The sequence below is a fragment of the Heptranchias perlo genome, chromosome 7, assembly GCF_035084215.1.
Source record: "Heptranchias perlo isolate sHepPer1 chromosome 7, sHepPer1.hap1, whole genome shotgun sequence".
NCBI classification, from domain to species: domain Eukaryota; kingdom Metazoa; phylum Chordata; class Chondrichthyes; order Hexanchiformes; family Hexanchidae; genus Heptranchias; species Heptranchias perlo.
This window is the reverse complement of record NC_090331.1, coordinates 75,867,580-75,939,668: the sequence shown is the minus strand read 5'-3', so window position 1 is coordinate 75,939,668 and position 72,089 is coordinate 75,867,580. Positions and strand designations below refer to the sequence as shown.

At 44.1% G+C, this 72,089-nt stretch overlaps 1 protein-coding gene across 1 annotated transcript; it reads left to right on the top strand.

Moving 5' to 3' along the window:
- Positions 1 to 25,839: 25,839 nt before the first annotated feature.
- LOC137323362 (salivary glue protein Sgs-3-like) lies at positions 25,840 to 44,633 on the top strand. Its single transcript, XM_067986849.1, has 5 exons — positions 25,840 to 25,958; positions 26,086 to 26,210; positions 33,817 to 33,936; positions 39,284 to 39,697; positions 42,750 to 44,633. The coding sequence occupies exons 1-5, from the start codon at positions 25,907 to 25,909 to the stop codon at positions 42,756 to 42,758; spliced, it is 720 nt and encodes a 239-aa protein (XP_067842950.1). The 5' UTR covers positions 25,840 to 25,906; the 3' UTR covers positions 42,759 to 44,633.
- Positions 44,634 to 72,089: the final 27,456 nt, after the last annotated feature.

Sequence of the window (72,089 nt, the reverse complement as noted above, 5' to 3'; positions counted from 1 at the left end):
TCCCGAACTTTGACAGATTTTACCCCCGCCAAGATCGAGGCCGGAGCCTTCCACCCTCCCGATCCCTGCCAACAGCCTTTCCCCCCTCCCGATCCTTGCCGACAGTCTTCCCCCTCCCCACCCCCCCACTGACCCCCGGGGACCTTTCACACGGGTCCCCAGGAGCGGCCTGCTGTCAGCAGATGCACAGTCCCCTGTGCCGGCCATGCAGACAATCTGGCCGGTTGTCAGGCAGGATTTATTTAAATGAGGCACGGCCGTTAAGATCGGCAGGGTCTCCATGTCTCCGGCCTTAAAGAGTTTGTCACCTGTTACCGGGGTCCCCCACATCCTTCCCGTCCCCAATTAAAATCGAAGCTGATATTTCAGACTCCTCAGGTTCAAATTATGCAGAACATAGAAACCTCCCTCTCCTCCTGTCTCATCTTTATCTTTCCTAAACACCCTATATCCCACCATATTAAACTCACTCTCATCCTGTGGATTGTGCCATGTTTCTATAATCCCTATGACAACATCATTTTCTTCTATTACACATGCTTCCAATTCCAGCATTTTATTCCGATTGCTTCGAACATTCACATGATATTATTTAATTGCATTCATTGAGACTTTTTCTATTTGTTTTCTTTGCTTGAATTTATTTTCTGCCTCCTAATTGTTTTCATCCCTTTGACCAGTCTTCAAATTCATTTTATTCATCAATAAAGTCTGATTCCCTAGCCCACTCCAATTGGAGTTTAAAAGATCCTCAATAATTGTATCATTTCTACGTTAGGCTTTCTGAAGCACATCTACTGCAGATTCAGAAAGATTGCAAATATCGAACTATTAAATGTTTCAGTATAATTTTTAAAGTAATTTTCAGTGATTTTAATTCAGATTACTCAGGTGGAGGACTGGACACCCAAATCAGAAATGCTTATTTTTGGTGCTAAACCCATTTTCAGCTGCATTAATAAAACTGCACCAAGTTACCACCATTAATTACATCAAGAAATACTTTATAATGGAAAGAAATAGAAGAAACGATTGTGTTCTATTACGCTGCCCGATTGCACTGGTTCATGGGAGATTTCACGTTTGTGATTATGCAAATCAATTTTGGTGGAAACTTGAACTGTAACCTAACCAGCCCAATTTCCTGATTGCGCCCAAAGCACAAACTCTACCACCTAACATTTACTGGATACATTTGACCTTTTTGAACTTATCTTCATATTGGAGTTTGGGGCACAATCCTCATTTAATTGCTGATATGCACTAGCAGCAGGCAAAGCTCCACGCTGAGAGGATAAATTCATAAAAGTACACTTTATTAGTTTGTTTGATATCTCATGCCTAGTTCATGGTCATCAGAAATTGTTTATGCGAAGAATACTTTTGGCATTACAACTGTAGATGTGAGACAATGGAACATCTTTTTGAAGCAGACCGCTTGGAGCATTATATGGTGCAGTCGGCCAGACACTCGGGGTAATGTTAGGAAGTCACTCTCCTGGCACAGAGCATCATCCGCAAGTCCTTTAAGAATATTATACTTTTTAATGAAATCACCTATCATTCTTCTAAACTCCAGAGAATATATCAGATTATGATTTTCGAAGTGTCCTGTTACTATGTCCTTAATAATGGCTTCTAGCATTTTCCCTACTACTGATGTCAGGCTAACTGGCCTGTAATTCATTGTTTTCTCTCTCCCTCCTTTCTTGAATAGCGGGGTTACATTTGCTACCTTGCAATCCATGGGGACTGTTCTAGAATCTAGGGAATTCTGGAAGATCAAAACCAATGCATCCACTATCTGTGCAGCCACCTCATTTAAAACCCTATGATGTAGACCATCAGGTCCAGTGGATTTGTCGGCTTTTCGAACCATTAATTTCTCCAGCACTTTTTATTTATTAATTTTAATTACTTCAAGTTCCCCACTCTCATTAATTGGTGGGTCCTTGGTTCCCCGCTATTTCCAATATGTCTTTTGTGTCTTTTACTGTGAAGACAGATACAAAATATTTGTTTAAGTCGCTGTCATTTCCTTATTCCCCGTTATAATTTCTTGCCAGTTTACTCTCATATTTAATTTTTTCTCTCTTTATCAATTTCTTGTTCATCATTTGCTGATTTCTAAAACCTTCCCAATCATCAGGAATTCTACTCTTCTTGGCAACATTGTAGGCCTTTTCTTTTAATCTAATACTATCCTTAACTTCTCTAGTTATCCATGGTTGGATCACTTTCTCCATAGAGTTTTTATTCCTTAAGGGAATGTATATTCGTTGAGAATTATGAATTATTTCTTTAAATGTTCGCCATTGCTTATCTACTCTTATATCTTTTAATCTAATTTCCTAATCTACCTTAGCCAAATCACCCCTCATCCCTATGTAATTGGCCATGTTTACATTTAAGACCCTAGTTTCAGACTTAACTACATTACTCACAAACAAAATATGAAATTCTATGATATTATGATCACTCTTCCCCAGAGGATCCTTAACTACAAGATTACTAATTAATCCTGTCTCATTGCACAATACTAAATCTAAAATAGCCTGTTCGCTGGTTGGTTCTTTGACATATTGTTCCAGAAAACTGTTTCAAATGGATTCCATGAACTCATCCTCCAAACTACTTTTGCCAATTTGGTTTACCCAGTCTCTGTGAAGATTAAAGTCCCCCATGATTATTGCTTTCCCCTTGTTACACACCCCTCTAATTTCCTGATTTATACTCTGTCCAACGCTATAACTACTGTTAGGGGGCCTATAAAGTACTCCCACCAGTGTTTTCTGCCCCTTGTTATTTCTTAGCTGTGCCCATACTGATTTTACATCCTGATTATCTGAGCAAAGTTCCCTTCTCATTCCTGCCTTTATCTCATCCTTTATTCATTTAAGACTGAGATAGTGCCTTTGCTTTTAGCTTTTTGTTATTTTTCCCTGATGTGAGCTTAGTCACTAATGCCCTATTACCTTTGCTAAGCTCTCTGCCCCTTCCTGACACACTCTGCTTGTTTTTACCCAAATCACTACTTTGTGCCAGTACCCCATGAATTGAAAGCCCTGCTTCCCACACCACTCTTTCAGCCACGCATTTAACCATCTAATCTGTTTGACCCAATGCCAATTTGCACATGGCTCAGGTGGTAATCCAGAGATTATTACCTTTGAGGTTGTACTTTTTAATTTGGACCTTAGCTCCTCAATCTCCCTCAGCAGAATCTCATTCCTAGTTCTACCTGTCTGTTTGGTTCCTACGTGGACCATGACAACTGGATCATCCCCCTCCTTCTCCAATTTGTTCTCCAGCTGTGAGGAGGTGTCCTTAACCCTGGCACCGGGTAGGCAACACAGCCTTCTGGACTCCCGAGAACAGTATCTATCCCCCTGACTAGACTATCCCCTAACACTACCACATTCCCTTTCACTCCCCCACTTGAATGATCTCCTGTATCATGGTTCTGTGGTCATTTTGCTCATCCTCCTTGCAGTCTTTATTCTCATCCACACAGGTAACAAGTACCTTGGAACTGTTGGACAAGGGTAAAGGCTGAGGCTCTTCCAACCACTGCATCTGGGGTCCCCTTACCTGCCTGACTCGCAGTCACATCCTCATATCCCTGACCACTAACCAAATCTAAACCACTACCTAACCTAAAGGGTGTGACTGCCTCCTGGATCAAAGTGTCAAGGTAACTCTCCCCCTCCCTAATACATCGCAATGTCTGCACCTCAGACTCCAGCTCAACAACTCTGAGCTGAAGTTCCTCCAGTTGCAGACACTTACTACAGATGTGGTTGCTGTGGGTCACGCTGCTCTCTACAAACTCCCACATTCTGCGGTTACGGCACATCACCTGCAATGCCATCCCTATCTAACCTTGTTTTATTTATTTAATTAATCAAAGTTTTTACATAATTAATTGACTTGGTTTATTTTTCTAAATGAATTAATTTATCTACTTTAAACTAATTTCCCGCTGTTTTTAATTGTTAAGTTTTAAGACATTGTAACTAACATTAACAGACTATTTTTATCCTGTCCTGGTGTCAGCCAGTTGTAAATGAACTGGTGGAAATCTCACTGGAATGGTAATGTGTTAATAGCATTCAATTCTCCAGGATCGGACCATTTGCAAAATTTATTCACAGTTTCAAGTGCAGATTTGAACAGGCACATGGAGCAGATTAATGGGTGGGAGTGGAAAATTGTGTGTCGGTGAAATTTAAAGAGTTGCAGGTAATTCAATGAAAGTGCAAGAATATGGGGAGAAATATTTTTAAAGTTTGTAGAAGGACAAAAAGCATCTAAAGCCAATGGCAACCTTTGCCAAGACTGAAAGAGAGGCAAAAATAAAGAGGAAGGAAACCCAGTGTTCCAGCATCAGTCTACAGGCAAGTGATGGAGCAGCCCAGCACCCAATCACCTGTTTTTTGGCTGCTGAAGTAGAGGTGGTGCTGCATGAGATGGTTGTGAAGATGGTCGCCCTGTTTGAAGGTAGCCACGGTAGCATCTGCACAGAGGTGGAGACGGGATTGAGGTCTCAGCTGACCAGCACCGTAAAGCTGCATTGGTAGGTATCCTTACAGCAGGTGGCACAGCTCTACATCTGTGACCGTAACTCTTCACAGGCAGTCAGGGCCGGTTGATATGTTTGGTGGCATCTTGGTGGCTGTTGTCAATCAGGGCATACTGGCTGTTGAGCCCCCTGTCATGTCTCTTTCATGCAGTGCCACTGAAAGCATGACCTATAATGCCATTGGAAGCATCCAACATGATGGTTAGTCAGGCATTCACAAATGTTAACGGTATCTTTAGATCTGTTGTTCCAGATTCCATTGGGAAGAGGAGCCTCCACATTCACCAATCATTTGACAAAGGAGGTACGTTCATAAAGAAAGAAGGAAAGAAAGAAAGAACTTGCATTTATGAAGCACCTTTCATGTTCTCAGGACATCTCAATGCCCTTTACAATCACTGAGTTACTATTGAAGTGTAGTCAATGTTGTTATTGTAGCCAAAAGCAGTGGCCAGGTTCCTACAAACAAAAATTGTGCCATGGGATCTTTAACATCCACCTGAACAAAGAGACAGGGCCTTGGCTTAACATCTTGTGTGAAATATGGCATCTCTGACAATGGAGCACTTCCTCAGTACTGCACCAAAGGATTAGCCTAGATTATATGCTGGAATGGAACACATAAGAACATAAGGAATAGGAGCAGGAATAGGCCATATGACCCCTCAAGGCTGCTCCGCCATTCAATCAGATTATGGTTGATCTTTGACCTCAACTCCACTTTCCTGCCCGATCTCCATATCCCTTGATTCACCTCGAGTCTAAAAATCTATCCATCTCAGATTAAATATATTCAATGACTCAGCATCTACAGTCTTCTGGGGTAGAGAATTCCAAAGATTCACAACCCTCTGCATGAAGAAATTCCTCCTCATCTCAGGCTTGAATGGCTGACCCCATATCCTGCGATTTTGCCCCCTAGTTTTAGACTTCTTAGCCAGGGGAAACAATCTCTCAGCATCTACCCTGTCAAGCCCCCCCATAATCTTATATGTTTCAATGAGATCACCTCCCATTCTTCTAAACTCCAGACAGTATAGGTCCATTCTACACAAGCACTCTTCATAGTACAACCCTCTCACCCATGGAATTAATCTAGTGAACCTTCGTTGCACTGCCTCTAAGGCAAGTATATCCTTCCTTACATAAGGAGACCAAAACTGTACGCAGTACTTCAGGTGAGGTCTCACCAAAGCCCTGTACAACTTTAGTAAGACTTCCTTACTCTTGTACTCCAAACCCCTTGCAATAAAGGCCAACATGCCATTTGCTTTCCTAAGTGCCTGCTGTGTCTGCATACTAACTTTTTGTGTTTCTTGTACAAGGACACCCAAGTCTCTCTGAACACCAACATTTAGTAGTTTCTCACCATTTAAAAAATATTCTGTTTTTCTGTTCCATTGATCTGCCCGGCAACCTTCCATAGAATCTTCTCATCTTCTTCCTAAAATCTTAGATAGGTGTATTCCTATTGGGCAATAATATTCCCAATAATAATGTTGGCAACGGGTGGGAGGGGTGGGCAATACAAGTGTCAGGAGAAAAAAAGTCAAGAACAGTCCAGAATTGGCCTGAAAACAGTTTCCCTTACATTACTGTGCCCTTTCAGTGAACTTCCATCTGACTTCTCAGTTCCTAGCTACCCTGAATGTATAGTTTCCTCAAGGTTGTCTATGATGGATATCCTGCAAGCACGAATGTTGGGAAATGGATTGCAGGATGACCCCGCTCCTCATCTCCATATATAAGTAAAATTGCAGCTTGATCCGATTGGGAGCTTCCATCATCCTCTCCAAACCTTATCACAAACACGAATGTCATGTAAAATGGGCGGAGATCAGACATTTCTAGGGGCCATTGTTGTCCCTGCATGGGCCAGCCCTATGCTGCATAGTAGCTGTAGGGATCCTTGCAGCACATGGCACAGATCTTCATTTGCCTATCTGCTGACATGAATCCTGAGAAGACAGCTTCGCCATGGTCATTACCAGATATTTGTGCCAGGACAAACAAAAATGGATGGTTGTATCTTGGCTGTTGCAGCCAATCAGGCAACCCTCGCATTTGGTCACTCTGACATGCCTTCTTTCATGTGCTGTGTTATAAACCATGACATGCTGTAATTGGGTTGCATCTTAAGAACCATCGAGCCAAATGGTTAGTCAGGCATTCACATATCATTGTGATCCATTGTCTGCTGGTGAAGTTTCCTTTGGGAAGTGGAGTCTCCCCCAGCACTACATATGCCAAAGTTAGGTCATTTCACATGTCTCCACTATTGAGGGCATTGGTGGAAAGACAGGAAGCACCTGTCAGTCAGCCTGATATATTTGGCATCCCTCCATGGGTCCTATTCTTTGTCTGAATGTGTCAATTCACACAATTCCCATTGGGAAACTGTGAGAAAAGCATTATGCCCACTTTCTATAATATTGCTAAGCTTGTTAGGGAAAAGCGTTATGTCAGTTTTCCCTGGGAACAAAGGGTTCTGTTCATCGAAAACAAGCTTTTGGGTTACTTTGTGAAGAGAGGGCCTCTTTGAGTAATGAGCACCTGGTATCATTCTCATCCCCTGTTCGTAAGATGGGAAAGTGGAGTTGTCTGTAGTTTGGATAAGGATAAGAGTTCTTGATAACTAGGAGGCAACTAATCATAAGGGAGGCTAATGATGTCAGGTATTCTGTTGTCTGAGATGTCCGGGGAATCTTTGTACACACAGAACCTGAGCAATTTTGATAAGTGTGGGTTCGAGTAATATGAGTAACAGATGATTAAAAACTAAGTCATAGCTTGCAGACAGAGAAAGCTATTCATGTTTGCACATGGCCCATATAGAGCTAGTGGGGCAAATCTTAACACCGAGCTGGGAAGAGAGCAGAGTCAGTTGAGGTGGGGGGGGGGGGCGGTGCGGGATTTTTTTTTAATTCGTTCATGGGATGTGGGCGTTGCTGGCGAGGCCGGCATTTATTGCCCATCCCTAATTGCCCTTGAGAAGGTGGTGGTGAGTCACCTTCTTGAATCACTGCAGTCCGTGTGGTGAAGGTTCTCCCACAGTGCTGTTAGGAAGGGAGTTCCAGGATTTTGACCCAGTGACGATGAAGGAACGGCGATATATTTCCAAGTCGGGATTGTGTGTGACTTGGAGGGGAACGTGCAGGTGGTGTTGTTCCCATGTGCCTGCTGCTCTTGTCCTTCTAGGTGGTAGAGGTCGCGGGTTTGGGAGGTGCTGTTGAAGAAGCCTTGGCGAGTTGCTGCAGTGCATCCTGTGGATGGTACACACTGCAGCCACAGTGCGCCGGTGGTGAAGGGAGTGAATGTTTAGGGTGGTGGATGGGGTGCCAATCAAGCGGGCTGCTTTGTCCTGGATGGTGTCGAGCTTCTTGAGTGTTGTTGGAGCTGCACTCATCCAGGCAAGTGGAGAGTATTCCATCACATTCCTGACTTGTGCCTTGTAAATGGTGGAAAGGCTTTGGGGAGTCAGGAGGTGAGTCACTCACTGCAGAATACCCAGCCTCTGACCTGCTCTCATAGCCACAGTATTTATATGGCTGGTCCAGTTCAGTTTCTGGTCAATGGTGACCCCCAGGATGTTGATGGTGGGGGATTCGGCGATGGTAATGCCGTTGAATGTCAGGGGGAGGTGGTTAGTTTTTTTTGTGGAAATAGTCATTGCCTGGCACTTGTCTGGCACGAATGTTACTTGCCACTTATGAGCCCAAGCCTGGATGTTGTCCAGGTCTTGCTGCATGCGGGCTCGGACTGCTTCATTATTTGAGGGGTTGCGAATGGAACTGAACACTGTGCAATCATCAGCGAACATCCCCATTTCTGACCTTATGATGGATGGAAGGTCATTGATGAAACAGCTGAAGATGGTTGGGCCTAGGACACTGTCTTGAGGAACTCCTGCAGCAATGCCCTGGGGCTGAGATGATTGGCCTCCAACAACCACTACCATCTTCCTTTGTGCTAGGTATGACTCCAGCCACTGGAGAGTTTTCCCCCTGATTCCCATTGACTTCAATTTTACTGGGGCTCCTTGGTGCCACACTCGGTCAAATGCTGCCTTGATGTCAAGGGCAGTCACTCTCACCTCACCTCTGGAATTCAGCTCTTTTGTCCATGTTTGGACCAAGGCTGTAATGAGGTCTGGAGCTGAGTGGTCCTGACGGAACCCAAACTGAGCATCGGTGAGCAGGTTATTGGTGAGTAAGTGCCACTTGATAGCACTGTCGACGACACCTTCCATCACTTTGCTGATGATTGAGAGTAGACTGATGGGGCGGTAATTGGGCGGATTGGATTTGTCCTGCTTTTTGTGGACAGGACATACCTGGGCAATTTTCCACATTGTCGGGTAGATGCCAGTGTTGTAGCTGTACTGGAACAGCTTGGCTAGAGGCGCAGCTAGTTCTGGAGCTCAAGTCTTCAGCACTACAGCTGGGATGTTGTCGGGGCCCATAGCCTTTGCTGTATCAAGTGCACTCAGCCGTTTCTTGATATCACGTGGAGTGAATCGAATTGGCTGAAGACTGGCTTCTGTGATGGTGGGGATATCGGGAGGAGGCCGAGATGGATCATCCACTCGGCACTTCTGGCTGAAGATGGTTGCAAAGGCTTCAGCCTTGTCTTTTGCACTCACGTGCTGGACTCCGCCATCATTGAGGATGGGGATGTTTGCAGAGCCTCCTCCTCCCGTTAGTTGTTTAATTGTCCACCACCATTCACAACTGGATGTGGCAGGACTGCAGAGCTTTGATCTGATCCATTGGTTGTGGAATCGCTTAGCTCTGTCTATAGCATGTTGCTTCCGCTGTTTAGCATGCATGTAGTCCAGAGTTGTAGCTTCACCAGGTTGGAACCTCTTTTTTAGGTACTGCCTGGTGCTGCTCCTGGCATGCTCTTCTACACTCCTCATTGAACCAGGGTTGATCTCCTGGCTTGTTTGTAATGATAGAGTGAGGAATATGCCAGGCCATGAGGTTACAGATTGTGCTGGAATACAATTCTGCTGCTGCTGATGGCCCACAATGCCTCATGGATGCCCAGTTTTGAGCTTCTAGATCTGTTCTGAATCTATCCCATTTAGCACGGTGGTAGTGCCACACAACACGTTGGATGGTGTCCTCAGTGCTAAGACAGGACTTCATCTCCACGAGGACTGTGCGGTGGTCACTTCTACCAATACTGTCATGGACAGATGTATTTACGACAGGTAGATTGGTGAGGACGAAGTCAAGTAAGTTTTTCCCTCGTGTTGGTTCACTCACCACCTGCCGCAGGCCCTGTCTGCCAGCTATGTCCTTCAGGACTCGGCCAGCTCGGTCAGTAGTGGTGCTACCGAGCCATTCTTGGTGATGGACATTGAAGTCCCCCACCCAGAGTACGTTTTGTGCCCTTGCTACCCTCAGTGCTTCCTCCAAGTGGTGTTCAACATGGAGGAGGACTGATTCATCAGCTGAGGGAGGGCGGTCGGTGGTAATCAGCAGGAGGTTTCCTTGCCCATGTTTGACCTGATGCCATGAGATTTCATGGGGTCCAGAGTCAATGTTGAGGACTCCCAGGGCCACTCCCTCCTGACCGTATATCAATATACCGCCACCTCTGGTGGGTCTGTCCTGCCGGTGGGACAGGACATACCCAGGGATGGTGATGGAAGAGTCTGGGACGTTGGCTGAAAGGTACGATTCTGTGAGTATGGCTATGTCAGGTTGTTGCTTGACTAGTCTGTGGGACAGCTCTCCCAATTTTGGCACAAGTCCCCAGATGTTAGTAAGGAGGACCTTGCAGGGTCGACTGGGTTTGGTTTGCCGTTGTCGTGTCCGGTAGTCCGTCCGGTTTTATTCTTATTATGACTTTTCGTAGCAAGATTTTACAACTGAGTGGCTTGCTGGGCCATTTCAGAGGGCAATTAAGAATCAACCACATTGCTGTGGGTCTGGAGTCACATATCGGCCAGACCGGGTAAGGACGACAGGTTTCCTTCCCTAAAGGACATTAGTAAACCAGATGGGTTTTTACGACAATCCGGTAGTTTCATGGTCACCACTCCTGATACTAGTATTTTAATTCCCGATTTTTATTTAATTAATTTAATTTTAATTAATTAATTGAATTTAAATTCACCAGTTGCCGTGGCGGGATTTGAATTCATGACTCCGAATTTTAGTCCAGGCTTCGTGTTGGTTCACTCACCACCTGCCTGGATTACTAGTCCAGTAACATAACCACTATGCTACCATACCCTCACAGTTCTAAATGGGAATCCAGAAGTGTGAGTTTCCCGGACGTCCTTAAGCTTTTGACGTGAGGACATCTTTCAAATTTTTTCAGTTGGTTTCCTGCCTGACAGCCAGCCAGATTGACAGGCTGGTTGTCAGTTGGATGGAACAGCAGCTAGGGAGCGGATTTCAGCAGGTTAGATCAGGGTGGTGGGGGTGGGGGTCGGTCATTGTGGGAGGGATGCAGTTGATCATCGGTGGTGGCAGTCATCCGCAGGGTCGGTCACTGTTGGGGGGGCTGGGTTGGTCATTGGGCTCAGTCATGGGGGTGTCGGACATCGGGGTGTCAGAGATCGTGAGGGGGTCGAAGATCGTGGGGTGGGTTGAGATCGTGGGCAGCTTTGGAGATTGTGGGAGATGGTCGGATATGGGGGAGGGGGTCGGCTGATCACGTGTGTGGGATCACTTCAGGTGAGCTTGTTGGGCCTGGAGAAACACTCCTGCTCCTCCTGGCCCACGAGCAGTGCAATAATAACCTGTTGATCCAGGCCTTCTCACCTCCTCTCATGTGGTGTGAAGCAGACGGCCCGGGGATCACGGTCCCAGGGATTAAAAATAAAAATGCTGTTAAAATGGAGGCCCGCCGCCTCTTTAAAAGATTTTACTGACCGACCCGCCTCCTGAGAGCAGATTGGTCCCCCGTCCCCCGACCCGCCTCCATTGAAACTTGAAGTGTACGGGTCGGAGGCGAGTTGGGGTCGGGTTTCATCTTTTATAATTTTACCTTCCCCCCCCCTCCCCCCAACCCAACCACCCCAATGTGTCTAAAAACGTTTATAAGTTGAGTACATCTTCATATTGATTAGAACGTTCTTGGAGCGAGGCTGGACTGCTCAACTAATATCAAAGACCTTCGAGAGGTGCACCTCGAAGCTTTGTACAGTGATGAACTTTGCAGGTTATCAGGTTGTATGTTTAACTGCACTCTTGTACTTTAACTTGTATTTTAAACTTTGAAGGTATGTGGAGTGAGTTGGCTATGATAGATTGGGAAGGTCCATTAAAAGGCATGACGGTGGATAGGCAATGACTAACATTTAAGGAACGAATGCATGAATTGCAACAGTTATACATTCCTTTCTGGCGCAAAAACACAAGAGGAAAAATGGCCCAACCGTGGCTAAGAAAAGAAATTAAGGATAATATTAGATCCAAAGAGGAGTTAACAGAAAATATAGCAAGCCTGAGGACTGGGAGCAGTTCAGAATTCAGCAAAAAAGGACCAAGAGATTGATTAAGAGAGTAAAAATAGAGTATGGGAATAAACTTGCAAGGAACATAGAAGCGGACTGTAAAAGCTTCTGCAAGTATGTAAAAAGAAAAAGATTAGTGAAGACAAGTGTCGGTCCCTTACAGTCAGAAACGGGCTAATTTATAATGGGGAACAAAGAAATGGCAGAGCAATTAAACAAATACTTTGGTTCTGTCTTCACGGAAGAGGACTGAAATAACTTCCTAGAAATGCTAGGGAACCAAGGGACTAGTGAGAAGGAGAAATTAAAGGAAATTAGTATTAGTAAAAAAATAGTGCTGGGGAAATTAATGGGACTGAAAGCCGATAAATCCCCAGGGCTTGATAATCTGCATCCCAGAGTACTAAAAGAGGTAGCCATGGAAATAGTGGGTGCATTGGTTGTCATCTTCCAAAATTCTATAGATTATGGAACAGTTCCTGCAGATTGGCAAATGTAACTCCACTATTTGAAAAAGGAGGGAGAGAGAAAACAGGGAACTACAGATCGGTTAGCCTAACATCAGTAGTACGGAAAATGCTAGAGTCTATTATAAAGGATGTGTTAAGAGGGCTGAGAAAACATCAACAGGACTAGACAAATTCATCATGGATTTATGAAAGGGAAATCCTGTTTGACAAAACTACTGGAGTTTTTTGAGGATGTAACTAATAGAATAGATAAGGGAGAACCAGTGGATGTGGTTTATTTGGATTTTCAGAAGGCCTTTAATAAAGTCCCTCGTAAGAGGTTAATGTGCAAAATGAAAGCACATGGGATTGGGAGTAATATACTGGCATGGATTGAAAATTGGTTAACAGACAGGAAACAGAGAGTAGGAATAAATGGGTCTTTTTCGGGGTGGCAGGCGGTGACTAGTGGGGTACCTCAGGGATCAGTGCTTGGGCCCCAGCGATTCACAATATATATCAATGATTTGGATGAGGGAACCAAATGTAATATTTCCAAGTTTGCTGATGACACAAAACTAGGTGGGATTGTGAGTTGTGAGGAGGATGCAAAGAGGCTTCAAGGTGATTTAGACAAGTTGAGTGAGTGGGCAAATACATGGCAGATGCAGCATAACGTGGATAAATGTGAAGTTATCCACTTCGGAAGGAAAAACAGAAAGGCAGATTATTATTTAAATGGTGATAGATTGGGAAATGTTGATGTACAAAGGCACCTGGTTATCCTTGAACACCAGTCACTGAAAGTAAACATGCAGGTGCAGTAAGCAGTTAGGAAGGCAAATGTTATGTTGGCCTTCATTGCAAGAGGATTTGAGTACAGGAGCGAGGATGTCTTACTGCACTTATACAGGGCCTTGGTGAGTCCACACCTGGAGTATTGTGTGCAGTTTTGGTCTCCTTACTTAAGAAAGGATATACTTGCCATAGAGGGAGTGCAGCGAAGATTCACCAGACTGATTTCTGGGATGGCAGGACGGTCGTATGAAGAGAGATTGGGTCGACTCGGCCTGTATTCACTCGAGTTTAGAAGAATGAGAGGGGATCTCATTGAAACATATAAAACTCTGACAGGGCTAGACAGACTGGATGCAGGGAGGATGTTTCCCCTGGCTGGGGGGTCTAGAACGAGGGGTCACAGTCTCAGGATATGGGGTAGGATATTTTCGACTGAGAGGAGGAGAAATTTCTTCACTCAGAGGGTGGTGAACCTGTGGAATTCTCTACCACAGAAGGCTGTGGAGGCCAAGTCACTGAATATATTTAAGAAGGAGCTAGATAGATTTCTAGACACAAAAGGAATCAAGGGGTATGGGGAGAGAGCGGGAATATTGTATTGAGATAGCGAATCAGCTATGATGATATTGAATGGCGGAGCAGGCTCGAAGGGCTGAATGGCCTACTCCTGCTCCTATTTTCTATGTTTCTATGTTTCAAACATCTTTGCTACTGATTATAAGTTCTTAATAAAGCTTTTATACTTTGGAACAAACCACTTTGCAACCTTTTTGATTACAGACTAAGTCCATAAAATACCTAACTCATATATTGGCACCCAAGGTGTAGTCATGAACAAAATATAAGTATTTGGGTCATTGTACATGTTAAAAGGACAAAGTTGGGATCACACGTTTTGGGCCATGGGAAACCTGTGTAATAGTCCAGAGGTGATACCATGGTGGGTTGTTTAACATGGCGAGCGATTATATCCTCACACAGACTCACGGTTTTAGGGGTGGGTTATTTAACATGGCGAGTGACTATATCCTCACACGGACTCATGGTTTTAGGGGTGGGTTATTTAACGTGGCGAGCGACTATATCCTCACACGGACTGATGATTTTGAAAAAAAAAGTATGTTTAAATAGTTGTGGGACGATGCAAGGAAAGCCAGCAAAAACTCTGGTGGGTAAAACAAAGAAGTATATCCAGGTGAAAATAGGAACTTGTACTGTATTTGTTAAAATCTGTCAGACTTCATGTGAGGTGGAGAAACTAGTAAAAGAGAAGAAAATTAAAGAGGAGGATTGGAAAATGGGAGTCTTAATGTTTCAACCACAAGAGTTACGGAGGTTGTGAGAGGAAGTTGAAGTTCTGAAGGGTAAGTTGAAAGATGAGGAAGAAAAGAGGAACGAAAAGAAAGATGGTGGGACCTTCACCACACCAGGCTTGAGACTTTGAGTTGGTTCAGAATGGGGTTACATCACAAACATCAGAAATTACAATTTAGTTTAAGTGAAAAAGGGTAGTCTATGATGGAATGAAGGAGGAGAAGGGGAGAGTGTTGCAAACAACAGAATGGGGGAAAAATTGGATGGGGCCTGTTTTTGGTCTGGAGTAGCGTGATCTGCTATTACCCCGCACCCAATGGCCCCTGTGCAGGCAGGATGAGATTTTCGTTAGGCCTGAGGACTCACCAGCAATCTGCGTTGGAAATCAGCGTTGTCCGAGGATTCCATATAATTTGCACTTTCCACCAGCAGGGAGAGCTCCAATCTCTTAAAGACAGGCTGTCTGTTGGAAATCTCTTCAAGGTAGCTGGTACCTGATATTTGCTGAAAATAACAGCTTGCTGTCTGCACAGAGTCTGAACGGAGATCAGACATCGCACACGTAAAGCACAGATGCAGGTCCCATCCCTATTTTTAAATACTGATGAGTTATGTTAAAATATTGAATAGAGTTTGCGCACCACTAAATCGCAAATCCTCCAATCTGCATGCCAGATCTGAGAGTCCGAGCACCAAGGTTCTCTGCTGGTGCACCAGAGGCCTTGGTACAAGAGGTGGACAGAAGGAGGGACATCCTATATCCGTGGGGTGTGGGGGGGAGAGGAGCAAGAGGCCCAAAAGGCAGTGGGAGGCAGTAGGGGTTGAAGTCAATGCCAGGCGCAAAGCATCATGAACATGACTGCAGTATAGGAAGAAGTTCAATGCTTTGACATGAGTAGTCAAGGTGAGTGAGGTCAACTGTCAAGTGGCGTCTCCTACCAACTGCACCACGCACTACACCCCCCATCCCCCACGTACCAACAAACTCTTTCCATCAGTACTCAACTCCTCCAATCAGATGCTTCCTCTTACTCTTACACATTATCATTGTTTCAAGCTGCCTACCCATAACTCACAGGCCACACACACTGGCTGCTATTCAACCATGACAGGCACATCACCCAGACACACGTCCTGCTTTCTTGCAGGACAAGATGGCGCATATCAAGAGGCAGCGAGTGGCAGTGGCATTTAGCCCGTCGAGCCTATTCCGCCATTCAATGAGATCATGGTGGACCTGTGAGCTAACTCCATTTCCCTGCCTTAGCCCCATATCCCTTAATAACCTTTGTTCACAGAAATCTATCAATCTCAGATTTAGAATTCGCAATTGAGCTAGCATCAACTGTTGTTTGCAGAAGAGCTTCTCAAACTTCTCCCAACCTTTGCATGTAGAAGCATTTCCTCACTTCACTCCTGAACGTCCTGGCTCTAAATGCTAAGCTATGCCCACTAGTCCTAGTATTCAAGTATAGGAGACCTTCAAAAACAGTTACAAATGTCTCTACAGCCAGAAGCAATAATCCAGCCACAAACCTGTAAATCCTGCATGGTCCCTTTAAATAGCACCGGTGGGGGGTCCTCCAGGCACTCGAAGACACGTTCAGATGATCGGGTTTAAGACTGTATGTTGAGTTGTGCATTAAGTCCCAAAATGGCGTGTATCACTTTAAATCAGCGTTGTACACTGATTGAAGCCATTTTCTCCCAACTTTACATGATTCCAGCGTTCGTTATCTGCGCCTACGCTAACTCCTATACCAAGATGGCGTCTGGCGCATGTCTCACTGGAAACGTGCGTGCGCATCCAAGATGCCATCTTGGATGTCGGAGAGGCCGCGTAGCGCCGATACAACGGGTGCTACATGGCCCAATTTGGTGCCCAATGTGTTCTTTTGTTTTCAGTGTAATGCTCTTTAAAAAGCCTGTCCTCATTGTGAGTGCTTTCTTTTCACTTTTTCGGGCTGAACCCCCTTATTAATGCTTGTTACGGGTTTTTCTCTTTTGTGAAAGCAATTATATTCAGTATTTTTACAGTTTTTGGAAAAGCGTGCCTGAAGAAAGAATGAAAGAAAAGATGATGTAAGCACGTGCTATATTGATAACTTTATCTGTTCTCTGTTTAACTCTGATATTGCTGAATTAAAATTAGAGGTTAACTGACCTATTAAATTGTGAAAACCAGACTTTTATTGTGGCCATGGTAAAATTCAGGTTATTTATGTGAGGGTCGCTAATTCCAGGCATGAGATTATCACATGAAAATTGGCATTTTGAATTTTTTAAATGCTTGATGATTTGAAGTGCATGTCGAGTGAATTGATGTGTTTGGAGTTGTGTCGAGTAACGGTGAGCATGAATTGATGTCTTAAAATTTTGATATTGGAGGTGATTCTATTGGTTTAATGATATTGGTTGTGCTGAAATGTGATAACTGTTAGCAAACTGACAGCATCGTGTTTAACTAACCTGATAGATGTCTTTGATGAGGTGACAGAGAGGGTCGATGAGGGCAATACAGCTGATGTTGTGTATATGGACTTTCAAAAGGCATTTGATAAAGTGCCGCATGGTAGGCTTGTCATCAAGATTGTGGCCAATGGAATAAAGGGGACAGTAGCAGCATGGATACAGTATTGGCTAAGTGACAGGAAACAGAGAGTAGTGATGAACGGTTGTTTTTTGGACTGGAGGGATGTGTACATTTGTGTTCCCCAGGGGTCGGTGCTGGGACCACTGCTTTTCTTGATATATATTAATGACTTGGACTTGGGTGTACAGGGCACAATTTCCAAATTTGCAGATGACACAAAATTTGGAAGGGCAGTGAACAGTGAGGAGGATAGTGATAGAATCCAAGATGATATAGACAGGCTGGTGGCATGGGCTGACACGTGGCAGATGAAATTTAACACAGAAAAATGCGAGGTGACGCATTTCGGTTGGAAAAATGAGACGAGGCAATATAAACTAAAGGGCACAATTCTAAAAGGGGTATATGTCCACAAATCGTTGAAGGCGGCAGGGCAGGTTGAGAAAGCGGTTAAAAAAGCCTACAGGATCCAGCGCTTTATAAATAGAGGCATTGAATACAAAAGTAAGGAAGTCATGATGAACCTTTATAAAACATTGGTTCGGCCACAAGTGGAGTATTGGATCTGGTTCTGGGCTCCGCACTTTAGGAAAGATGTGAAGGCCTTAGAGAGGGTGCAGAAGAGATTTACTAGAATGATTCCAGGGATGAGGGACTTTCGTTACGTGGATAGACTGGAGAAGCTGGGGTTGTTAACCTTGGAACAGAGAAGGTTGAGAGGAGATTTGATAGAGGTGTTCAAAATCGTGAAGGGTCTAATCAGGGTAGATAGAGAGAAACTGTTCCCGTTGGCAGAAGGATCAAGAACCAGAGGGCATGGATTTAAGGTGATTGGCAAAAGAACCAAATGTGACATGAGGAAAAACTTTTTTAAACAACAAGTGGTTAGGATCTGGAATGCACTGTCCGAGGGTTGATGGAGGCAGATTCAATCATGGCCTTCAAAAGGGAACTGGATAAGTACTTGAAAAGAAAAAAATTGCAGGGCTACAGGGATAGGGCAGGAGAGTGGAACTAGCTGGGTTGCTCTTGCATAGAGCTGGCGCGGACTCAATGGGCCAAATGGCCTCCTTCCATGCCGTAATTTTTCTATGATTCTATGATCCCTTTTACCTTGTGATTGACTGCGGCCAAAACAACAGAATGAACCGAGAAAAGATTAAATTAATGGATCTCTATCTCATATCTCTGTGACAAGAATTGGGAAATGTCATGGAGTTGGACATCGAAGAGTTAATAAATTTTGGACATTTCTAAAATAAACGCTAAATACATCAAATGAGATGAATGAACTGAAATACTGTCTGCTTGTTTTAACAGATTTTATTATCCAGAATTTAATTGTAAATAAAAAAAAAGGTAAGATAAAATGCAGCTTGAAAGAATTAAAAGTTACAGTTGCAGGACGGTCTCTGGTTATAAATCAATTTGAACTTCTTCAAAACCCATTGTGCTGTTGCGATTGACTCCTGCCCCACCCCCCCAAGGTTTTGACAAGCAAGAAGTAATTCATCTTTACTTCTGTATTGTTGAATTTAAGTATTTGGACTGTACGAGTTTTTTTAAGAAGTTGTTCTGACACTTTTTGAATTTCCAGCATTTCAATCTGACGAGTCACAGCTTTCTGAAGTGAATTAAAGCCGGCAGGCCGATATTTAAAGCAGTGATTTTGGTGGTTAAACTTGTTAAACTGTTTAATTTTTTGTGTACTGAGGCAGGGAAAGGATTTTAACTCTGCCTCAAAGTGTTTCCCGTGGCCTCTGAAACATACCATGGAAACGAAGGTGAGTTGCAGCCGGCAGCCATTTGGACATTTAAATCAGTGTTTGACAGATGGGGATAAAAGGTGAGTTTTTGCAGCAGGGCAAGCAATTCTCTCAGACAAACCCTTGGCTGGGAGTTCTTTATGTTTAGATTCAGATTTCTTTGTTCAGACTCAGAATTCTTGTGTTCACACATATCTACCAACATTTTGGAAGCTTTCAAACTGACAACATCAGGATGGGTGGGGGCTCAATGATTGAATTCAGCAGTACATCTGAGGAGGAGGCACATCACCATCCACAGCAAGCACAGTGTGCAGTTCTGGGACTTGCAGCTCTACAAGACAGAGGTGCGCCACAAGGGCCTGCTGAAGAGCAGAGAAGGGAACGACAGAGGGGCTGATGTCACAGGACTCACCACCCGTGTGAGAGGGTCCACAGGCAGAGGCAGAGCTTCTTGGACCTCTCTGAAAAGCAGTGCCTACAAAAGCTCAGAGTGAGTCACCAGGTGGCCGCAGACATCTGCACACTCCTTCCTGCAGAGCTGCTCCCAACTGGACCTGGTGGCAACACTTTGCCCGTGGCAGTTAAAGTCACCACTGCCCTCAATTTCTTCACCTCCGGATCCTTCCAGGGCGCCACCGGTGACATCACCAGGATCTCTCAGTTGTCTGCTCACAAGTGTATAAGGCAGATCACGGATGGATTGTTTTGCAGGGCGTCCCACTACCTGAACTTCCCCATCGATAACATCAGCCAGACTGAGAGGGCAGTGGGTTTCCACTCTCTGGCTGGCCTCCCATGGGTACAGGGCACAATTGATTGCACACACCTAGCAATCCGAGGACCTCCACATGAGCCAAGACTGTTCATCAGCAGAAAAGGATATCACTCCATCAATGCGCAGCTGGTTTGCGACCACCAGAAGAGGTTTCTGCAGGTGTGTGCCAAATTCCCTGGCAGCTCCCATGATTCCTTCATTCTGCGAGAATCCAACATCCCGGCCCTCTTCCATGCATAAGACAGACTTAAGGTTTGGCTCCTTGGAGACAAGGGATACTCCCTGCAGACGTGGCTCATGACACCAGTGAGATACCCTGCCATCGAGGCTCAGCACTGGTACAACGACAGTCGCATCACTACCAGGTCTGACACTGAACAGTGTTTTCTCTTCCTACTATTTCTACGTGGTGCCTCACCTGTGGCTGCAGCAGAGGTAGTGGCAGGTTGCCCATATTCATGCCCTGACTGCTTAGATGCTTTCGGCCTACGCCCTCTGAGTTTTGGAGCCCGTGAGGGCCCCGCCAAAGACTGCTCCACCTGCATAGGAATGCTGAAGATGCACTTCAGGTGCCTGGATCGATGTGAGGGAGCCCTTCAGTACTCACCAGCGAGAGTGTGTCGAATAATATTCGTGCGTTGCGTCCTGCACGACATCGCTCAACAGAGAAGGTTACAGGTGGATGAGGTTCCATGGGCTTATTAAGCATCCACATCTGCCATCAACATTGAGGGGGAGGAGGAGGAGGAGGAGGATGATGGGAATTTGGCACACACCTGCAGAAACCTCTTCTGGTGGTCGCAAACCAGCTGCGCATTGATGGAGTGATATCCTTTTCTGCTGATGAACAGTCCTGGCTCATGTGGAGGTCCTCGGATTGCTAGGTGTGTGCAATCAATTGTGCCCTGTACCCATGGGAGGCCAGCCAGAGAGTGGAAACCCATTGCCCTCCTGGCTCCTCTTAATGCCAGGGACACACTCATATTTGATAGATTCTCATAAGGTGATCTACAAAGTGAAGATAGTCAAGTTCTCAGACCACTTGCAACGAGCACCAAACCCCCCACCCACCCCGCACAAAACATTCCTACAACCACACAAACACCCACTATAAACACACCCACTGGGTGGCATCAAGACTCACCGTTCATGATGAAGCACATGAAAGGGCACTTTTACCAAAGGGACTCAAGAATGGGCAATACTTGGCAGCGGTGGTGAGAATTATAACATTTAATGTGCATTTAACAAAAAACAATTTATAAATGAAAAACATGACATTCTGTCAGACACCCTTGTGCTTACCCTTAGCGATTAAAAAACCTTGGCTTTTCTCTTCCTACTATTTCTACGTGGTGCCTCACCTGTGGCTGCAGCAGAGGTAGTGGCAGGTTGCCCATATTCATGCCCTGACTGCTTAGATGCTTTCGGCCTACGCCCTCTGAGTTTTGGAGCCCGTGAGGGTGCCGCCAAAGACTGCTCCACCTGCACCTGTGCTGGGGCACACTTGGCCACCTGGAGAGGAGGCAGCATTGTGGGTACTGTTTGAGTGGTGAACCCACTTCCATGTTCCCTTTCGCCATCATCCCTCTCCTGGGCCACGGCCACATCACTCCTGCCACTCTGCTGGACCACAGCTTGGAGAACATGTGTGATGCCTTGTTACGGCAGTGCTAATGTACCTGTCTGCCCGTTTAAGGCAGCAGTATGTAGTTTACCCTGAGTCCGCACAGCCGTTGTCAGGGCCTGAATGGACTCACTTTTAAGCCGTGCTTGAAGCTCATTGGAGGCTGCCATTCTCTCCATCGCAGACATTCCCACACTTACCTGTGTCCCAATTCCATGAATGCTGGAGGTGCGTTCCTCCATCCTCTCCACTATTGTGGGGAGTGTGCATGGCACGTTTTCCAGTACCTCGCAAAGGTGGTGCTGTCCCTCGATCAAAGTACTTCATTGGCTGTAAAGAGCTTTGGGAAGTCCTGAGGTCCTGAAAGGTGCTATATAAATGCAAGTCTTCCTTTGTTTTTAACCCTAATGTCCAAAGGAGTTCAGGCCATTTGTTCTTAGAGCCATTCTGTGGAAGAATTAATAACAGGGATACCATTACTGTCACTGTTAAAACATTGTCCTCTGGTTTCAACAGACTGGGGACAGTGTTACCAACTGAAGGATTTTATAGATATATATAGAGCTGTTTTATTGCTTCCAATTCTGTAGAATCGTGTCCTCTGTCGCCTTTTTAGCTGCAGCCAATCTGTTTCATGGTTTTTTGCCTTCTGAGATGATATTTCCATCTCCTCACCTTCCAAGTTATGCGGAACATTTAAAGCTCTCTCCAGTGGGACCCTGCATACATTTATTTAAGTGACGGCAGGGCCTCCATGTCTCCGGACTTGCCGGGTTTGTCACCCTCATCTGGGCTCCCTCGCACCCTTCCCACCCTCCCATGAAAATCGAGGCCAATATTTCAGTCTCCTCACCTTCCAAATTATTGTGGAACATAGAAATCTCTCTTTCCTTCTCCCTTCTCATCTTTATCTTTCCTAAACACCCTATATCCCGACATATTAAATTCACTCTCATCCTCTGGAGTGCGCCATGTTTTTATAATCCCTATGACAACATCATTTTCTTCTATTACACATGTTTCCAATTCCAGCATTTTATTCTAATTATATCTAACATTCACACATCACTATTTAATTACGTTTAATGAGTCTTTTTATATTTGTTTTCATTGCCTGAATTTATTTTCTGTCTTGTTATTGTTTCCTTCACTTTGACCACTCTTCAAATTCAGGAGAGTCTGATTCCTTTGCCCATTCCATATGGAGTTTAAAAGAGCCTTAATAATTCTTGCCCATCTACGTTAGGCTTTCTGAAGCACATCTGCTGCAGATTCAGAAAGATTGCGAATATAGAACTATTGTATGAATGAATAGGAATTTAATCTGATCTGAATGTTGATCAGGAATTCCAGCTCATCAATCACAGGAATTTACAAATCTCTATACAAGGAGACCTGAATACAACATACATGAAACAGACTGTTTAATGCCTCACTTGGTTACAGCAGTGAGCAAGTGAGTCATACAGAAGGCCTTCGTTTTGACCGCCTATCGGTGATTAGTTAGGTAAACTAAATCAGGGCAGTAATACTAGTGCTAAAATTAGGCTCAGTGTATCTGTGTTAAGAAGGGAAAATTGGCCATTCTTGATCAATATGTGGACTTTAATAGTGATACTTCTGTAGTTCAATAGCCTGTTGAAACTAATTTTGCTCTTCAGCACTACGTCCTCCCTGGTTCCCTGAGCAAAGGGGCCGATTAGCAATTTTTTTTTCAAAATATTCCATTTCTTCCGGGGTCGAAGCATTTCCTTTCACCAATGAGGTCTATTTCAGCTATCTAGAGAACGGCACACCTCAACACACTCGGCTCCAGGAATATCCTGGGTCCGAACTGAGTGAGTGTGTACTCCTGGTGTAAGGAGACCCCACCCCGAGAAGCATCTCCCCCCACAACACTTTTTTTATTTGTTCATGGGATGTGGGCGTCGCTGCCGAGGCCAGCATTTATTGCCCATCCCTAATTGCCCTTGAGAAGGTGGTGGTGAGCCGCCTTATTGCACCGCTGCAGTCCGTGTGGTGAAGATTCTCCCACTGTGCTGTTAGCAAGGGAGTTCCAGGATTTTGATCCAGCGATGATGAAGGAACAGCAATATATTTCCAAGTTGGGGTGGTGTGTGACTTGGAGGGGAACGTGCAGGTGGTGTTGTTCCCATGTACCTGCTGCTCTTGTCCTTCTAGGTGGTAGAGGTCGTGGGTTTGGGAGGTGCTGTCGAAGAAGCCTTGGCGAGTTGCTGCAGTGCATCCTGTGGATGGTACACACTGCAGCCACAGTGCGCCGGTGGTGAAGGGAGTGAATGTTTAGGGTGGTGGATGGGGTGCCAATCAAGCGGGCTGCTTTGTCCTGGATGGTGTCGAGCTTCTTGAGTGTTGTTGGAGCTGCACTCATCCAGGCAAGTGAAGAGTATTCCATCACACTCCTGACTTGTGCCTTGTAGATGGTAGAAAGGCTTTGGGGAGTCAGGAGGTGAGTCACTCGTCGCAGAATACCCAGCCTCTGACCTGCTCTTGTAGCCACAGTATTTATGTGGCTGGTCCAGTTAAGTTTCTGGTCAATGGTGACACCCAGGATGTTGATGATGGGGGATTCAGCAATGGTAATGCTGTTGAATGTCAAGGGGCGGTGGTTAGATTCTCTCTTGTTGGAGATGGTCATTGCCTGGCATTTGTCTGGCGCGAATCTTACTTGCCACTAATGAGCCCAAGCCTGGATGTTGTCCAGGTCTTGCTGCATGCAGGCACAGACTGCTTCATTATCTGAGGGGTTGCAAATGGAACTGAACATTGTGCAATCATCAGCGAACATCCCCATTTCTGACCTTATGATGGATGGAAGGTCATGGATGAAGCAGCTGAAGATGGTTGGGCCTAGGACACTGCCCTGAGGAACTCCTGCAGCGTTGTCGTGGGGCTGAGATGATTGGCCTCCAACAAACACTACTATCTTACTTTGTGCTAGGTATGACTCCCGCCACTGGAGAGTTTTCCTCCTGATTCCCATTGACTTCAATTTTACTCGGGCTCCTTGGTGCCACACTCGGTCAAATGCTGCCTTGATATCAAGGGCAGTCACTCTCACCTCACCTCTGGAATTCAGCTCTTTTTTTTCCATGTTTGCACCAAGGCTGTAATGAGGTCTGGAGCCGAGTGGTCCTGGCAGAACCCAAACTGAGCATCGGTGAGCAGGTTATTGGTGAGTAAGTGCCGCTTGATAGCACTGTTGACGACACCTTCCATCACTTTGCTGATGATTGAGAGTAGGCTGATGGGGCGGTAATTGGCCGGATTGGATTTGTCCTGCTTTTTGTGGACAGGACATAACTGGGCAATTTTCCACATTGCCGGGTAGATGCCACTGTTGTAGCTGTACTGGAACAGTTTGGCTAGAGATGCGGCTAGTTCTGGAGCACAAGACTTCAGCACTACAGCCGGGATGTTGTCGGGGCCCATAGCCTTTGCTGTATCCAGTGCACTTAGCCGTTTCTTGATATCACATGGAGTGAATCGAATTGGCTGAAGACTGGCTTCTGTGATGGTGGGGATATCGGGAGGAGGCCGAGATGGATCATCCACTCAGCACTTCTGGCTGAAGATGGTTGCAAACGCTTATCAGCCTTTTCTTCAGCCAGAAGTGCCGAATGGAAGGATGTCAAGGCCTTAGAGAGGGTGCAGAAGAGATCAACTAGAATGGTACCAGGGATAAAAGACTTCAGTTACGTGGAGAGATTAGAGAACCTGGAGTTGTTCTCCTTCGAGCAGAGAAGGTTTAGCGGAGATTTGATGGAGGTGTTCAACATCACGAAGGGTTCTGGTAGAGTAAATAAGGAGAAACTGTTTCAAGTGGCAGACGGGTCGGTAACCAGAGGACACAGATCTTAGGTAATTGGCAAAAGAACTCGAGGCGAAATGGGGAACAAAATATTTATGCAACGTGTTGTTGTGATCTGGAATGCACTTGCTGGTAAGGTGGTGGAAGCAGATTTAATAATAGCTTTCAAAAGGGAATTGGATAAATATTTGAAAGGGAAAAATTTGCAGGGCTATGGGGAAAGAGCAGGGGAATGTTACTAATTGGATTGCTCTTTCAAAGAGCTGGCACAGGCACGATGGGCCAAATGGCCTCCTTCTGTGCTGTATCATGCTATGATTCTATGATTCCATGTCTCCGAGTTTATTCATTTAAATATGAAAGTTCAGCATTCCTTCCTTCCGTCACAGTTCATCATAAATAATTTGCAAGGTTACCAAAATAATTAGCAGCCTGGAATGTATTGATTATGAAACTGGAAATTGACACACATCATTCCTTACAAAACATATTGCAACACCCAATAATACTTTTAGAAGACCAACTGGTAAGATTTTGCAAGAACTGACGGGAGTGATTGTGGTCTGATTACATCATTGTTCCGTAATTTGCGGTACTGTTTTGCATGATCTGAAGTAAAAAACATTGAACAGAACCAGACAACAGACAGAGAGAAGAACGAACTAGAAGTGTCCTCCATTAATCCATACAGGCAAAATGAAACTCATGATCTTCATTTTTGCTGCAGTCCAGATCCTCTACTGTTCTGGCAAGTATTGAAGTGTGCTGTCAAATGATTAGAGTATGATTTGTTGTTCTGATGATCAGTTGATGTTAAACCAAATGACAACTTCAAAAATGTATTGATCCTTAAACCCCATTGCTTTTTGATTCAGGTCAGTCATGTAGCGGTATTACCTTTTCAAGGATTAACATAGTTTTAAATGCTACGATTACAAAGGTGAATGAAGATTCCACAATTAGTAACCTCTTCCGTGTGACCAGGTGTGAAGTAAAACGAGTAAGTACCATCAAATCCAACTGATTGTTTTCTCTTGCCCAGATATAAATGTTATTACTATGAATTTCTTCTGTTGCATTGCATTGTATTTTACTTTGAGAATCAAACCACTGTTGAGATAGAAAATAATAATTTGTCGTCTTTTAGAAGAATCCAATCCACACTGTTTGAAATGGTATAATTAGCTACGTATATCTTACTAAAAATCTTGTGTTTGAATGCATTTTCTGTCAACTAACTACTTCCTGTTGTCACATTTCTTTTTTCATTATTTCATGTCAGCTTCTAAACTTGAAATTATAATTGGATCTCCATATCGAGCTTCCCATTCACCTTCAGGGAAGCTTGATATGGAGATCCAATTATAATGTTTAGAGAGGAAATTTCAAGTTTAAAAGTTGACATAACACTTCCAGTGGCAAAAGGAGAAGTGAGATAAGCACATGAGGGAGAAAGGAATAGAAGGGTATGTTGATACGGTGCGATGAAGTAAGGTGGAGGAGGCTCACCTGGAGCATAAGCACTGGCATAGATATGTTGGGCCAAATGGCCTATTTCTGTGCTCTAAAATCCTATGTAAAAATAACTGCTGCGAGGCTGGAGTTCCATTCCAGGAGGCTGTAGTGACCAGCTCTGGCCACCAGGTACCGCTGTGGAGTAATTCTTAATTTGCTGAAGTCCATCTCCACCATCTTGCTGTTCTGGCCGTCGAAGTGAGTCATTTAGTTTCTCAAATTTGTAACTTTTTATTTATATTTTTATATGTATGTTTCAAACTTCCTCTCAAATGTCCCCATCCATGCTTCTCATTCCTGTGATCAGTCACCCACCCGCCTCTTCCCTGTGGTGCTCAAACTTTGGGTTGAGCCTTACTGCTTCTTGTTTTCCAGTCCGATCTTCCACTTTCCCCTCAGAAATCCTCCATACTGTCAGGTAATTTTCTTCATGTCTCCCGCTGTATGGTGCTATCGCTGCTGCCTCCCTGCTGTGGTGAGAGTTTCCCACCTCACTTGCCCGACATTTGCTGCAACTTCCAATTTGACTCCACTGTTCCTGCTTCATTTCTGTCCAGCCTTGAAATGTGCTTTGCTCCTCAAATCGCTCTTTAATTGTTCCTCCATCATCCTGCCCTTGACTGATATATCTGCCCTTTTCATTTCCTGCTGCCTCTCTCACTATTGGCTGCATTTGCCTGCCTACTTAGATTATAAAACTGTATTTTTGTTTCTATAATGAAAAGTAACATATCATAAAAATTATTTCTCAAAATTATACTTCTTTGGATTATCTCTGCTGCTGCCCATTGACTGGCTGCTTGTCTTTGTTAATTTACTTATATTAAATTACATAAGATTAAAATAATTTTAACTGGCTAATTTTTAGGTCCAGCTTAGCTACTACCCTGCTGATTGGAATTTGTTGAGTTGCTGTGTTGGCTCCATCTCAAATTTCACTTCATATCTTCCGACAGTCTACAGCTTTCCTCCTCAATATCAACCACACGGACAATTTTTGTATCATCTGCAGACTTCTTGATCAAGCTCCCCAACATTCAAGTCCAAATCATTCATATATACCACAAAAACAACGGACCCAGTACTGAGCCTTGCAGTTCCCCACTGGAAACACCATTCCATTCGCAAAAGCACCCATCAACCGTTACTCTTTGCTTCCTGCCACTGAGCCAATTTTGGATCCAACGAGCCATTTTCCCTTGGATCCCATGGGCTTTTACTTTTTTGACCAGTCTGCCATGAGGGGCGTTGTCAAAAGCCTTGCTAAAATCCATATACACTACATCAAATTGATTTCCTTGTTACCTCCTCAAGAAATTCAATCAAGTTAGTCAGACATGACCTTCCCTTAACCAATCCATGCTGACTGTCCTTGATTAACCTGTATTTTATAAATGACGATTTATGCTGTTCCTTCGAATCGATTCCAATAATTTGGCCACCATCGAGGTTGGACTGACTGGCCTATAATTACTCGGTCGGTCTCGTTCTCCCTTTTTAAACAACGGTACAATGTTAGCAGTCCTCCGATCCTCCGGCACCACACCTGTCGCCAGAGAACATTGGAAAATGATGGTCAGAGTCTCTGCTATTTCCTCCCTTGTTTCTCTTAACTGGCTGGGGAACATTACATCCAGGCCTGTTGATTTATCTACTTTCAAAGATGCTAAACCCCTCACTATATTCTTGTTCGAATAAATTTTGGTTATGCTTTTATTTTAAAATTTACAATGTTAAAATGGTATATCAACATTTTGGAATGCAATTTTGGTATGGTGTCTGTTGCCTGTCACAGGGTAGTTGCAGGCTTTGTCCACTAGATGCATTGATGCTTGAATCTCTTGACTTCATCTGGCATCTTATTTTTCTTATATTTCGAATCTAAAAAGTTCGGGAGTGTGCTGTGGGTAAATTTTAACTTTTTGATTTTTTATGGCCTGTCCCATTTACCTTCAAACACTCCCCATTTTCGCCCATGAAACGCTGATATGATTAGATGAAGTAAGGGGGGAGGAGGTTAGTGTCAAGCATAAACACCGGCATGGACCTGTGGGCCGAATGGCCTGGTTCTGTGCTGTACATTCGATGTAATTCCATGTAATGATGGGAGGGGCCAATGACAAAACTTTCATTCCTTCGGTACGCCCTGGTTGAATTGCCTATTTCCCAAAAGCAATCAATATCTTGAAGAGCAATTACCACTGGGAAATGACATTTCGGGCCCTACTTTTCGGATTGGCAGGTTGTAACTAGTGGGGTGCTGCAAGGATCAGTGCTTGGGCCTCAGCTGTTTACAATATATATCAATGACTTCGATAAGGGGACCAAGTGTAATGTATCCAAGTTTGCAGACGATAGAGAGCAAGGTGGGAAAGTAAGCTGTGAGGAGGACGCAAAGACACTGCAAAGGGATATAGACAGGTTGAGTGAGTGGGTGAGAAGGTGGCAGATGGAGTATAATGAGAGGAAATTTGAAATTATCCACTTTGGTAGGAAGAATATAAAAGCAGAATATTTTATAAAAGACGAGGGACTAAAACATGTTGGTATTCAGAAGGATTTGGGTGTCCTTGTACATGAATCACAGAAACTTAACATGTAGGTACAACAAGTGATTAGGAAGGCAATGGTATGTTAACCTTTATTGCAAGAGGGTTGGAGTATAAGAGTAAGGAGTTCTTGCAGCAATTATACAGGGTTCTGGTGAGACATGGAATACTGTGTACAGTTTTGGTCTCCTTACCCAAGGAAGGATATATTTGCCATGAATGGGTGCAAGAAACTTCACGAGATTGATTCCTGGAATGAGAGAGTTGTCCGATGAAGAGAGATTGAGTAGAATGGGCCTATATTCTCTGGAGTTTAGAAGAATGAGAGGTGATCTAATTGAAAATTCTAAGAGGGCTTGACATGGTAGATACTGGGAGTCTGTTTCCCCTGGCTGGGGAGTCTAGAACTAGGGATCATTGTCTCAGGATGAGGTGTCGGCCATTTAGCACCGAAATGAGGACATCTTTCTTCACTCAGAGGTTTGTGAATTTGAGGAATTCTCTACCCCAGAGCGCTGTGGATGCTCATTCGATGAGTATATTGAAGACTGAGATTGATAGATTTTTGGACACAAAGGGAATCAAGTGATATGGGGATAGGGTGGGAAAGTGGAGTTGAGGTACAAGATCAGCCATGATCCTACTGAATGGCAGAGCAGGCTCGAGGGACCATATGGTCTACTCATGCACCTATTTCCTATGTTCTTACTTACAACAGTTGCACAGCAAGCAGGTCTGCAGCATGGAGGCGTACTTTACTTTGGTTGTACACTCCGAAAAACTGTTGGGATTTCCAGCGGAAGAGAAAAGCGTAGAGCAACAGAAAGAAAATGTACTTTAGACACTACAGATAAAGTGAAAACTAGAAGGTGTAAGACGATTAACCCAGCATCAATGCTGAAGATCAGGCTAGGGTGTGTGGCCCAACTAAGAGTTCTATATACAAATGCACAGAGTATAAGGAATAAATTAAATGAACTACAGGTTCAAATTCAAATTGGAGGGTATGACATGAAAGCTATCACTGAGACATGGCTGCAGGATGGTCAGGATTGGGAACTAAATATACCGAGATATAAGGTCTACAGGAGAGACAGGGAAAATGGAAGAGGGGGAGGAGTAGCCTTAATGATTAGAGATGAAGTCACTTCAATGATAAAGGAGGATATAACGAGAGGTAAGCAGCCAACAGAGAACTTATGGGTTGAAGTGAGAAATAGGAAAGGATCTAAGACTATAGTGGGAATTGTGTATAGGACCCCTGGCAGCAGCTCTGAAGTGCTAGATTGTATAAATTCAGAGATTAGACTGGCGTGTAAGAAAGGCATAGTGGTCTTAATGGGAGACTTTAACCTTCACATAGATTGGGAAAAGCAGACTGGCAACTGTCAGAAAGGTAGTGAATTTCTTGAGTGTGTTCGGGATAGTTTTCTGCAGCAGTATGTCCTGGAGGCAACAAGGGGGCAAGCCATACTAGATTTAGTAATGAGTAATGAACCAGATTTAGTTAACGCCTTAACTGTATGCGAACATCTATCTAATAGCGATCATAACATGATCGAGTTCAATGTAGTGTTTGAAAGGGAAAAAAGTGAGTCAGTTGCTCAGATTCTAGACTTGGGTAAGGCCGACTTCAATGGGATGAGACAGAGACTGTCCACAGTAAACTGGGCAAATCTGTTAATGGGTAAAACGACTGATGATCAGTGGGAAATGTTTAAAGAAACATTTAACGGGATATGAAATCGGTTTATACCACTGAGGGGCAAGAATTCTACCTGCCAAAAAAAACATCCATGGACAACGAAAGAGGTAAGGGACAGTATAAGACATAAGGAAAGGGCATACAAAAAGGCAAAAAATGGCACAGATTCTGGCAAATGGGAAAGATACAAAGATCAACAAAGGGTCACAAAACAGATAGTAAGAGCTACAAAAAGAGAGTCTGAAAAGAAACTTGCAAGGGATATCAAAACCAATACAAAGAACTTTTGTAGTTACATTAGGAAAAAGAGGGTGGTCAGGAGCAGTGTTGGCCCCTTAAAAACTGAAAGTGGGGATATTGTCATTGACAATGGGGAAATGGCGGACATGTTGAACGATTACTTTGCGTCAGTATTTACAGTAGAAATAGAGGATAGCATGCTGGAAATCCCAAGGAAACTAATATTGAATCGGGGACAGGGAGTCGATAAAATTAATATAAGTAAAGCAACAGGAATGAAGAAAATAATAGCACTAAAGAGTGACATATCCCCAGGACCAGATGGTTTCCATCCCAGGGTTTTAAAGGAAGTAGGTGAGCACATTGCAGATGCCCTAACTATAATCTTTCAAAGTTCTCTAGATTCAGGAATTGTCCCTCTGGATTGGAAAATTGCACATGTCACTCCGCTTTTTAAGAAAGGAGAGAGAGTGAAACCAGGGAATTATAGACCAGTTAGTCTAACATCTGTTGTGGGGAAAATGCTGGAGTCTATAATTAAGTACAGGGTGACTGAACAGCTCGAGAATTTTCAGTTAATCAGAGAGAGCCAGCATGGATTTGTGAAAGGTAGGTCGTGCCTGACAAACCTGATTGAATTTTTTGAGGAGGTGACTAAAGTAGTGGACAGGGGAATGTCAATGGATGTTATTTGTATGGACTTCCAGAAGGCATTTAATAAGGTCCCACATAATAGATTGTGAGCTCAGATAGAAGCCCATGGAATCATGGGAAAAGTATGGTCTTGGTTAGGAAATTGGCTGAGCGAAAGGCGACAGAGAGTAGGGATAATGGGTAGGTACTCACATTGGCAGGATGTGACTAGTGGAGTCCCGCAGAGATCTGTCTTGGGGCCTGAATTATTCACAATATTTATTAACGACTCAGATGAAGGCATAGAAAGTCTCATATCTAAGTTTGCCGATGACACAAAGATTGGTGGCATTGTAAGCAGTGTAGATGAAAACATAAAATTACAAAGCGATATTGATAGATTTGGTGAATGGGCAAAACTGTGGCAAATGGAATTCAATGCAAACAAATGTGAAGTCATCAACTTTGGATCAAAAAAGGATAGAACAGGGTACTTTCTAAATGGTAAAAAGTTAAAAACAGTGGATGTCCAAAGGGACTTAGGGGGTTCAGGTATATAGATCATTGAAGTGTTATGAACAAGTGCAGAAAATAATCAAGAAGGCTAATGGAATGCTGGCCTTTATATCTGCAGGACTAGAGTACAAAGTGGGCAGAAGTTATGCTGCAGCTATACAAAATCCTGGTTAGTCCGCACCTGGAGTACTGTGAGCAGTTCTGGGCACCGCACATTCGGAAGGACATATTGGCTTTGCAGGGAGTGCAGCGTAGGTTTACTAGAATGATACCCGGACTTCAAGGGTTAAGTTACGAGGACAGATTACACAAATTGGGGTTGTATTCTTTAGAGTTTAGAAGGTTCAGGGGTGATCCAATCGAAGTTTATAAGATATTAAGGGGATCAGATAGGGTGGATAGAGAGAAACTATTTCCGCTGGTTGGGGATTCTAGGAGTAGGGGGCACAGTCTAAAAATTAGAGCCAGACCTTTCAGGAGTGAGATTAGAAAACATTTCTACACACAAAGGGTGGTAGAAGTTTGGAACTCTCTTCCGCAAACGGCAATTGATACTAGCACAATTGCTAAATTTAAATCTGAGATAGATAGCTTTTTGGAAATCAAAATTATGAAGGGATATGGGCCAAAGGTGGGTATATAGAGTTAGATCACAGATCAGCCATGATCTTATCAAATGGCGGAGCAGGCACGAGGGGCTGAACGGCCTACTCCTGTTCCTATGTTCCGATATTCATCTCGCCAGTCTCACATCTTTCTGTGTGGTGATGTAGGGGGGTTGGCAGACAGAAGTGGCAAATACGTCGTCATCAGTGGTTCCTGCTACTTTATCAATTTATTAATTCAATTGTGCTGTCTCAGCTGTGCTGTGATATTGATCAACTAGTTGGCAGCTGTGAGTCATCGTTCTTGTGGTTTGTGCGAGTTTCTGTGGGTTCAGTTCTCCTGTTGTAACAGAATGGTTTGAAAAAACAGTAACACATTCTGTTCTGATTTAAGTTCTCCACTTTATTGTGATATTGTTTGATCATTTTATGGTGATAGGATCTTCTGCCGTCGACTGTTTTACAGTGTATTGTCCACACTGTCCAGCCTTGAATCGCTGTGTGCAGTGCCAAAGGAGATCAATTGGTGTTACCATAAATGTAAACATGTTAATAAATCATTCCCATGAATCTCTCTGCTCACTGCATAATTTAGAGAAATCAAACAACCATCACAATAACTTGGTACAAATTTCTACTACCTGACTATAATACAACAACTTGCACATATATTGTTTTTAACACAATAAAACGTCCCAAGGTGCATCACAGGAGCATAATAATGTACAGCAAAATAATAATATTTCTGTCTGACAACATATTATTTTTGATATGTATTATCTCAAATGTCCTTCATTAAGTTTCTGTTGCGTGACACAAGTGTAATGTTATTCCTTTGGTCAGGTTAGTGTTGGAGAAGGCATTACCCAGTTGGATTTAGATATTGATGTCCAGGAAACTACGTGTCTCAAAAGTTCCGGACTCGATCCGACACAATGTGCACTGAAACCTTTGCCGAATGCTGTGAGTATTACAAAGTTTGCCATTTGCTTCTCCCCTGTAATTAATCCTTAGATTGGAGGCTTTAGTGTGATGGTAAAATGGCACAATGAGCGACCATGAAATCATGGAATATTTGAAGTTTAGTCCTCTATTGGCTGATATTTCTCACTGGCCCCCACACAGCAGAAACCAATAAATCACCCACCTGCGTCTCAGCATTTTCGGGGTAATTTTGCAAGGCTGTGCTGTCAGCCTGGAGCCTCAGTGAACACAAGAGACAGGGCAATTATACTATAATCTACAACCCTGATTTTAACACAAGTTGACCACACCATCCTCCTCAATGCCTCTTCTCTGTCGTGTAGCTGAATGGGACTGGCCTCGATTAGTTCCTCTCTTACCTATCCAATAGTAGCCAGAGCATCTCCAGCAATGGTTTCTGTTCCCACTTCCGCACAGTTACCTCTGGAATCTCCCAAGGACCTATCCTTGGTCACCTCCTCTTCCTCATCTACATGCTGCCGTCGACGACATCGTCCGATGACATGCGTCAAGTTCCACATGTACGCTGACAATACTAAGCTCTACCTCTCCACCACCTCTCTCGAACCTTCCACTGCCTCTGTGTTGTCAGACTGCTTGTCCAACATCCAGTCCTGGATGAGCCGCAATTTCCTTCAGTTAACCATTGTGACGACTGAAGCAATTTGTCTTCGCCCCCCTCCCCCATATAACCTTGGGACCGATTCCATTCCCCTTCCCAGCCAATGATTCAGGCTGTACCAGACTGTTTGCAATGACGGGGTCCGATTTGAACCTGAGCTGAACTTCAGCTTATTTATAAACTCTGCTGCCGATATCCTATTTCGCATTAAGTTCCACTCACCCATCAGCTTGCTGACCTGCATTGGCTCCCAATCTCCCAACGCCTCCAATTTAAAATTCATGGTCTCACCCCTCCCTATCTCTGTAACCTTTTCCAGTCCTTCGACCTTCTGAGAACTCGATGTTCCTCCAACTCATGCCTCTAATACATCACCCACTCCCTTAGAATTAGAAAGTTTCTCTTTCACTGTGGTAGATGTTGGCTGACACCTATATGTATATAAACGTGTTCTACAGATAGTCAGATATACACACTGGAGGTGGAACTCTATGTTGTGCACTCGATGTCTCCCGGCCTTAGTCTTTCTTTCCAATGACATTGGTTGGTTCTTTCTTTCTCCCTCTCTAATAATGGTCTTTCTGCCTCCCTCTGCAGTGACTATTCCAGAACTCTGCCAACTGAATCTTCATCATGTAATAAATCCCACTTATCTATCACTCCTGTTCTTGTTGACCTTCACTGGCTCCCTGACCCCCTGTGCAATGATTTGCAATGATTTGGAGGAAGCACTGAGGGTAGCAAGGACACAGAATGTACTCTGGGTGGGGGACTTCAATGTCCATCACCAAGAGTGGCTCGGTAGCACCACTACTGACCGAGGTGGCCGAGTCCTGAAGGACATAGCTGCCAGATTGGGCCTGCAGCAGGAGGTGAGCGAACCAACACCATCGGATCAGATAAAAACTCAGCAGTCCTGCCACATCCAGTGTGGTGGTGGACAATTTAACAACTAACGGGAAGAGGAGGTTCTGTAAACATCCCCATCCTCAATGGTGGCAGAGTCCAGCACATGAGTGCAAAAGACAAGGCTGAAGCGTTTGCAAGCATCATCAGCCAGAACTTCCGAGTGGATAATCCATCTCGGCCTCCTCCCGATATCCCCACCATCACAGAAGCCAGTCTTCAGCCAATTCGATTCACTCCACGTGACCTCGTCCTTGCTAACTCCCTGTCGCAAATGCATCTGTCCATGACAGTATTGGTCGGAGTGACCACCGCACAGTCCTCGTGGAGATGAAGTTCCGTCTTTGCACTGAGGACACCATCCAATGTGTTGTGTGGCACTACTGCCGTGCTAAATGGGATAGATTCAGAACAGATGTAGCAGCCCAAAACTGGGCATCCATGAGGCACTGTGGGCCACCAGCAGCAGCAGAATTGTATTCCAGCACAATCTGTAACCTCATGGCCCAGTATATTCCTCACTCTACCATTACCAACAAGCCAGGGGATCAGCCCTGGTTCAATAAGGAGTGTATGTCTTATCCACAAAAAACAGGACAAATCCAAACCGGCCAGTTACTGCCCCATCAGTCTATTCTCAATCATCAGCAAAGTGATGGAAGGTGTCATCGACAATGCTATCAAGCGGCACTTACTCACCAATAACCTGCTCACCGATGCTCCACCAGGGCCACTGGGCTCCAGACCTCATCACAGCCTTGGTCCAAACATGGACAAAAGAGCTGAATTCCAGAGGTGAGGTGAGAGTGACTGCCTTTGACACCAAGGCAGCATTTGACTGAGTGTGGCACCAAGGAGCCCAAGTAAAATTGAAGTCAATGGGAATCAGGGGGAAAACTCTCCAGTGGCTGGAGTCATACCGAGCACAAAGGAAGATGGTAGTGGTTGTTGGAGGCCAATCATCTCAGCCCCAGGACATTGCTGCAGGAGTTCCTCAGGGCAGTGTCCTAGGCCCAACCATCTTCAGCTGCTTCATCAATGACCTTCCCTCCACCATAAGGTCAGAAATGGTGGTGTTCACTGATGATTACACAGTGTTCAGTTCCATTCGCAACCCCTCAAATAATGAAGCAGTCCGTGCCAGCATGCAGCAAGACCTGGACAACATCCAGGCTTGGGCTGATAAGTGTCAAGTAACATTCGTGCCAGACAAGTGCCAGGCAATGACCGTCTCCAACAAGAGAGACTCTAACCTCCTCCCCTTGACATTCAACGGCATTACCATTGCTGAATCCCCCACCATCAACATCCTGGGTATCACCATTGACCAGAAATATAACTGGACCAGAAATATAAATACTGTGGCTGCAAGAACAGGTCAGAGGCTGGGTATTCTGCGGTGAGTGACTCACCTCCTGACTCCCCAAAGCCTTTCCACCATCTACAAGGCACAAGTCAGGAATGTGATGGAATAATCTCCACTTGTCTAGATGGGTGCAGCTCCAACAACACTCAAGAATCTCAACACCATCCAGCATAAAGCAGTCCGCTTGATTGGCACTCCATCCACCACCTTAAACATTCACTCCCTTCACCATTGGCGCACTGTGGCTGCAGTGTGTACCATCCACAGGATGCACTGCAGCAACTCAACAAGGCTTCTTCGACAGCACCTCCCAAACCTGAGACCTCTACCACCTAGAAGGACAAGAGCAGCAGGTACATGGGAACAACACCACCTGCACGTTCCCCTCCAAGTCACACACCAATCCGACTTGGAAATATATCGCCGTTCCTTCATCGTCGCTGGGTCAAAATCCTGGAACTCCCTACCGAACAGCACTGTGGGAGAACTTTCACCACACGGACTGCAGCGGTTCAAGAAGGCAGCTCACTACCACCTTCTCAAGGGCAATTAGGGATGGACAATAAATGCTGGCCTCGACAGCGACGCCCACATCCCATGAACGAAAAAAAAATAAAATTCTAAATCGTCCTCCTTGTTACCAATTCCTCCATCGTCTCACTCCACATTACCTCAGTCAGCATGAACTTACATTCTTGAAATTTCCTGCCAAATCTCTCTGCCTTTGCTGCCCTCTCATCTTCAAAAGCCTCCTGAAAAAGCTACTACTTCAACCACGCCTTTGGTTACCTCACCAAACTCGTGCTCCCCTTTTCTTGCAAATTACCTGGCGTCTGTCTCCTTCTCTCAACAAAAACAACAACAACTTGCATTGAAATAGCGCCATTAATGTAGTAAAACATCCCAAGGCACTCCAAGGCAAACAAAATTTGACACTGAGCCACATAAGAAGATATTAGGACAGGTGAAAAGTTTCCAGTGCACAGTGACTTCTAGATACTTGCATACTTACAGCTTTAAAGTTTTAAAACGTGCCAAGGTGCTGCACTAGGCTGGAGCGGGGAGAAGATTTAGGTAACCAAAGGTGTGGTTGGGGAGTGGCCTAGACTGCACAGACTCCGATCAGTTCCTACCTAAAATGGATTCAGGCTCCTATTTACCTCATAGGACCCTGATTTCCATATTAAGGGGGGCCTAAGACCTGAAATAGACAGGGGCTTTGGGGACAGGCCCATTTCAAAATGGAGCCAGCCGCATCGGCGGTGTTAACCTGGTGGTAAGGCTACTGACCCCATTTTGAGGTCATTAATGGCAGACGAAGGCGCTCAAAATCGACCACAATGATTTGAAATGAATGGACTGAGGTTTGAGGAAGCAGGACAGGAATGACAGATGAACAACAATTCGTACAGGACAGGACGTGAGCAACGGAAATTTGGATAAGATGGAGTTTGCATAGGATTGCGCTTGAGGTGCCAATAGCAGAGGCATTGAAGAAATGAAGCCTGGAGGTGATAAAGGCATGGGTGGAGATGAGATTGGAAAAGAGGTGAGCAATATTACAGGAGTGGAACGAATGTGGAGTTTGAAGTTCAGCTCAGAGTAAAACAGGAAATTGAGGCTTTGCACCATCAGAATCAGCCTGAGCAAGAAACTAAGAAAGGGATTTAAGGAGAACAGTTTGTGGCAAGCACCAAACAAGTTGGTTGCTATCTTCAAATCTTAACCTTCAACCTCATGCAACGTGTTTCGAACAAATGCTTGACAAGAGGGCTGTACTCCAGAAAGGGGGTTGTTTATTGCTTTGCTTGTTTGGTTGCCATCCTTTATCTCGTCTGTAGTCTTATTCTTTGCTCTGATGAAGGGAATTGTTGATGCTATAAATAGCTTAAAGAATACACAGGAAGGTTTGGATATTTAACTCGAATTCCCTATAGTGGTCATAGATCTCGTATCACTTTTGAAGCTTCAGCTATGCTGCACATCAGAATGCAATGGGAATTCCTGACGCCTGGTGTTGTTTAGGTATTAAGGATGGGAAAGATGTCAGATGACATAGTCCCATCTGTAATCTACAATTTGTCTTTGGGTAGGCCTGCCGTCCCTTCCCACAGAGTATCCCAGATGTGGCAGTGGAGCTCAGGGATCTGAAAAAGAATAATACAGAGTCGATCCCCCTCACTGAGCAGCTTGTAAAGTCTCCTTCACTGCAGAACTATCACAATATCACATTAATGTGCAATGTAACATTTACCCTGATGATAAAACAATGACCTGTGTTAATAAAACCCCTGGATGTTAACAGTATCCTGGCACTCATACCTGTGATCATTAGTTCAATATTCCATTGTTGATGCCCACTCACTATTTCAAAATTCACTCTGTTTAGGAACACTGGTACTGAATTACCAAACAAGTCTCTATATCTGTAGGTAACTGCTACTTGCATGAGCCGGGTGATGATTGAAGGTGAAGCGATCGTGAGTGTTCAACAACAATGCATGAACACAAATTTGTCAACAACCACAGTGCCTGTAACCAGTGAAAGAACAACAGCAACTACAGCACCAATAACAACCCCATCAACAACAACAACAACGACAACAACAACCCCAGAATCAACAACAACCACAGCAACAACAACCACAGCACCAACAACAACGACGACAACAACTCAAAGAACGACAACGACAACAACAACGACAACAACAACAACTACAACTACTCCAGCACCAACAACAAAATCGACAACAATGCCAACATCAACATCAACTCGATCAACTCAACCACCATCATCATCATCAGAAAGTAGTGAATCATCATCGGAAAGCATTGAATCATTAGAGGTAAATCACAGATTTTTTTGGTTGAATTTAGTGCTCATTGAAATAATGACCTGCAATTTCCTGAAACAACAGAGTAAGTACGGCGTAATGCTGATTTTCAGCGCAAAAGATCGTGCAAGTCACTTACGCCCTTTCCTTAGGCTATGCCCAAATTTCCTTGATCTTTTGCGATGATTCTGTGATACCTCTGCTGAAACCCTCCACTGCTCATTAATATAGTTCTGCCTTCATAAAAAATGAAGCTCATGCAAATTTCCTGAATTTACACCAGTTCTGAACAGGCTGTAAATTCAAACCTATAATTTGAAGCACAACAGGGCCCAAACTTATATTTTGGTGCTTTATGGTAACTTTACAAGTGATTTTTACAAAATTGTCCTCAGTGGGACCTACAATGAATTTTCTTTATCTGGGAATCCATTTTTCTGGCATCAGAATGATTTGCATTAAGAATTGAAAAACTTCCATGATTGCATTTTCTTAAACGTGCTGTGCCGAACGTGCACAAAAGATAGTTTGATGGCTTCAAACTTTAATTTTCATACATAAAGAGGGACTTAAAAAGGAATATGGTGTAAGTTCAGCACTTTCGTGGGGTCCTGATTGATTATACTGATTTCCCTTTATTTGATGCTGGTTTTTACATTCTGCTGTATGCTAATGTGATTCCCAGAGAGAATTCTTACGTAACTCTCCGACAGGAAGATCGGCGTAAATTTTGGCTTAACTTGCCGGTTACATCGTTTCAGGAAATTCTGGCCCATATCAATAGGAAATCACACCCTGAGGAAACATTGGATGGAAATATCTAAGTTCCCTTGTCACTGCTACGGCCTAACATGCAGTAGGTGGCTTGCCAGAAAATTATTGGTGAACTGCCTGTGATATTCCTCCCACTAATGTCAATTGACAGAATATCTATTTAAAGCAAATGACTGTGATTGGTTAACCCCCAATGCACACTAATTCTTTTAGCCAATGTAGTGGCTAACTTGCTCGTGACAAGGTCCCACAAATAGAAAATGAGATAAATGAGCAATGAATCTGCTTTGGTGGTGCTGGTTGAGGGAGCAGATGTTGGCCAAGAGAGCTCCCTGCTCTTCTTCGGATAATGCTCCGGGATCTTGTATGTCCATCTACATGAGCAGACACGGTCTCAGTTTTACATCTCATCTAAAGAATGGCATTACCAACAATACAGCACTCCCTCAGCACTGCACTGAAATGTTAGGCTAGATTATATGCTCATCTCTTGCAACGGGGATTGATCCCATGATCATTTGGCTCAGAGGAAGGAACTCTATTACTGAACCAGGCTGACACACTTCCAACTGATGCAGATTTAAACCTGTCTATGGAGAGACACTGAAGTGAAGCCTAAAAATGGACGCTTGACAGGTCTGACTGCAAGTTAGTATCGAGGCGAATTGTTCAGACATTTAATATTAACGTTCTGTTCTAGAAAACTCTCTGTATAATATAACCTTTGTTTTCTCTTGACTGAAGCTATAAATGATACATTTTAATTTAGAAACATGGCAAAAAAGGAAGAAATAAGCATTGCAAAAAATACATCGTTGGTGGGAACCTCGTTGGTGGAGACGTGGTAGATGGGGACATAATAGGTGGGGACGTGGTAGGTGGGGACGTGATAGGTGGGGACATGGTAGATGGGGACGTGGTAGGTGGAGACGTTATCGGTGGGGACGTGGTAGGAAAGAAGAACATCCCACCGAAGATCACGAGGAAGAAGGAACGACTGGAGAGAGTAAAATACAGATTTAGTAAGTATCACCAGAGATTATTTGTCACTTTTTGAAGAGTAAGTTGTGCTTATTTTTGTCCCTTTTCTGTGGTCGCAGAATTCCATAAAATTACAACTTGTAAATAGGCCATTCGGCCCAAGTGGTCTGTGTTGGTATTTAGTCGACATGTGAGCAGTACTCCTAATCCCATATGCCCGCCCAATTCCCATATCCCTTTATCCCCCTTGTCTTCAGCCACCTATCTAACCTACTAACCTATCCTTAAAAGTTGATATGGTCCATTGTGATGGTTTTGTTTTAAGTAATATTATGGATTTATTGTTTTCTGTACTATATATTATCTTCTATATCTTATTTTCTATATATGGTCACCTCTCAGATGCCTCCTATCAAGGTTGAATAGTTCTCCAGTCATTCATCATCACTCAATTCTCTGACACCAGGGATCAGACTCTTTTTCTGAACTGCCTTCATGATTTGAATGTCTTCCTTGTGTCTCAGAGATCAGAACTGGATGCAGTACTCTGCAGTGTGGTCTGACCAGAGCACAGTTCGACTTAAGCATGACTTTGTCTGCCTTGTACTCTTCTGTTTCGGCTATATAGTTCAGCATTCTATTTGTTTTTTGATTGTTCCCCTGCAATGATTGAACGTGTTCCAGAATCTCCTTTACCTGTAGCTTTGGACACACATTTGGTATCACTAGCAAATTTTACATTATTTTGAAATTGTTTATAATGACAGCGAAGAACCGAATACAAGACCTGTGGAATCCATTAGTCAATAACCCCAAGAGAGCTTTTTCAACTTATAGAAAGACTGTACTGTCCAGGATATAGGTTGTAAGAATCATTGAGTGTTGTGTTCCTCGCATTTACCATTATTAGAGGACTTGATAAATCTTTGTGTGTGAGGATGAAACCAATAGTCCCAATTTCTTTTAAACTCCCCTTCACTCACGTAGCTGTGTGTGAACAGAGTTATAAATGTTCCATGTATCTGTACTTCGTTATTGGTCAAAGCAAGTGGACACTTCCAGAATTAAACGATAAACCCAAAGGTGGCACCATAAATATCCCGTGGGAAACGCACGTCCTTTCCGATATCAGCCCCGTTCTACACATGCTCCAAGTCAAACAGTCACATTCATTCTACTGAGGAGAGATTTTCGGCTCATTCACTAACTAAATAATGTTCACCACAAACCTCTTAGAAAAATGGTTACTAATATTCAGCGGAAAATATTGGAACGTGTTACTGAATTAGTTTTGTTGATTAAATTACAGATGTTATAAGAAAACTGAAGATCGGACGGAAATATCGGGGCAAAGGAAGGTGGTAAACATGAGGAAAATACCACATGGCTTAAACTGTTTAATTTTAAAGCATTATGTTTCACAATTAAATATAAGAAAGTAGTTTATTGTTTAATCATTAGTATTTCATACTATAGCTTATTACACTGGTGTTTGTGATATCATCACTGCTCAGCAATACGCCAACTAACTAAATCATGTGATACATTCCATACCAGACCTCAAAGTGAACCGGGATAATAAACAGAACATTGCTCTCTAATTACTGTATCACTGGGGCTCTTTCAGTTCTGGGAAACAATATGAGAAATAACTCACACCCAGGACGTTAACCAACTGGGAGATTTCACATCCACAACGGAGCTCCCACAATACACATCAGATTAATAAAATAAAATGGAATGCCTTCCTTCATGTGCTGTCAGTTAAATCAGTGGTGAGTTATCACAAAGTCCAGCTCTCAATCTGCTCCATGTTCATGAGAAGTTTCATTGGTTCAGTGAGAGCCGAGGATGAGGCTAATTTCTGCAACGTGAAACTGATTAGAACCTTTCTCACCAATGCCCACAGACATTGTACCTCCCACTGAGAGCTCACACAGCAGCTAAAGAACCTAGAGTTCCAATCTGTCAAGTAAACGACTGGGCCACCAGAGGGAAGTGTAAAAGTCAGGGGGTCAGAAGTTATTACTAAGTTAAGTCTGGAGCCACAGATGTAGCTGAAGTGCTCAGTACCAGTTCTGGTGTAACTGGTGTAACTGGTAATTGTACTGTCAGCCATGCATCGAGTTTCACTCAATGATTCATACTGAATGTAATCGTTGATGGAAGAAAGCAGTGAACCTGGACGAAGCTGAAATTCATATTACTTCCTTTGGCAGAATTTTTTTCAACAGACCTGCAAAAGTGGGTGTTTGTTCTTTTTGTGTTCTCCCTGGATAGAAATTTTGGTCATTCTTCCCCTTACTCCTTCCCTGCTCTTGGGTTGCCCAGTATAACTACTCATTATCCAGCTACCACCCCCTTAGGAGTGGATTTCTACCAGACAATCCCATTCTGTGTATGCAAGAAAGTAGTTTCTCACACCATCTCATGTATGAATGCCTACTGGAAGCATCTGAAATGAAATGATAAACTCCCTATTGTCCCAGATTGTTATGCAAAGCAGTTTGAAGGGCAGATTTGTTATTACACAAATACCCTCATTTCTATATGGCTCATCCTTTCTCTGTGTCAAAAATTCCTTTGGGAATTCCTATGGCATTCGGAAGAAATGGATGAAGGCAAGTTATAGCAAAGAAGGCTCATGCTCCAATAGTTGACATTTGCTGAAGTGAGTAATCTGAGCCCTTCACCTACAGTCCTGGCCTATTGTTTATAATACAGTGGCACAATCAACACATGCCCTCCATTAACATCTGCTGTACCTCAACTACCATGCATACCCACTAATCTGTCTGCTACTATTTTAATACACCTCATGAAATGAACAGTTGAGCTTACACTCGAACAAATTTCTACCATTTAATTTCTGCACAAGTGAATTAAATATGTGGCATCAATGTTTCACACCGTGGTATTTCTCCTTGACAGTCAATGGTGTGAGTCTTTTTGAAACAAATCAGCTGGTCTTTCTAAGAGTTCCCGAGGTGGTGCGAGTAAGTGCGGTGAAAGGTTGCTGATCCTCATGGAGACTTTGGGCGATGGATGTAGCATTGCAGCTCCCTTGGTACTGGGTTATAAGATGACCCTGTAACCACAGGTAGAGTTTCTGACTGGCTGCTCCTGCTGGCTTACTGGCACTTCCTTAATCCTTTGAGGTGACCAGCTAACTTGGTCAGATATGACATCACCATGAGAGTGCTGCCTTATCGTTATAATTAATAACCAGGAAATAGGGGGCCCCGAATGGGTGCACTGACATCTGTGCTGATTGCCTGATCGGTGTCGTAAAATAGCAAACCAGTCAAATAGAGAGGATAAAACCCCCGGTCCAGATGGATTGAATCCACGTTTCTGAAAGAAGCAAGGCAAGAGATAACAGCAGCATCATTATAAATATATGTGTAAAATTTAATCAGAAAAGAGAATAGTGCCAAAGGACCAAAGAAGAAGAAAAAGCTGGAGTAAGCGATGAAAACTTTGTTTCTCCTACAGATGACCGCTGATAAAGAATCCCATAGAGTGAATCCAGTAATGATCCAAGGAGATAGAGAGAAACGGATTGTGGTACAACCCTCTCATCTGTGGTATGTTGTTCATCATGGTGGCAACAATATTGTTGGTGTGTATTGGTATACAAAAAAACTTTCATCTCTGAAACATTCATCTCTGTCCCAGCAGGCCCAGGAAGAAGCAAATGATCCCTGTCCTATCTCTGGGACTGCTTTTACTGATGTGACCCGAAATGAGATTTGTGTTGGTATAATGGCTTGGTGAAATGTCTTGAGAATCAATGGATCAATTGTGGACCGCATAATAAAGATCCTTACAAGAACGCCGGGACAATACCATATCACTATTATGTTTCATCCTGGTGCCCATCCCCCTGCCAAATTAGTTCAAATATTGGAGAACGTGCAAAAAAGATTGACAAGGATGATACCAGAAGTGAGAGGGTAGAGCTATCAGAGAAGGTTGGACAGGCTGCAGCTCTTTTCCCTAGAAGACTAAAAGTGAAGAATGCGAGGTGACCTGATCGAGGTCTTTATAATTATGAAGGGGTTCGATAGGGTAGACATAGAGAAAACATTTCCACTTATGATTAGTCCAACACAAGAGGTCATAGATATGAGATAGTCACTAATAAATTCACTCAGGAATTCAGGAGAAACTTCTTTACCCAGAGAGTGTTAAAAATGAGGAACTTGATATGGAGAAGTTAAGGTGAACAGCATAGTTGCATTTAAAGGAAAATTAGATAAATACATGAGGGAGAAATGAATGGAAGGATGTGTGATTAAGGTTAGATGCAGTAGAGTGGGAGCAGGTTCGTGTGGAGCATAAACACTGGAACAGACCTGTTGGGCCGAATGGCCTGTTTCTGTTTGTAATGCTGTAATTCTATGCATCCTTAGCTCAGAGAGACTTTCAGTTTTCTATTTTATTTGTAACTATATCAAAGAATTTGAGCCGGTTACACAAGGAGGAACTTCAGCAACATGCTACCAATTTCTCCACAAGCTATTGCTATAGTGCCACTCCTGCAATCTAACCTTTAATAGTTTGCATTATTTGACCCAGGTTAAATCAATGGGCTGCTCGTTGTGTGGATCTGATTTGTCCCTGGATTAAATATAGATAATACTCGTAAATCTATTGTGGCCCTTTACACAGACCAAGGAAATGGTGGGGTAGACTTTTGTCTTCACTGCCTGGGCGGTGCAGATCACACATCTTTTATAGAACCCACCTAACTTTCATCGCATCAAGATCAAGGCAATGAAATGATGTGGAGATGCCGGTGATGGACTGGGGTTGACAATTGTAAACAATTTTACAACACCAAGTTATAGTCCAGCAATTTTATTTTAAAATTGCAATGAAAGGCAGAAATAAAGAGCGTGTGATCCACCACGCCAAATTTCCGACCAGGAATTAACAATTCAAATCTGCAACGAGACATCTTTTAGTTGTTTATTGTATCAGGTCGAGATGGTTACAGCGCCACCACTGGATAAAAGAAGAATAACATGGACAAAAATGGTTACAGCGCCACCACTGGTCAAAGGAAGAATAACAAATGTACCAGAAATGGTTACAGCGCCACCACTGGTCAAAGGAAGAACAACAGGATTCGCAATTTGGTGCTTGATACTCAGCTCATTCAGCGTATCAGCGTCAGTCTTACGTCAGGTCGCGACTGAGATGGTTTAAGAGGAACTCCTGGAGTATGAATTCTCTGTCCCTGCGGCTGCTTCCATTTTTTTTCGTTCATTGGTTGTGGGCATCGCTGGCAAGGCCAGCATTTATTGCCCATCTCTAATTGCCCTTGAGAATTTTTTTTTTTTTTTTTATTCGTTCACGGGATGTGGGCGTCGCTGGCAAGGCCGGCATTTATTGCCCATCCCCAATTGCCCTCGAGAAGGTGGTGGTGAGTCACCTTCTTGAACCGCTGCAGTCCGTGTGGTGAAGGTTCTCCCACAGTGCTTTTAGGTAGGTAGTTCGAGGATTTTGACCCAGCGGTGACGAAGGAACGGCGATATATTTCCAAGTCAGGATGGTGTGTGACTTGGAGGGGAACGTGCAGGTGGTGTTGTTCCCATATGACTGCTGCCCTTGTCTTGCTAGGTGGTAGAGGTCGTGGGTTTGGGAGGTGCTGTCAACGAAGCCTTGGCAGGTTGCTACAGTGCATCCTGTGGATGGTACACACTGTAGCCACAGTGCGCCGGTGGTGAAGGGAGTGAATGTTTCGGGTGGTGGATGGGGTGCCAATCAAGCGGGCTGCTTTGTCCTGGATGGTATCGAGCTTCTTGAGTGTTGTTGGAGCTGCACTCATCCAGGCAAGTTGAGAGTATTCCATCACACTCCTGACTTGTGCCTTGTAGATGGTGGAAAGGCTTTGTGGAGTCAGGAGGTGAGTCACTCGCCACAGATGACCCAGCATCTGACCTGCTTTTGTAGCCACAGTATTTATGTGGCTGGTCCGGTTAAGTTTCTCGTCAATGGTGATCCCCAGGATGTTGATGGTGGAGCATTCAGCAATGGTAATGCCGTTGATAGGTGGTTAGAGTGTCTCTTGTTTGAGATGGTCATTGCCTGGCACTTGTCGGGCGCGAATGCTACTTGCCAGTTATCAGCCCAAACCTGAACGTTGTCCAGGTCTTGCTGCACGCGGGCACCGACTGCTTCATTATCTGAGGGGTTGCGAATGGAACTGAACACTGTGCAATCATCAGCAAACATCCCCACTTCTAACCTTATGATGGAGGGAAGGTCATTGATGAAACAGCTGAAGATGGTTGGGCCTAGGACACTGCCCTGAGGAACTCCGCCAGCAATGACCTGGGGCTGAGATGATTGACCTCCAACAACCACTACCATCTTCCTTTGTGCTAGGTATGACTCCAGCCACTGGAGAGTTTTCCCCCTGATTCCCATTGACTTCAATTTTACTAGGGCTCCTTGGTGCCACACTCGGTCAAATGGTGCCTTGATGTCAAGGGCAGTCACTCTCACCTCACCCTGGAATTCAGCTCTTTTGTCCGTGTTTGGACAAAGGCTGTAAATGAGGTCTGGTGCTGAGTGGTCCTGGCAGAACCCAAAATGAGCATCCGTGAACAGGTGATCGGTGAGTAAGTGCCGCTTGATAGCACTGTCGATGACAACTTCTATCACTTTGCTGATGATTGAGAGTGGACTTATGGGGTGGTAATTGGCCGGATTGGATTTGTCCTGTTTTTTGTGGACAGGACATACCTTGGCAATTTTCCACATTGTCGGGTAGATGCCAGTGTTGTAGCTGCACTGGAACAGCTTGGCTAAAGACGCGGCTAGTTCTGGAGGACAAGTCTTTAGCACTACAGCCGGGAGGTTGTCGGGGCCCATAGCCTTTGTTTTATCCAGTGCATTCAGCCATTTCTTGATATCACATGGAGTGAATCAAATTGGCTGAAGACTGGCTTCTGTGATGGTGAAGATGTCAGGAGGAGGCCGAGATGGATCATCGACTCGGCACTTCTGGCTGAAGATGACTTTTGCCTCGTAAGATGGAGTCTGGAAGAATCTCCAAGGAAATTCAGGCCACTTATTCTTTAAGACATCCTGTGGAAGAATTAACAAGAACACGGTAACCATTACTGTTACTGTTAAAGAGTGAACCTCTGATTTGTACAGACTGGGGAATGTGTTGCCAACTGAAGGATTTTATATATGTATATCGTTGGTTTGTTGCTTCCAATTCTGTAGAATCATGTCTTCTGGATTCTTTTTTAGCTGCAGCCAGACTGCTTCATGTTTTTTTTTGCTTTCACCTGAGATGAGGTCCCTGATTTTAACTGCCCCCACCTGACGGAGAAAGGGGTGAGGTGAGGGGTGTGGAGTTTAAATAATGCGAGTTACTTACCTCCCTGGTCCTGCTGCCTTCCTGCTACGTCCTGATATTAACCTGTTCTTTTGAGCAAGACACCTGCAGGAAGGAAGTGGGGTCCTACTTTAAATATGCAGATCAGATCCGATGATGTCATTCGGACCCAATTTGCAATTTTAACCTGAGGCCTGAGTGGGGAACAGTGACGGCTCCCCCATCAGGCAAACGTGTTGGGAGCCAGATTCTGGGCCACAAAAGGCCCTGTAAAGTTTTATTTTAGGTTTTCTCATGGGCCTCACAAGGAATCCTTGGGCCAACCTTGCACTGCGCTTCACCCCTCCCGAACTTTGACAGATTTTACCCCCGCCAAGATCGAGGCCGGAGCCTTCCACCCTCCCGATCCCTGCCAACAGCCTTTCCCCCCTCCCGATCCTTGCCGACAGTCTTCCCCCTCCCCACCCCCCCACTGACCCCCGGGGACCTTTCACACGGGTCCCCAGGAGCGGCCTGCTGTCGGCAGATGCACAGTCCCCTGTGCCGGCCATGCAGACAATCTGGCCGGTTGTCAGGCAGGATTTATTTAAATGAGGCACGGCCGTTAAGATCGGCAGGGTCTCCATGTCTCCGGCCTTAAAGAGTTTGTCACCTGTTACCGGGGTCCCCCACATCCTTCCCGTCCCCAATTAAAATCGAAGCTGATATTTCAGACTCCTCAGGTTCAAATTATGCAGAACATAGAAACCTCCCTCTCCTCCTGTCTCATCTTTATCTTTCCTAAACACCCTATATCCCACCATATTAAACTCACTCTCATCCTGTGGATTGTGCCATGTTTCTATAATCCCTATGACAACATCATTTTCTTCTATTACACATGCTTCCAATTCCAGCATTTTATTCCGATTGCTTCTAAAATTCACATGATATTATTTAATTGCGTTCATTGAGACTTTTTCTATTTGTTTTCTTTGCCTGAATTTATTTTCTGCCTTCTGATTGTTTTTGTACCTTTGACCAGTCTTCAAATTCAATTTATTCATCAATAAAGTCTGATTCCCTAGCCCACTCCAATTGGAGTTTAAAAGACCCTCAATAATTCTTTCACATCTACGTTAGGCTTTCTGAAGCACATTTACTGCAGATTCAGAAAGATTGCAAATATAGGACTATTGTATGAATGAATAGGAGTTTAATCTGATCTGAATGTTGAATTGTCATTCCAGCTCATCAATAACATGAATTTACAAATCTCTATATAAGTAGATCTGAATACCACGTACATGAAACAGATTGTCTCATGCCTCGCTTAATGACGATGATGTGGAGATGCCGGTGATGGACTGGGGTTGACAATTGTAAACAATTTTACAACACCAAGTTATAGTCCAACAATTTTACTTGAAATTCACAAGCTTTCGGAGGCTTCCTCCTTCCTCTGGTGAATGTTGTGGAAATGAAAACCTCGAACCCTTCGCATTTATAAATCACAGAACAATACCTGGTGATTACAGATAGTCTTTCCAACTGCCCGTTGCCAAGGCAATCACAGTGTGCAGACCATGCAGACACTGCGACAACGGATGAACGGACACCGCGCAACAATCGCCAGACAGGAGGGTTCCCTCCCAGTCGGGGAACACTTCAGCAGTCAAGGACATTCAGCCACCGACCTTTGGGTAAGCATACTCCAAGGCGGCCTTCGAGACACACGACAACGCAAAATCGTCGAGCAGACGTTGATAGCCAAGTTCCGCACCCATGAGGACGGCCTCAACCGGGATCTTGGGTTCATGTCACGCTACACGTAACCCCACCAGCGAACAAATGTTATCTGTTTTTAATATAACGGGTCATTTGCTGTCTTTCTCTTCCTTCCGGATGTTTCTATGTTTCTGCCTCTCTGTTTTTTTTTGGTTGTTTGTATATTCGGTGGCCTTGTAGGTAACACCTCTCTGTCTGCATACTGTGATTGCCTTGGCAACGGGCAGTTGGAAAGACTATCTGTAATCACCAGGTATTGTTCTGTGATTTATAAATGCGAAGGGTTCGAGGATTTCATTTCCACAACATTCACCTGAGGAAGGAGGAAGCCTCCGAAAGCTTGTGAATTTCAAATAAAATTGTTGGACTATAACTTGGTGTTGTAAAATTGTTTACAATCACTTAATGACAGCAGTGAGTGGGTGAGTCATACAAAATGCCTTAGTTTGACTGCCTATCTGTCATTAGCTAGGTAACCTGAACCAAGGCAGTAATAAGTAGGCTCAGTGACTCTGCGTTAAGAAGGGAAATTTGGCCATTCTTGATCAATAAATGGACTTCAACTGTGCTGCACCCTGTAGTTCAATCGCCTGTTGAAACTCTAGGATAGATTTTGCTCTTAAGCATCAAGTCTTCCTCAGCTTCCTATGTAAGGGGGCCGATCAGCAAAAGATAAATTTAAAATCTTCCATTTTTTCAGGGGCCTAAGACATCATCTTCATCTGGTCTCCACCAATCTCCATTTCAATCATCTGGAGACCGGTTTATGCCTCAACTCACTCGACGTACTGGCCTCCAGGGTCCCAACATGGCCAGTCTAGTGGGATCTCGCATCAGAACGAAGGAATTCAGAACTTCTAGGTGCTAATTAAAATGGTATGGGAAGTTAATTAAAATTGCTCACAATTCTTCCAAATACTGCCCCCACCCCTCACACACACATTTATTTCTTGAGGAGTCCAAGGCATGCTTCCCCAGAAAAAAATTGAATTTTACACAATAAGTGAAACATTTTGTTCTTTTTCCAATACTTTTTAATGTCATGATTGATTTTTAATATGAAAAATTACAGAAAAAATAAATGGCATTTGACTTGATCTCTATTCAACAGTCCAGTCAGGCCATCATTTCCTCAAAAACTACCTCAACTGTTATTACCCCTTTCACCAAAGCACTATCTCCCTCTACGCTCCTCCCCCAGTTCACCAGCCCCCCCACCCCCCCAGCTCTTCACCCCCTCCTCAGATCACACAGGCACTCTACCTCCCCCAGTTCACAAACACCCCTCTCCCCGCCTCTACCCCCTCCTCAGATCACACAGGCACTCTACCTCCCCCAGTTCACAAGACCCCCTCTCCCCCCACCTCTACCCCCTCCTCAGATCACACAGGCACTCCACCTCCCCCAGTTCACAAGCCCCCCTCTCCCCCCACCTCTCTACCCCCTCCTCAGTTCACACAGGCACTCTACCTCCCCCAGTTCACAAGCCCCCCCCACCCCCCCACCTCTCTACCTCCTCCTCAGATCACACAGGCACTCTACCTCCCCCACTTCACAAGACCCCCTCTCCCCCCACCTCTACCCCCTCCTCAGATCACACAGGCACTCCACCTCCCCCAGTTCACAAGACCCCCCTCTCCCCCCACCTCTACCCCCTTCCTCAGATCACACAGGCACTCTACCTCCCCCAGTTCACAAGACCCCCTCTCCCCCCACCTCTACCCCCTTCCTCAGATCACACAGGCACTCTACCTACCCCAGTTCACAAGCCCTCCCCCACACTCCCACCTCTCTACCCCCCTCCTCAGATCAGACAGGCACTCTACCTCCCCCAGTTCACAAGCCCCCCCTCCCCCCACCTCTCTACCTCCTTCTCAGATCACACAGGCACTCTACATCCCCCAGTTCACAAGCCCCCCTCTCCCCATCTATCTACCCCCTCCTCAGATCACACAGGCACTCTACCTCCCCCAGTTCACAAGCCCCCCCTCCCCCCACCTCTCTACCCCCTCCTCAGATCACACAGGCACTCTACCTCCCCCAGTTCACAAGCCCCCCCTCCCCCCACCTCTCTACCCCCTTCTCAGATCACACAGGCACTCTACATCCCCCAGTTCACAAGCCCCCCTCTCCCCATCTCTCTACCCCCTCCTCAGATCACACAGGCACTCTACCTCCCCCAGTTCACAAGCCCCCCCTCCCCCCACCTCTCTACCCCCTCCTCAGATCACACAGGCACTCTACATCCCCCAGTTCACAAGCCCCCCTCTCCCCATCTCTCTACCCCCTCCTCAGATCACACAGGCACTCTACCTCCCCCAGTTCACAAGCCCTCCCCCACGCCCCCACCTCTCTACCCCCCTCCTCAGATCACACAGGCACTCTACCTCCCCCAGTTCACAAGCCCACCCTCCCCCAATCTCTCTATTTTTGCAATTGACATGGTCTGACAATAGTTGGACTTCACTTTAGTCCGATGTAGAATAACGGGAGATTATGTGCAGTGTCCCCCACCTTTTATTATTGGATACAGGAATAAACCACTTGGCAATTGGATGTATGAAACCTCTGAACAGATCTGGCTTCCTCTCCAAGGCCAAAGCTCATCTCGTTCCCCTTGTTTGTTTGGCGATCTAGATTTTATTAAAAATGTTTGACCTTTTTCAACTCATATCTAAAAACTCTCCACACAGTTTTGGGACACACTCGTATATAATTGCCGATATGTACTCACAGCAGGCAAAGTGAGATTCTGCCGATTGCCCTGGTTTGGGAAGGCTCTTCAAATTGCACTCATTTTCTTAGGTGCACAGGCACTAGTAGGCATGTTTTAAAAGTTTTTTTATGTAAAAAATATTTAATTTACGAAGAAACTAACTAGTGTACATCGATGAAACTATTAAATGTTTCAGTATAATTTTTTTAAGTAATTTTCAGTGATTTTAATTCAGATTACTCAGGTGCAGGACTGGACACCCAAATCAAAAATGCTTATTTTTGGTGCTAAACCCATTTTCAGCTGCATTAATAAAACTGCACCAAGTTACCACCATTAATTACATCAAGAAATACTTTTTAATGGAAAGAAATAGAAGAAACGATTGTGTTCTATTACGCTGCCCGATTGCACTGGTTCATGGGAGATTTCACGTTTGTGATTATGCAAATCAATTTTGGTGGAAACTTGAACTGTAACCTAACCAGCGCAATTTCCTGATTGCGCCCAAAGCACAAACTCTACCACCTAACATTTACTGGATACATTTGACCTTTTTGAACTCACCTTCATATTGGGGTTTGGGGCACAATCCTCATTTAATTGCTGATATGCACTCGCAGCAGGCAAAGCTCCACGCTGCGAGGATAAATTCATAAAAGTACACTTTATTAGTTTGTTCGATACCACATGCCTAGTTCATGGTCATCAGAAGTTGTTTATGCGAAGAATACTTTTGGCATTACAACTGTAGATGTGAGACAATGGAACATCTTTTTGAAACAGACTGCTTGGAGCATTATATGGTGCAGTCGGCCAGACACTCGGGGTAATGTTAGAAAGTCACTCTCCTGGCACAGAGCATCATCTGCAGGGAGTTCATTCTAGGAATTAGGGTGTGCTTCCCATGATTTTCCATCCATTAAAATGAATAGACAAAAATCATGGGCCACATGCACACTAATTCCTGATATGCACTCCTGGGCAGGTCAAGCTCCATTGAGGCTGATGGATATGAAGAGCACGAGTTGACCGTTTGGCACAGGCTGGTCCCATTAACTACTTCCAAATAATAAGTGAGGAGCTTTGCCCTGTACATTGTCAGTGTTTAGTAGATGACAAGTGAAAGTATGTGTGGATTAGACAAAAACATAGGGCTCTGAATTTCTGTTTGGTTCCTGCAGTAATGTCAGTGGAAGATCAGTGGAAACCCTGCAGATCTCCTGACAGAGAACCCCCGCGGAAATATCCAGGTGGAGATAGAAGAACTTAAAAAAGAGTAGAACAAGATTGAAAGTCTCAAGGCAGATTTGGGCAAGAATCAAATCAGGACAAGTTGAATTAAGAACTGCCATAATGTGCATCCACATTTGTATGGCTTTTCCATTTGTCAAAGTACTGAAATGGTTTTAAGAACATACAACATAAGAAATAGGAGCAAGAGTAGGCCATACTGCCCTTCGAGCCGGCTCCGCCATTCAATAAGATCATGGCTGATCTTCAACCTCAACTCCACTTTCCCGCACTATCCCCATATCCATTGATTCCCCTAGAGTCCAAAACTCTATCCATCTCAGCCTTAAATATACTCAACGACTCAGCATTCGCAGCCCTCTGGGGTAGAGAGTTCCAAAGATTCACAACCCTCTGAGTGAAGAAATTCCTCCTCAGCTCAGTCTTAGATGGCTGACCCCTTATCCTGAGACTATGCACTCCAGTTCGAGACTCTCCAGCCAGGGGAAATAACCTCTCAGCATCTACCCTGTCAAGCCCATTAAGAATTTTATACTTTTCAATGAAATCACCTATCATGCTTCTGGACTCCAGATAATATAGGCCCCTCCTACACAATCTCTCCTCATAGGATAACCCTCTCAATCCAGGAATCAATCTCGTGATCCTATGTTGCACCCCCTCTAAGGCAAGGATATCCTTTCTTGGGTAAGGAGGCCAAAACTCTACACAGTACTCCAGGTGTAGTCTCACCAGAGCCCTATATAATTGCAGCAAGACCTCCTTACTCTTATACTCCAACCCCCTTGCAATAAAGGCTAACGTACCATTTGCCTTCCTAATTGCTTGCTGTGTCTGCATATTAACTTTTTGTGATTTGTGTACAGAGACACCCAAATTCCTCTGACTACCAACATTTCTTAGTTTCACAGCTTTTAAAAAATATTCTGCTTTTATATTCTTCCTACTAAAGTGGACAATTTCACATTTTCCCACATTATACTCCATCTGCCACCTTCTTGCTCACTCACTTTACCTGTCTATATCCCTTTGCAGCCTCTTTGTGTCCTCCTCACAGCTTACTTTCCCACCTAGCTTTGTATCGTCAGCAAACTTGGATACAATACACTCGGTCCCTTCAGTTGAGGCTCAAACAATGATCCTTGCGGCACCCCACTAGTTGCAACCTGCCAACCATTTATTCCTACTCTCTGTTTTCTCTCCGTTAACCAATACTCAATCCATGCTGATATTTTACCCATGATGTGGAGATGCCGGTGATGGACTGGGGTGAACAAACGTAAGGAGTCGTACAACACCAGGTTATAGTCCAACAGCTTTATTTAAAATCACAAGCTTTCGGAGCTTTGCTCCTTCGTCAGGTGACTTACCTGACGAAGGAGTAAAGCTCCGAAAGCTTGTGATTTTAAATAAAGCTGTTGGACTATAACCTGGTGTTGTACGACTTCTGATATTTTACCCCCAATACGATGAGCCCAAATCTTGCGTAACAACCTTTTGTGTGGCACCTTATCGAGTGCCTTTTGAAAATCCAAATATACTACATCCATTGGTTCCCCCTTATCTATCTTTGGTTATTTAATTACACCTTCAAAAAATTGCAATAGATTTGTCAAACATGATTTCCCTTTTGTAAAACTGTATTGACTCTACCTAATCAGATTATGATTTTCGAAGTGTCCTGTTACTATGTCCTTAACAATAGATTCTAGCATTTTCCCTACTACTGATGTCAGGCTAACTGGCCTGTAATTCATTGTTTTCTCTCTCCCTCCTTTCTTGAATAGCGGGGTTACATTTGCTACCTTCCAATCCATGGGGACTGTTCTAGAATCTAGGGAATACTGGAAGATCAAAACCAATGCATCCACTATCTGTGCAGCCACCTCGTTTAAAACCCTACAATGTAGACCATCAAGTCCAGGGGATTTGTTGGCTTTTAGTACCATTAATTTCTCCAGCACTTTTTATTTATTAATTTTAATTACTTCAAGTTCCCCACTCTCATTAATTGGTGGGTCCTTGGTTCCCCGCTATTTCCAATATTTTTTTGTGTCTTCTAATGTGAAGACAGATACAAAATATTTGTTTAAGTCGCTGCCATTTCCTTATTCCCCGTTATAATTTCTCCTGTCTCAGACTCTAAGGGACCCACATTTACTTTCACTAATCTCTTCCTTTTTACATATTTGTAAAAGCTCTTACAATCTGTTTTTATATTTCTTGCTAGTTTACTCTCATATTTAATTTTTTCTCTCTTTATCAATTTCTTGCTCATTTGCTGATTTCTAAAACCTTCCCAATCGTCAGGAGTTCTACTCTTCTTGGCAACATTGTAAGCCTCTTCTTTTAATCTAATACTATCCTTAACTTCTCTAGTTATCCATGGTTGGATCACTTTCCCCATGGAGTTTTTATTCCTTAAGGGAATGTATATTTGTTGAGAATTATGAATTATTTTTTTAAATGTTCACCATTGCTTATCTACTCTTATATCTTTTAGTATAATTTCCTAATCTACCTTAGCCAAATCACCCCACATCCCAATGTAATTGGCTTTGTTTACACTTAAGAATATGAATATGAAATTCTATGATATTATGATCACTCTGCCCCAGAGGATCCTTAACTACAAGATTACTAATTAATCCTGTCTCGTTGCACAATACTAAATCTAAAATAGCCTGTTCCCTGCTTGGTTCTTTGAGATATTGTTCCAGAAAGCTGTTTCGAATGGATTCCATGAACTCATCCTCCAAACTACTTTTGCCAATTTGGTTTACCCAGTCTATGTGAAGATTAAAGTCCCCCATGATTATTGCTTTCTCCTTGTTACACACCCCTCTAATTTCCTGAGTTATACTCTGTCCAACGCTATAACTACTGTTAGGGGGCCTATAAAGTACTCCCACCAGTGTTTTCTGCCCCTTGTTATTTTTTAGCTGTGCCCATACTGATTTTACATCCTGATTATCTGAGCAAAGTTCCCTTCTCATTCCTGCCTTTATCTCATCCTTTATTCATTTAAGACTGAGATAGTGCCTTTACTTTGAGCTTTTTGTTATTTTTCCCTGATGTGACCTTAGTCACTAATGCCCTATTACCTTTGCTAAGCTCTCTGCCCCTTCCTGACACACTCTGCTTGTTTTTACCCAAATCACTACTTTGTGCCAGTGCCCCATGAATTGAAAGCCCTGCTTCCCACACCACTCTTTCAGCCACGCATTTAACCATCTAATCTGTTTGACCCAATGCCAATTTGCACATGGCTCAGGTGGTAATCCAGAGATTATTACCTTTGAGATTGTGCTTTTTAATTTGGACCTTAGCTACTCAATCTCCCTCAGCAGAATCTCATTCCTAGTTCTACCTGTCTGTTTGGTTCCTACGTGGACCATGACAACTGGATCATCCCCCTCCTTCTCCAATTTGTTCTCCAGCCGTGAGGAGGTGTCCTTAACTCTGGCACCGGGTAGGCAACACAGCCTTCTGGACTCCCGAGAACAGTATCTATCCCCCTGACTAGACTATCCCCTAACACTACCACATTCCCTTTCACTCCCCCACTTGAATGATCTCCTGTATCATGGTGCTGTGGTTATTTTGCTCATCCTCCTTGCAGTCTTTATTCTCATCCACACAGGTAACAAGTACCTTGGAACTGTTGGACAAGGGTAAAGGCTGAGGCTCTTCCAACCACTGCATCTGGGGTCCCCTTACCTGCCTGACTCGCAGTCACATCCTCATATCCCTGACCACTAACCAAATCTAAACCACTACCTAACCTAAAGGGTGTGACTGCCTCCTGGATCAAAGTGTCAAGGTAACTCTCCCCCTCCCTAATACATCGCAATGTCTGCACCTCAGACTCCAGCTCAACAACTCTGAGCTGAAGTTCCTCGAGTTGCAGACACTTACTACAGATGTGGTTGCTGTGGGTCACGCTGCTCTCTACAAACTCCCACATTCAGCAGTTACGGCACATCACCTGCAATGCCATCCCTATCTAACCTTGTTTTATTTATTTAATTAATCAAAGTTTTTACGTAATTAATTGACCTGGTTTATTTTTCTAAACAAATTAATTTATCTACTTTAAACTAATTTCCCGCTGTTTTTAATTGTTTAGTTTTAAGACATTGTAACTAACATTAACAGACTATTTTTATCCTGTCCTGGTGTAAGCCAGTTGTAAATGAACTGGTGGAAATCTCACTGCAATGGTAATGTGTTAATAGCATTCAATTCTCCAGGATCGGACCATTTGCAAATTTATTCACAGTTTCAAGTGCAGATTTGAACAGACACATGGAGCAGATTAATGGGTGGGAGTGGAAAATTGTGTGTTGGTAAAATTTAAAATGATGCAGGTAATTAAAAGAAAGCGCAAGAATATGGGGAGAAATATTTTTAAAGCTTTGTAGAAGGACAAAAAGCATCTAAAGCCAATGGCAACCTTTGCCAAGACTGAAAGAGAGACAAAAATAAAGAGGAAGGAAACCCAGTGTTCCAGCATCAGTCGAGAGGCAAGTGATGGAGCAGCCCAGCACCCAATCACCTGTTTGTTGGCTGCTGAAGTAGAGGTGGTGCTGCATGAGATGGTTGTGAAGATGGTCGCCCTGTTTGAAGGTAGCCACGGTAGCATCTGCACGGAGGTGGAGACAGGATTGAGGTCGCGACCAGCACCGTAAAGCTGCATTGTAGCTGTAGGTATCCTTACAGCAGGTGGCACAGCTCTACATCTGAGACTGTAACTCTTCACAGGAGGAAACACTCCTGCTCCACCTGGCCCACGAGCAGTGCAATAATAACCTGTTGATCCGGGCCTTCTCACCTCCTCTCATGTGGTGTGAAGCAGACGGCCCGTGGATCACGGTCACAGGGATTAAAAATAAAAATGCTGTTAAAATGGAGGCCCGCCGCCTCCTTAAAAGATTTTACTGACCGACCCGCCTCCTGAGAGCAGATTGGTCCCCCGACCCGCCTCCATTGAAACTTGAAGTGTACGGGTCGGAGGCGAGTTGGGGTCGGGTTTCATCTTTTATAATTTTACCTTCCCCCCCCTCCCCCCAACCCAACCACCCCAATGTGTCTAAAAACGTTTATAAGTTGAGTACATCTTCATATTGATTAGAACGTTTTCGGAGCGAGGCTGGACTGCTCAACTAATATCAAAGACTTTCGAGAGGTGCACCTCGAAGCTTTGTACAGTGATGAACTTTGCAGGTTATCAGGTTGTATGTTTAACTGCACTCTTATACTTTAACTTGTATTTTAAACTTTGAAGGTATGTGGAGTGAGTTGGCTATGATAGATTGGGAAGGTTCATTAAAAGGCATGACGGTGGATAGGCAATGACTAACATTTAAGGAATGAATGCATGAATTGCAACAGTTATACATTCCTTTCTGGCGCAAAAACACAAGAGGAAAAGTGGCCCAACCATGGCTAACAAAAGAAATTAAGGATAATATTAGATCCAAAGAGGAGTCATATAAATTTACCAGAAAAAATAGCAAGCCTGAGGACAGGGAGCAGTTTAGAATTCAGCTAAAAAGGACCAAGAGATTGATTAAGAGGGTAAAAATAGAGTATGAGAGTAAACTTGCAAGGGACAAAAAAGTGGACTGTTAAAGCTTCTCTAAGTATGTAAAAAGAAAAAGATTAGTGAAGACAAGTGTCGGTCCCTTACAGTCAGAAACGGGCTAATTTATAATGGGGAACAGGGAAATGGCAGAGCAAGTAAACAAATACTTTGGTTCTGTCTTCATGGAAGAGGACACAAATAACTTCCCAGAAATGCTAGGGAACCAAGGTTCTAGTGAGAAGGAGGAATTAAAGGAAATTAGTATTAGTAAAAAAATAGTGCTGGAGAAATTAATGGGACTGAAAGCCGATAAATCCCCAGGGTCTGATAAAGTGCATCCCAGAGTACTAAAAGAGGTAGCCATGGAAATAGAGGGTGCATTGGTTGTCATCTTCCAAAATTCTATAGATTTTGGAACAGTTCCTGCAGATTGGCAAATGTAACCCCACTATTTAAAAAAGGAGGGAGAAATCAGGGAATTACAGATCGGTTAGCCTAACATCAGTAACAGGGAAAACACGAGAGTCAATTATAAAGGATATGATAAGAGGGCTGAGAAAACATCAACGGGATTAGACAAAGTCAACATGCATTTATGAAAGGGAAATCATGTTTGACAAATCTACTGGAGTTTTTGAGGATGTAACTGGTAGACTAGATAAGGGAGAACCAGTGGATGTGGTTTATTTGGATTTTCAGAAGGCCTTTGATAAAGTCCCACACAAGAGGTTAGTGTGCAAAATTAAAGCACATGGGATTGGGGGTAATATACTGGCATGGATTGAAAATTGGTTAACAGACAGGAAACAGAGAGTAGGAATAAATGGGACTTTTTTGGGGTGGCAGGCGGTGACTAGTGGGGTACCTCAGGGTTCAGTGCTTGGGCCCCAGCGATTCACAATATATATCAATGATTTGGATGAGGGAACCAAATGTAATATTTCCAAGTTTGCTGATGACACAAAACTAGGTGGGATTGTCAGTTGTGAGGGGCTTGAAGGCGATTTAGAAAAGTTGAGTGAGTGGCCAAATACATGGCAGATGCAGTATAACGTGGATAAATGTGAAGTTATCCACTTCGGAAGGAAAAACAGAAAGGCAGAGTATTATTTAAATGGTGATAGATTGGGAAATGTTGATGTACAAAGGCACCTGGGTGTCCTTGAACACCAGTCACTGAAAATAAACATGCAGGTGCAGCAAGCAGCTAGGAAGGCAAATGGTATGTTGGCCTTCATTGCAAGAGGATTTGAGTACGGGAGGAGAGATTGGGTGGACTAGGCCTGTATTCACTCGAGTTTAGAAGAATGCGAGGGGATCTAATTGAAACATATAAAACTCTGACAGGGCTAGACAGACTGGAAGCAGGGAGGATGTTTCCCCTGGCTGGGGGGGCTAGAACGAGGGGTCACAGTCTCAGGTTTCGGGGGAGGATATTTTCGACTGAGATGAGGAGAAATTTCTTCACTCAGAGGGTGGTGAACCTGTGGAATTCTCTACTGCAGAAGGCTGTGGAGGTCAAGTCACTGAATATATTTAAGAAGGAGATAGATAGATTTCTAGACACAAAAGGAATCAAGGGTTATGGGGAGAGAGCGGGAATATGGTACTGAGTTACCGGATAAGCCATGATCATATTGAATGGCGGAGCAGGCTCGAAGGGCTGAATGGCCTACTCCTGCTCCTATTTTCTATGTTTCTATGTTTTGAATATCTTTGCTACTGATTATAAGTTCTTAATAAAGCTTTTATACTTTGGAATAAACCACCTTGCAGCCTTTTTGATTACAGACTAAACCCGTAAAATAGATAACTCATATATTGGCACCCAAGGTGTAGTTGTGAACAAAATATAAGTATTTGGGTTGTTGTACATGTTAAAAGGACAAAGTTGGGATCACACGTTATGGGCCATGGGAGATCTATGTAATAGTCCATGGTGAGCGACTATATCCTCACACGGACTCATGGTTTTAGGGGTGGGTTATTTAACATGGCGAGCGACTATATCCTTACACGGACTCACGGTTTTAGGGGTGGGTTATTTAAGGTGGCGAGTGACTATATCCTCACACGGACTCATAGTTTTAGGGGTGGGTTATTTAACATGGCGAGCGACTATATCCTTACACGGACTCATGGTTTTAGGGGTGGGTTATTTAACATGGCGAGCGACTATATCCTTACACGGACTCACAGTTTTAGGGGTGGGTTATTTAAGGTGGCGAGTGACTATATCCTTACACGGACTCACGGTTTTAGGGGTGGGTTATTTAACATGGCGAGCGACTATATCCTCACACGGACTCACGGTTTTAGGGGTGGGTTATTTAAGGTGGCGAGTGACTATATCCTCACACGGACTCACGGTTTTAGGGGTGGGTTATTTAACATGGCGAGTGACTATATCCTCACACGGACTCACGGTTTTAGGGGTGGGTTATTTAACATGGCGAGCAACCATAACCTTGCACAGACTGATGATTTTGAAAAATAAAGAGTATGTTTCAATAGTTGTGGGACGATGCAAGGAAAGCCAGCAAAAACTCTGGTGGATAAAACAAAGAAGTATATCCAGGTGAAAATAGGAACTTGTACTGTATTTGTTAAATTCTGTCAGACTTCATGTGAGGTGGAGACTAAGATGGAGAAACTAGTAAAAGAGAAGAAAATTAAAGAGGAGGATTGGAAAATGGGAGTCTTAATGTTTCAACCACAAGAGTTACGGAGGTTGTGAGAGGAAGTTGAAGTTCTGAAGGGTAAGTTGAAAGATGAGGAAGAAAAGAGGAACGAAAAGAAAGATGGTGGGACCTTCACCACACCAGGCTTGCGACTTTGAGTCGGTACAGAATGGGGTTACATCACAAACATCAGAAATTACAATTTAGTTTAAGTGAAAAAGGGTAGTCTATGATGGAATGAAGGAGGAGAAGGGAAGAGTGTTGCAAACAACAGAATGTGTTTTTTTTTTGTTTTCAGTGTACTGTCTCTTTAAAAAGCCTGTCCTCATTGTGAGTGCTTTATTTTCAATGTCGCAGGCTAAACCCCATTTTTAATGCTTGTTACGTGCTTTTCTCTTTTGTGTAATTTTGCAAAGATTTTGTTTTAGCTGTGAAAGCAGTTATATTCAGTATTTTTACAGTTTTTGAAAAGGCGCGCCTGAAGAAAGAATGAAAGAAAAGATGAGGTAATTTACTGGGGTTTAGTAAGTACGTGCTATATTGATAACTTTTTCTGTTCTGTCTTGTGTTTAATTCTGATATTGCTGAATTAAAATTGGAGTTATTGAGGTTAACTGACCTATTAAATTGTGAAAACCAGACTTTTATTGTGGCCATGGTAAAATTCAGGTTATTTATGTGAGGGTCTCTAATTCCAGGCATGAGATTATCACATGAAAATTAGCATTTTGAATTTTTAAAATGCATTTTGATTTAAAATGAATGTCGAGTGAATTGATGTGTTTGGAGTTGTGTCGAGTAACGGGGAGCATGAATTGATGTCTTAAAATTTTGACAATGGAGGTGATTCTATTGGTTTAATGTTATTGGTTGCGCTGAAATGTGATAACTGTTAGCAAACTGACAGCATCGTGTTTAACTAACCTGATATATGTCTTTGATGAGGTAACAGAGAGGGTCGATGAGGGCAATACAGCTGATGTGGTGTATATGGACTTTCAAAAGGCATTTGATAAAGTGCCGCATGGTAGGCTTGTCATCAAGATTGCGGCCCATGGAATAAAGGGGACAGTAGCAGCATGGATACAGTATTGGCTAAGTGACAGGAAACAGAGAGTAGTGATGAACGGTTGTTTTTCGGACTGGAGGGAGGTGTTCAGTGGTGTTCCCCAGGGGTCGGTGCTGGGACCACTGCTTTTCTTGATATAAATTAATGACATGGACTTGGGTGTACAGGGCACAATTTCCAAATTTGCAGATGACACAAAACTTGGAAGGGTAGTGAACAGTGAGGAGGATAGTGATAGACTTCAAGAACCTATAGACCGGCTAGTGGCATGGGCTGACACGTGGCGATGAAATTTAACACAGAAAAATGTGAGGTGACGCATTTCGGTAGGAAAAATTGGGCAGGACAATATAAACTTAAGGGCACAAATCTAAAAAGGTTAAAGGAACAGAGAGATCTGGGGGTATATGTCCACAAATCGTTGAAGGTTGCAGGGCTGGTTGAGAAAGGTTAAAAAAGCATACAGCTTGCAGGGCTTTAAATTGAGGCATAGAATACAAAAGTAAGGAAGTCATGGTGAACCTTTATAAAACATTGGTTTGGCCACAACTGGAATATTGTGTGCCGTTCTGGGCACTGCACTTTAAGAAAGATGTGAAGGCCTTAGAGAGGGTGCAGAAGAGATTTACTAGAATGATTCCAAGGATGAGGGACTTTAGTTACGTGGATAGACTGGAGAAGCTGGGGATGTTCTCCTTGGAACAGAGAAGGTTGAGAGGAGATTTGATGGAGGTATTTAAAATCATGAAGGGTCTAGACGGAGTAGATAGAGAGAAACTGTTCCCATTGGCGGAAGAATCGAGAACCAGAGGGCATAGATTTAAGGTAATTGGCAAAAGAACCAAATGTGACATGAGGAAAAGCTTTTTTAAACAAGTGGTTAGGATCTGGAATGCACTGTCCGAGGGGTGATGGAGGCAGATTCAATCATGGCCTTCAAAAGGGAACTGGATAAGTACTTTAAAGGAAAAAATTTGCCGGGCTACGGGGATAGGGCGGGGGAGTTGAACCAGCTGGGTTGCTCTTGCATAGAGCCGGCGCGGACTCGATGGGCCAAATGGCCTCCTTCCATGCTGTAATTTTTCTATGATTCTATGATCCCTTTTACCTTGTGATTGACTGCAGCCAAAACAACAGAATGAACCAAAAAACGATTAAATTAATGGATCTCTATCTCATATCTCTGTGACAAGAATTGGGAAATGTCACGTAGTTGGACATCGAAGAGTTAACAACTTTTTGGACATTTCTAAAATAAATGCTAAATACATCAAATGAGATGAATGAACTGAATACTGTCTGCTTGTTTTAACAGATTTTATTATCCAGAATTTAATTGTAAATAAAAAAAAAGGTAAGATAAAATGCAGCTTGAAAGAATTAAAAGTTACAGTTGCAGGACGGTCTCTGGTTATAAATCAATTTGAACTTCTTCAAAGCCCTTTGTGCTGTTGTGATTGACTCCTGCCCCACCCCCTCAAGGTTTTGACAAGCAAGAAGTAATTCATCTTTACTTCTGTATTGTTGAAGTTAAGTATTTGGACTGTACTAGTTTTTTTAAGAAGTTGTTCTGACACTTTTTGAACTTCCAGCATTTCAATCTGACAAGTCACAGCTTTCTGAAGTGGAAAAAGCAGCCATTGTACAGTTTCATTGTCCTTTGATGGTGAGGACTCTTGAAGTAAATCAGTCCAGGCGGCCATCAAAGGTGAGGGCTCATGGCCCAAAGATGTCATTAACAGAAGAGACAATTTTACAGTACAGAATGCAGCAGATGTGGTGGCTTTGTATGGATCAGAGTGTGAATGCCATTATTAATGACTGCGCCTCATGTGTGCCCAATATAACCTCGGGCCCAGAATTACAACACCTCCTAACCATGTCCCAGCATCCATGGCCCATGGAGAAATTTGCAGATTGATTACATTGGCCCGTTTCAGAGGACACAGAAGAGTGACCAGTATGTCCTGGTTATAATTGACTGCTTTTCTAAATGGGTTGAGGCTATCCCTGTGAGACAAGCCACTGCTGCCCAAACTGCAAAGGTACTTCACTCACTGGGGACTGCCAAATACAATTGAGTCCAAGCAAGGGACTCATTTCACTGGTCAGGTCATGAAGGAGACACTATAGCTTCTTGGAATCAGGCAAAAATTTCACATTCCATATAACTTTGGGGCAGCTGGGATGGTCGAGCGTTGGAATTGTACTCTTAATCAGCGAGTTATCAAGGCAGTGGGAGAGGCTGGTTAGACTTTGGGATGTTGTATTGCCACTCATATTGATGGCAATTTGGGGTACTCTCTGCCAGGTGACGGGACAGAGGCTATTCAAGGTCGCGGGATGCGGTTGCCAGAGCTTTGACTTGGCGGCGCCCTTTCTGGAGCTCAACATGAGAGCGGAACCATGGACACATATGTGGAGCAGTTATACATTCATTTAACAGGTGTATCTCAGTTCCTCCCTATCAATTGGCCACAATAATAAGTGCCGGCTCTGGTTCGGTCCTTATGTTAAGGGTCTTGAAGTGGGGGACAAGGTGATGGTGGAAATGGAACAATGTCACAGGAAAGTGGGCAAAAAGGTTTGAAAGACCCTTCTCGATAATAGACAAATTGAATAGTATTGTGTGCAAGATTCAAGCTGATAAAAGGAATAGGTGGGTATATATTAACTAGATAAAGAAGTGACAGGGACAGGATACTGAAACGGTACATGCCTTCATTCCTATAATCCTTTTATGGCTTATGGACGATGACAATGAGCAAGTTGAGGAGGACGAGAAGCCTCCATTGACTCCAGAAGGACATTCCCAGGCTATGGGCCTTTAATAACACGAGACGATGAGTGGGAGTTCGAACATTCTGAACCCTCCTCAGCTGAGGGAATAGGTGAAAACAATTAAAAACGCAAAGAGAAGGACTTGGAGCTGGAAATTCCAAAGTCAGCCATCCTATGTATATCTGTGTGTGGGATAGACAGGGTTATTTTCAGACAGGCTGTGAGCTCCAGAGAGAGAGAGAGAGAGATAGGACAGAGAAGCTAGGCACTCTCTCTCATGTTTTGTTTTTCTGGATTTGTTTCTGTTAAAGGGATTAATCTTTAACATAGATCATTTAGTGCTATTGTCGCAGTGCTTTAGTCAAGCGTATGACATTTTTAGGTTTCTTAACTTGGGTGGTATTTCTCCACGAAGGAAATCATGAATTGACAAGTTAAACCCATGGGCTTTCAAGAAGATCCACAGTGGGTTTTATTGTTATTCTTTCCGATGAAAGCAGGGAGTATTGTTTTCGGGATGGCATGAGTGTTGATGGTGCAGCATTACCAAGAGCAGTTCTTTGACATAAAAGTGGCTTCACAAAGTTACTGAGCAACCTTTGCTGGAGAAGTGTTGGTGCAGGAAGAGACCCAGTGGTGTGAAGAATTTAAGACCTTATCTGCAGATATCGGCAGACAACAAATGTCACAGCGTGGTGACGTTTTGGGCTAAGACTTGGGGCACAATTTTAGTCCCCAAGATCGAGTGGGTTGGGGGTGGGGGTGCAATCAAAATCAGAGAATTCCGGAGTGGGAATGAACCCCGGCTTCAATCCGCTGACTTCCGCAACTGGGTGCACGTGCGCTTCAGGAAGCCGGAAATCAGGCCGGCAATTAAAGTCGTCGAGCCGATATTTAAAGCAGTGATTTTGGTGGTTAAACTTGTTAAACTGTTTAATTTTTTGTGTACTGAGGCAGGGAAAGGATTTTAACTCTGCCTCAAAGTGTTTCCCGTGGCCTCTGATACACACCATGGAAACGGAGGTGAGTTGCAGCCGGCAGCCATTTGGACATTTAAATCAGTGTTTGACAGATGGGGATAAAAGGTGAGTTTTTGCAGCAGGGCAAGCAATTCTCTCAGACAAACCTTTGGCTGGGAGTTCTTAATGTTTAGATTCAGATTTCTTTGTTCACACTCAGAATTCTTGTGTTCACACATATCTACCAACATTTTGGAAGCTTTCAAACTGACAACATCAGGATGGGTGGGGGCTCAATGATTGAATTCAGCAGTACATCTGAGGAGGAGGCACATCACCATCCACAGCAAGCACAGTGTGCAGTTCTGGGACTTGCAGCTCTACAAGACAGAGGTGCGCCACAAGGGCCTGCTGAAGAGCAGAGAAGGGAACGACAGATGGGCTGATGTCACAGGACTCACCACCCGTGTGAGAGGGTCCACAGGCAGAGGCAGAGCTTCCTGGACCTCTCTGAAAAGCAGTGCCTACAAAAGCTCAGAGTGAGTCGCCAGGTGGCCGCAGACATCTGCACACTCCTTCCTGCAGAGCTGCTCCCAACTGGACCTGGTGGCAACACTTTGCCCGTGGCAGTTAAAGTCACCACTGCCCTCGTTTTCTTCACCTCCGGATCCTTCCAGGGCGCCACCGGTGACATCACCAGGATCTCTCAGTTGTCTGCTCACAAGTGTATAAGGCAGATCACGGATGGATTGTTTTGCAGGGCGTCCCACTACCTGAACTTCCCCATCGATAACATCAGCCAGACTGAGAGGGCAGTGGGTTTCCACTCTCTGGCTGGCCTCCCATGGGTACAGGGCACAATTGATTGCACACACCTAGCAATCCGAGGACCTGCACATGAGCCAGGACCGTTCATCAGCAGAAAAGGATATCACTCCATCAATGCGCAGCTGGTTTGCAACCACCAGAAGAGGTTTCTGCAGGTGTGTGCCAAATTCCCTGGCAGCTCCCATGATTCCTTCATTCTGCGAGAATCCAACATCCCGGCCCTCTTCCATGCATAAGACAGACTTAAGGTTTGGCTCCTTGGAGACAAGGGATACCCCCTGCAGACGTGGCTCATGACACCAGTGAGATACCCTGCCATCGAGGCTCAGCACTGGTACAACGACAGTCGCATCACTACCAGGTCTGACACTGAACAAGCCATAGGAATGCTGAAGATGCACTTCAGGTGCCTGGATCGATGTGAGGGAGCCCTTCAGTACTCACCAGCGAGAGTGTGTCGAATAATATTCGTGCGTTGCGTCCTGCACGACATCGCTCAACAGAGAAGGTTACAGGTGGATGAGGTTCCATGGGCTTATTAAGCATCCACATCTGCCATCAACATTGAGGGGGAGGAGGAGGAGGAGGAGGATGATGGGAAACCATCAGCAGAGCAGCGGCCCTCCTGGCTCCTCTTAATGCCAGGGTCTCACTCATATTTGATAGATTCTCATAAGGTGATCTGCAAAGTGAAGATAGTCAAGTTCTCAGACCACCTGCAACGAGCACCAAACCCCCCACCCACCCCGCACAAAACATTCCTACAACCACACAAACACCCACTATAAACACACCCACTGGGTGGCATCAAGACTCACCGTTCATGATGAAGCACATGAAAGGGCACTTTTACCAAAGGGACTCAAGAATGGGCAATACTTGGCAGCGGTGGTGAGAATTATAACATTTAATGTGCATTTAACAAAAAACAAATATAAATGAAAAACATGACATTCTGTCAGACACCCTTGTGCTTACCCTTAGTGATTACAAAACCTTAGCTTTTCTCTTCCTACTATTTCTACGTGGTGCCTCACCTGTGGCTGCAGCAGAGGTAGTGGCAGGTTGCTCATGTTCATGCTCTGACTGCTTAAATGCTTTCGGCCTATGTCCTCTGGGTTTTGGATCCTGTGAGGGCCCCGCCAAAGACTGCTCCACCTGCACCTGTGCTGGGGCAGCCTTGGCCACCTGGAGAGGAGGCAGCATTGCGAGTACTGGTTGAGAGGGTGGCAATGGGAGACATGGGAGTGCTTTGAGTGGTGAACCCACTTCCATGTCCCCTTTCGCCATCATCCCTCTCCTGGGCCACGGCCACATCACTCCTGCCACTCTGCTGGACAACAGCTTGGAGAACATGTGTGATGCCTTGTTACGGCAGTGCTAATGTACCTGTCTGCCCGTTTAAGGCAGCAGTATGTAGTTTACCCTGAGTCCGCACAGCCGTTGTCAGGGCCTGAATGGACTCACTTTTAAGCCGTGCTTGAAGCTGATTGGAGGCTGCCATTCTCTCCATCGCAGACATTCCCACACTTACCTGTGTCCCAATTCCAAGAATGCTGGAGGTGCATTCCTCCATCCTCTCCACTATTGTGGGGAGTGTGCATGGCACGTTTTCCAGTACCTCGCAAAGTTGGTGCTGTCCCTCAATCATTTTCCTTTTCGAGGATGGCCCCCGAGGTTCAGAATCTGGGTCCGGCTGAGCAGAGTTTGGAGAGGACTGCGCCCCCCCGACGTGGACTCTCCACCGTTGCCCCACCGCCATTGTCTGCTTGTGCTCACTTGTGTGTGGTGACTCACCAGTTGACAACCCAACTACCTCTCTAATAGGACCCACCGAGCGGTGAGTATCTGCACTGGTGGATGGCTCGCTAAGATGTGACTGTGAACCCTCAGAGGCCAGGTGGTCCTCTGAGGAATCGCCCTCATCCACCACTCATGTCCATGAAGGGCCTGGAAGAGAACAGAAGGCAATATTAAGAATCATCACAGATGTTATGTTGCGATCAGCATACTGAGGTGTTCATTGTCAATCATTGTTAACATCTATTCATGTTGTGAGGGATGTTAAAGTTCTATCACCAGATGTTTGCGAGGTGCCCGTCTCGGCATCTGCAATGGCCAGGCACTCTACCATCCGGCTGATTTCCAACTCCTCCTTCTCCGCCTCTGTGAGGATCACTATTTGCGGTGGCCCCCCTCCAAGCCTCGACCTCTCCCATACGTTCTGAGCTCTCTTCTCCTACACGGGGAGAAAGTACAGACGTGCGAGTGAGTGAGGATGAAGTGGTCAGCCAACTGTTGAGTTTCTTTGGGTGAGGCTGCCTATGAAAGAGATGTATCAGAGGGTGACTACACAACAGATCTATCACGTTGCAACAGGATTGGGGTGAGTGGTAGTGGTGGGTTCACAAATGGGGAGGTGAGGAAGTGCTCAGGAAGTGAAGTTAAGTTGATAATGAGCCTTAAGTGGGTGTGAGAAGTGATGTAATGGAGTAGGCTTCACAAGGCAGAGTGTGAGGGGGGGTGATGTGCACCATAGAATGCAGTTGAATCAATAACTGTACTCACTTTACCTGACCTGGTTAGGTCAGTGAAGCTCTTCCTGCACTGAACTCAACTGTGGGAGATGTTGCCCCTGCTGGTCATCTCCTCTGTCACCTTGAGCCAGGCCTTCTTGGTGGCAGAAGCATCGCCATTCCTCCTGTTCGCCGGGTGCAGCTTCTCCCACCTCCTCGGCCAGCAGTACCTCAATGGAGGAGTCACTGAATCTTGGCACTAGGCGCCGGCTTGGTCCTCTGCTGCTCCATTTTTATAAGTTACTTCTCTCTCCCACAAAAGCCATTCAGGCAATGACCATTTAAATACTCCAGCTGACAGCACGTCATTTGGGTGCACAGTGTGCCTGCTGCATAACTTGGAGACGCCAAACCAGAAGCCACATTAATGAGCATCAATTATGTCATGGTCACTCGAGAAAAGGTAGGACATTTTTTTCCGGATTTCCCATGCGCCCATTGACCCCCCCTACTGTTGACATCCCGTCGCCTTGATAAAATCATGCTCTTGGATATTGAAAATTCAAAATTACACAGAGAAGGAAAAGTGATCATTAACCTTGATCAAACTTTTTCTATACTTAACTAAGAACATACCAAGTTGCCTTTCCTCTTTTGAAAACGTTTTGATTTGTTTTGCTTTAACCCATTTATTTTCTGCGATAGTGTGCTTAAAGGAGAGGGAAGATATATCCAAATTACAAGCGCTTCTGTCTCTATTGTAAAACTACAAAGTCTGGACATAATTTGTTTCTGAAATTGGAGTTGACAAGATAAATTGATATGAGTTGCTGCTCAAGCACTCGAAAAGGGAAAATTTACCTGTTGTTTAAGGGGATAATCAAATTATATTTTAAAATAAAAGGAGTCAAGTCTAAGTGGTTCCTGCCCAATGCTGTGTATCAAGGAAGAAAATATTTTGGGGGGGGAATAAAATTGTACATTGACGAGTCCTGTCAGTCCAACAATGATGCTCCCTGGAATTGGGATAATTTTGAAATGAGGGAATGTACTCAGGCACAATGTAACAGGATATTTTGGATAATGAAAAGTGGACCAAGAAGAATTTAAGTAAAATAAACAAAAAATGTG

Excerpts from the sequence above, each read along its gene's own strand:
- LOC137323362 (XM_067986849.1), top strand. The coding sequence starts at position 25,907 with ATGAAACTCATGATCTTCATTTTTGCTGCAGTCCAGATCCTCTACTGT. Across the intron at positions 25,959-26,085 it reads CCAGATCCTCTACTGTTCTG|GTCAGTCATGTAGCGGTATT; the intron begins GCAAGTATTGAA and ends TTTTTGATTCAG. Across the intron at positions 26,211-33,816 it reads CCAGGTGTGAAGTAAAACGA|GTTAGTGTTGGAGAAGGCAT; the intron begins GTAAGTACCATC and ends TCCTTTGGTCAG.